At 38.2% G+C, this 59370-nt stretch overlaps 1 protein-coding gene across 4 annotated transcripts; it reads left to right on the top strand.

Moving 5' to 3' along the window:
- Positions 1-16186: 16186 nt before the first annotated feature.
- Positions 16187-49065, top strand: LOC135466207 (regulator of G-protein signaling 7-like). 4 transcript variants are annotated; one of them, XM_064743609.1, is made up of 16 exons: positions 16187-16383; positions 23768-23818; positions 30847-30953; positions 31707-31758; positions 32645-32786; positions 34450-34531; positions 34943-35017; positions 35674-35775; positions 36468-36529; positions 36834-36947; positions 38055-38186; positions 39103-39177; positions 39886-40000; positions 41053-41145; positions 43237-43257; positions 46408-49065. In XM_064743609.1, the coding sequence occupies exons 1-16, from the start codon at positions 16287-16289 to the stop codon at positions 46438-46440; spliced, it is 1353 nt and encodes a 450-aa protein (XP_064599679.1). In that variant the 5' UTR covers positions 16187-16286; the 3' UTR covers positions 46441-49065. The 4 variants fall into 4 exon arrangements, with proteins under 4 accessions (XP_064599679.1, XP_064599681.1, XP_064599678.1 ...); XM_064743611.1 differs by lacking the exon at positions 43237-43257; XM_064743608.1 differs by having other exon boundaries at positions 41053-49065.
- The last annotated feature ends 10305 nt before the right edge of the window (positions 49066-59370 follow it).

Below are 59370 nucleotides of genomic sequence, written 5' to 3'. Positions count from 1 at the left end.
TTCTTAATCCTGTAACTCTGTCAGGTGACCTGTATTATTACACTTAAAGGGATACAGAATCAACACTGATTGGCTGACAGTGGACATAGGCATTCCTGGGTTAATCGTTAAAACTTTGGTCACGCTTGAATAAATCTTCACACCTGATATTAAGCTTAGACTAGGCATAGCCAGGAATTACTCATCTCGTCTCACTCCAGCCAATCAGAATCGTTTCTGTATCCATTTGATTGGAATGTACCAAGCAGTTTACAATATCATTTCACCTGTAGATCATAATTAAGAGGTTGAAAACCATTTACATCTGGAGATATTTTGATTTTGAACCTCAGCTTTGAATTGATGTAGTAAATTTTCTCATTTATGCACCAGTAGATGCTGTCTTGGTTGAGCAGTGATTTAAGCCAATCTGTTGAGAAAGTATATGTAGCATTATTCTATTTGAACATTAACTGGGTCATTCGAAAGGAAAGAGTTCAAACCCATATGCTGACTGACTTTTGCCTTTTGTTTTGTGCGTGTGGTTATCTGAGTAGAGACTTGTTTGTTCACCCCTATGGTGGGTTTTTGGACAATTTAGTAGGGACATCAAAGTGAGGGTGTCCATATAGCTAGGTGTTTGTGGAAGTGCTCACTATCAATATCTATTTGGTTATGAAGGAGTATACAACCTTCACAATGAGTACCAACATGGGTGTATAACAGCCTGGACTGTGTTATGGGAAAACCAGCCTGCCTGACTTGATTGGATGAAAATAATTCAATGAGACTGGAGAAAAGTGAGCTGATAGGATAAACATAACTTGATCAGTGGTTAGGCAGATGATTGCCCTTATGACTGGCAGATGGTTAGCTACATTCTGGCCTCAACGCTCCACCATCCCCAGACTTCATCGCTTATTCACAGTGCTGTACAAACAGCCGGTTGTCCCTATTTGCCGCAGGAGGCCAAACGCAAAGGATGCGCCGCTGCTCTTGATGTATTGGCCTATTCTCTGGCGATTGACCCTCTTAGTAATTGTTGCATGCAATTTAATGTGGTGCTTGTAGTCTCGGCAAGAGGTTAAGACATAGCTGGGGGGCAGAAAGAGCTGCTTGTAAATAAGGAAGTGGACACATATTGTACAGTGTGTTGTATGCTTTATTACTTCATTCTGTAATTCTGCATTACTTTATGTTGTAGATATTCTTGTCATCAATGACGTGTAAAAATAAAACACATTTCAAGTGTGTCTGGCCCATGTACTTGTACACCTGTATTTGTTTAAATTGGTGCCCATCATCTTTTGTTACTGAACTCTCAGCTGTGTGCTAGACTTAACTGCGGTTGTAACAGCTTTGAGCTGAATTTTGGATCGGAGTCATGTTTTTTTTTACACTAGGATGGTCCTTTTGATTGCGTTGTAAATTGTTGTCCAGTACAAGTATATGTTAGTTCGGAACTCTGCAGAATACTTTTTGACACTGGAATATGTCGGCGTTTCATGTATGACTGTCCACATGTAAGTTCTAATGTTCAAGAAATAAATGAATAAAATCTTTGTTTTTCTTTTTTCTTTTTTTAGTATTGAAAATCATTACGATTCAGAAAAATTATTCAGAGTTGTTCACACACAGTGTTAAAGGAAAAACAAAAGGAACAAGTGTAAAATTCACAATATCTGAGACATCTAACAAAATGTTGGTGTTGTCTTGCATTGAGGCCCTAGATTAAAGTGAGTTGCCCATATTAAAAGATAGGGGTGTCAAAAACCGACGAACCGACAAAGCGACTTATGGACAGTTAAAAATAAAAAAGCACAAGGAAAGACCATACATTCACATCAGCATGTAAAGTAGTCCAAAAAGTGCTCTATAGAATTCAAACACTTGACTGCGTATTACTCAGCCAGAGAAAAGCTGTGGTTGGTACATGTGCACCGAAAAAGTCAAGTGACCAAGACTAGTTTGCTGGAAAACTCTATTGCTTGATGACCGTTGTCATATTACTAAAAGCATGCAGACCATGAAGGCTGTACTGTCATATACTTCTGGTTTTTGGATTCTGGTTTTCTATGGTTATGGATGTCTTGTAGTGATAATTTTGTTTTGAGTATTCACAATGAGTTTTTCTCTATAAAGTTTATATCAAATTCGTCCCGTGTACACGTGGGTAGAAACCCTAAAGAAATTTAACCATTTACTATGGATTGAGGTCTTCTAAAACAACTGACTCTTCAAAAAGGTTCTTACTTGAAAGTTTTCATTTGGCTTTTGATAGCAATTTGCTTTAGTTTTTCTAAAATTGCCATCCATACCAACCTAGATACATACACTGTATAGATGGTTTATATTCCTTCACCCAATAAACTTGCCTAACTTGTTCCTCTGGGGCAGAGATCAAAAACTTGTACATCGAAAACTTCCAAAAAAGAAAGCACTTCTTTTTCGTATTGAAATGATGCAGGCTGAAGGGCTGTGCACTGTAGTATAAAGCTTCATGTACGTGTACAGAAAACCTCTCTTCTGATGATACTGTACATTATAACCAGACAGTGCCACAGAGAAAGTCTCTTTGTGTGCAGATATCCAGGTAACTGTGGAAACCTGAGAAGGGCATGTTGTAACCTACTGCACTTCAAAGGTTAACACGATAAAGGATAAATTATTAATTGGCAGAAATATCAAAGCATGTAGTTATGCAAAAAAGCTGGGTAATACGACTTAGGTCTTCCATGCGTAACTGAATATGTTCAAGGTTAGCTATATGTAACTATCTGCAGGTATGCTAAATATTTTCTTGTTTTAGTTTTGACCAACAGATTAGGACTGGCTTTCAGACAAATGATGTTGACTTTGTTATCTAAATCATCTGTTCATTTCAAGCTAGTGGTAGGTCTTTCTGTTCTAGGCTGATGACATATGAAGCTTTCATTTTTTTAATACCCTGTCGCCAATGCATCAGTAGTTCATATAACTGTACATGTATTTAACGTGACAAAAATCATATTTTAACAAATTTTGCTCTGGGTATTTAAGTATTGTAACTTGATGTTTTTTTTTCATGCTTGTATTGAAGGCAGTGCTTCAGGTCTGGCTTTTCCTCTCTGAGATTTGATTGACACTGTATCACATCTGTAACGGCTATGGGGTGAATGGCCTGTACCAGTCAGGGGGTCTCAACCAGTACTACTAGGCATTGAAACTTAACTACATGATCAATACCAGTACTGAACACGTAACAAGACCATGTCCTGGGGAATCTTACCTTCGATAATTTGCACTGTCTCAAAGATTTACCCAGCATGGCACATTCACAGTTACAGTATTGAATCAGCCTTTGTTTAGATGTATGTTTATGAACAGAGTATTTACATTGAAGCAGTTTTCGAGAACATTACTTTGCCTGCACTGACAAAAGGAAAAGCCTGTTGTAGTCAAGATTGACTTAAAAAATCAAAAATTCATATAGTAGTGTACTTAATCTGCTTCTATACATGCACATGCAATTTTGCCAATGTGCAAGTTTGCGTGCGTACGGAAAAGTTGCTGTTTGCTTATGCAAGTACATGTACATTTGTAAATAGTAACTTTGAGCTAGTTGGTAATATAAAAGGATTATGTGGCACGTTTGTTGTTTGGATGGTTGTACATTTATTAAATCAAACATAAGTTTCTTGTAAATACGATGTGCAGTGTAATTGTTCCACAGTAACCACCTTGGAAAGTTATATCAGTAAAGTAGGGAGAAATCTGGATTGATGTAGAGTTTATAATTATTGTAGTATTCTGAAATCAGGAGTCTAGAATGACTATTTAAATCGTGCTAATATTGAAATTATTGACAGCTAAACTGGATTAGAATTGTTGGGGGCTTGGGGGCATGGTTGGAGGAGGTGGTGGAGGACTCTGCATGCCATTGGGGAACCCATGAAGTGTTTGTCTTTTGTGTTTTATTTGGGAGGACAGTTTAAGGTCTGCATTTACCATCACTATTAAAAATAGTGCGCATTTTCTTCCTGGTCAGATAAACACTGACAAGGGAGTTTCGGGCTACAAGGAAAACAGACCTGTAACCAACACTTCTTCTATTCTCTTACAGCACCGTGTTAATCATCAGCCCATCTTGTTCAGTTAGACAATCCTGCCTTAATTAGATTGATGCCAAGGAGCAACAAAACTTTGCGTCTTAAAAGTCTTTACCATCAACCACTTTAATTCACTCTTAGATGTGTGCTGGATGTGATGTGCAAATCTTTATAACATAAGTCAGGGTGGATATGGTTAGATTGGCCAGATCAATAAAAGTTTCAAATAAAATTTAATCTGACATGTTGAACAGGCCTGAATTTAAACAGAATGTATAAACCATATATGTACATGTATGCAAAGATGAGCAGTTTTAGGCATACAGTGACAGTTAATATCTTGCACCTTTTTAAAGTTCCAGACAACAGCCTGTTGAGGCAGGACCTAACTGTATTTACTCACCTAGATTTGCCCGTGCTGTGTATCCTTCAGAAGAATTCATGGTTTCAAGCACCAGGGTTCCTGGCAAGAAGCAGGGGGTGATAAATAACATGGTTCTAATTTGGAGAAATGCTGATTTTTGCCATTTGCTAAAGTTTAAAGTACCACAGGACAATGAAACTATCATGTTTTAAGGCAGGACACACTCTTTTTATTTTTCCAGAAAGAATTTTTTACCTAAAAGCTATCTTTTTCATTTATATACTAAAATGATGATCTCACCAGGGTTAAATTGGCTTTGTTTTCACCTCCAGTAAACATGACCAAAGATTGTGCTGCTGATTCGCTCAGAGCAGTGACATCATTGCACAACTCTGAATACACAGTTTTATGTAGATACCACCAGATGACTTATATAATGTGTGATGTGTTCAAAATATGTTAACAATTTTACCAAAAGCAGAGTATTAAAAGATGTTCAGACAAGGATGAATAAGGCAACATGCTTGTGAGATGATGTCTTAATTTTCTCCCTAAACGTTTGTAGATTACTATGTTGAGCTGATTTACATGTATTTTGAAGTCGTTATTCTAATGTTATGACTGAGACTGATTGCCATGAGATCATGCATTTGCCACATCTTGTGTAACAATAGTACACGGTCATTTAGTAATGTTAAATTACGCCTGTATTCTTGTCCATGTATAAGCTCTATTTCTAGGCCAGCACTTATTGGTTACATCTTTTTTAGTTATTCTAGATTGCCAGGCATTACATTTTTTTGTGACTGGAAATGTAAGTGATTTAAAAAGTATTTTGAGGCTATATGTAAGTCCTCTCTCAGTTCACATGTGGTGAACCTTCCATTGACAGCACTCAGCCTGATTTCAACATCAAAGTCCTTGTACTTAATAACCTTGGATATCCATGGTATTTGCCTGAAAATCGGAAGTTTTGTATGATTGTACTTTTTATTAAGGCATATGGCATTTATGTCCCTTTATCAATAAGTGATAAATGGTAACAGTTAGGCAGTCATCCAGTTGGATTGCCATTGTAAGGAATGTGAGTTATGTATGCTCCACTGAGACTGGCAGTTATCCGTCTTCCGGAACAAGTTATACTCAGCTTAAAATAAAACTGAATTTGGGTCTCTTTGATGCTGTGTATAAAAGACTTTACTGCCACTTTGCAGTGGGCCATCAGACAGACCGATCCTTCCAGTCCAAGATAGAACCGTATGCTTATCTTAAATCCACATTTTATTCGATATCCACATGCAAAGACACATTAATTAGAACCAGTGCCTGGAAAGCAGACAGAAGAGCTCTGCTCGGTTTTTAATGGCTGCAGTTTGGTTGTGAGAGAGGGTAGATCTAGGCCGGGAAGTGCACTCCGCTGATGCTATCCTTCACCAGACCACCCCCTGTAGGCAGGCCAGGTACTAACCTGGTACACATAAGGAATCATAGACTGCATGTACTGTATAATTTCCGATTTCACTCAAAGTCATTTTGCTTCCACACCAGAGATATGATAGGATCAGAGGATCAGCGGCCCAAGAAACGGTAGAATTGAGTGAGGAACTAACGATATCTCCTGAGTGCTTCACCTTAGCTCATTCTCATTTAGCTTTCTGTAATTCAGTGCTGGTGCAACGAGGTGGTGTTGGCCTTAAGGTAGCAGTTGCCTCAGATTTACAGACATGTGCTGGACAATTTACTTGGGGTGTTGGTGTTTAGTGGATGTAAGCTCAAGTTTGGTCAGTACATGCTTTTCTATCAGTTGAAGGTCCTTGACATGTCCCTCTTCTTGTCAAGTGATAAATTGCATGTTGACCACTCCTACCCAAGCCTATGGGGGCAGAAAAAAGAGGAGACTGGTGGCCGGGAGCAGGGCCCTATTGCTGGCACTGGGCAGGATGTAATCTTCCTGGCACAAGAGGCCGTTGGTGAAATTCAACCAGAAATCAATGGTGGAAAGAGAAAATTGCCTGTATTGAGCGGCCCAGGAGTGCCATTGAATGAGCCTGATTGCTACATCCTGTGGGCAGATGGTCCGAGCAGGCCCACCTCAGTTCTCCTGCAAAACACAGACACATTTCTCTGTTGAGAAAATTAGAGACCATTTTTTGAATTTTGTTTCTTGCAGAAGCCAATGCTTATGTCACTCAAGTTGTTAAATACATAGCCTTGGTGGTAATGCTATAAACGCGGTTCTCGGTGGAAGGTGTGAAAACTGGTATCCCAGTAGAACATTTCCTCACAGCGCCACCCCATCTCATCCCGAGCCTCCCATTGTAATGTCAGTATAAACCCTTAGATCACGGTCACTCTCATCTCTCCTTAACTCAGCTTCATTACCTGTTGCCTTGTTAACTAAACACCTATGGAGTTACATTGCCGTGACCATTTTCACCAGGTGAATAAAATGGCCTAAGCAGACTCTGCAGTTATTGTTCAGTTAGTGTTCAGTTATTGCATCTAGGGAACCACTGAAAGCTTTATTAATTTGAGTTTATTAACCAGGTCATTATCTTTTCTGACTGGTTGGCTCTCGGTTCATTGGAAATAATTGTGAAGACTGGCGACTGAGTGCCTCTATTTTGCTGATTTAGAGGAGCTAATGAGCACCAAGGTGTTGTATCTTCCCCATATCCAGGGAGGAAGGTCACTTCTTAGGGGGTCCCCGCTCTGCTTGTACAGCCTTCTGCTGCAGTCTAGCTGCTGGACAGACCTTACATATACAAGAGCTGATAGGCATTGACTCAATACAATATCTTACAACTTATTGATACAGGAATACTGGACTACAGATCTGATGCATGGATGTGTGTACAGTTATTTAGACCTAAGTATTCCGAAATCAAACCCAATGCATGTAATATTTAAATGGATGTCTTGATACAAATTATTTATTTCAGATTTCGCTCAGTTGATTAGTACGTTACCACAGCGTAATGATCCAGGAGCATCTCACCAATGCGGTCACTGTGAGTTCAAGTCCAGCTCATACTGGCTTCCTCGCCAGCTGTATGTGGGAAGGCCTGCCAGCAACCTGCAGGTGGTTGTAGGTTTCTCCCAGGCTGTGCCCAGTTTCCTCCCACCATAATCCTGGCTGCTTCCGTATAAGTAAAATATTCTTGAGTCAGGCGTAAAACACCAATCACATAAATAAATAAATAAATAAATAAATATTTAAGATTTCCAAGGCATTGTCAAAAGCTTCTGTTACATGTATTTACAGTTACATTTTGATCGAGAAAAACACTTGAAGTTTGATTCACGCATGTCCATCTATACATGTTTGACACTCAACATAAGAGCTTTGTTTGATATTGTCAGTATCATCTTCTTATTATTTTATTATTTTACAACTACAACATTTATTTTGACCAGTAAGAACAATAAATTTTTGAACATACTGTACTTGTACACTGTATGTATAGCGGATTTTATGTTTGGAAAGTGTGACGTCATTTTATTTTCTATGTTAACACTTCTCTTCTTGATGTTTTTTCATGTTGTATGATAATTTTGTAGAACACAAGTCACTGCATGTAATTGCCAAACATTAAACCTCAAGTAAAGAAACCAAACAAAACCAGAAAATTTATGGATATTGATTAGGGTAAAAAAGTGGTGTAAGCATGAGCTTTTCTCTTAATCATTTCTGTCTGAATACAGGACAGTATTTTTTATTCATTTTTCATCTATGCAATACATTTACTTGTAACTTGACGTAATACATGTATACAAATAGGATGTTCAGATAAGATGCCTGTCTGTGGAATATTGTTAATTGTGCTAGAATTTAATGGACAAAGCTTCACAAATAACTTAGCCATTACATCCCATAATGCTATTAAAGTTCAGAAACATGGAATGTGTGTATAATATATTCATTAAATATTTTTTAATAAAATAAAGTATTTATTTTTTGTCTTGTCTTGGGTATTACTCATCCTTACATGGACGTGTATGTGTATTAACAGGTCCATGAGTACTTTCCCACCAATCACATGTGTCTTGTTCAATTAGGTTATGAGGGTGGGATTAACAGAAATACATCTGACCCGCTGACTGGTACATTGTTCTCCCAGTGTAAACACTGTCACAAACTGGAGAGCATATGCGCAGCATAACCTCCAGGGTGCTGATGAACAAGATGATATTGACGTATATTTTCGAGTCCAAATATTTGGAGATCAAGTAACGGTGGGATGTGAGGGTTTCTACAACGCTCTGTGTGAGCGGAGGGTTCGTAGTGGAGGCGCATGGGACGAGGACGGAAGCTAAGCACGTTTTGAGGTGAGCTCATGGTCAGGAAATAGCCCTGGCCAAGGGATATTGTGTATCCTCTGATAATTTGAGGATCACAAAGTCTGCCAGTGTTTGCTCACTGTTCTCAAGGAGCGCGCTTGCATTGCAGCATCATCGGTTGAATGGAAGGTGTAGTTAATACAGTTTGTCAAGTGTGACTACTGTTTGTTCTACCATTGGGTCTGAATCGCTCCCATTACTTAACCACTTCATCATTGGCAAATTGCTTTGACCACAGTTTGGTAAAGAACCTCTCAAGGGGAGACTTAATGCAGCTTTATTATCTACCACATGTCCACGTATGCACGTAGTTAAGCATTGTTATCTAATAGGTACTCATTTATGGTAAACTGTGATATTTTATCAAGCTGCATGATGTAATCATTGGATTGGCATCATGGATTGTGATGGACATGGATGCATTGTGTGGTTAATAACTATTACAAATGGTACATGTACGTATATGTTAAAATAAACATAGTAATTACACATTCACCAGTAATGTAAAATGGTTCCATTTTCTCAAAATAATAAAACATCAATTAGGAAAGCAAGTCTAATGGGCAGACGTCATGCATTAGGTAAATATCAGGGTAGTTGGCGGGTTGGGACATGTTTATCACAATCCATCTCCTGGCAGGATGGCTCCTCTTCAGAACAGGCTTCATGTTTTGCTTTATGTCTATAGTTGTGGGTGAAAGTGGTAAGCCATGTGGCCAAACTCTGGTGTTGCTTTTGGCTAAGGGGCGATATATTGGTTTCCAGTCACATGGGCGAGTTTGTGGTGATTGGACGACAGATGGGTCCGACAGCTCCTTGCATATACATGGGCATTCCCATACTGGTGCTGGCCATTTTCATTGAAAACATACGCAAAGACTCAACGTGGGTTCTCCCTTATTCATAAGGTCAGTTGTTTGACCTTAGCTCTCCGTCTCCCTGTGCATGGCAATAAATCACTTGTGGAGCTTAGTCTTCCATTCTCTAGGTGGCCTAATACTTACTTGTTTCTCATCTACAAACTTGCAGTAACAGACTGGATACTCATTTTCTTGGCTTAGGCCATTGATTCCATTGATTGACACATGCTTGTACTTAGGATCCAGTGATACAGTAACCTTTTAGCACCTAGCCTTGTCCTACATTAATACTACTGCTCTGAATTATAGCAGTTATATGATTGTCAATGTTCGCGTTGCTTGGGTGACAATAAGTGGTGGACATCATTCATCGGGCTGTTCGTTCAGTCTTGCTTTTGTTAAAAACCACTAGTCCTCTGTCGGCGTCTCGTGTACATTTTTTGTTCAGAGGTATTACACTGTATACTTCACAAATAAGTTTTTCTGAATAGATGTATGGTTCTACAGAAAATACTGTATTTTGTGTTAAAATTAAAGTTGTTTTGATAGTAATTTAGTCTAAGGGGTTTATCATGGCAGTTTTGTGGTTGAAAGATTCATGTTTATGCTTGTTTTGTGTAGGGTATAAAATGTACAGAATTTTGTGTCAAATTCATATGCATGCATCTGCATTTAAAACAGCACGCGCTTTATTATCTACCTTTGCTTGCAAGGTTTCCAATTAAGGCCATAATGTCAAAGTTGTTACGCAACATAATGTTGTGATGTGTTGGACATGTCATTAGGTTCCTGCTGTAACCTGGGATAAAATTTTAATGTGATTTATCTGTGAACATCTGAGAAATAAATGTTTCACATCCCCGAAATTATGTGGAAGATTCTGATTTTCTTATTCACAAGCATTGCTAGAGCTGCTAGTGCAAGGTCACATTGTAAAGGAACAAGGAGGAATTATTAGTACTTGTAAAATTACAGGTATTTGTTGAATAAAACACTGAACGCCAGAAAAGTTCATATCCAACGACTGAGAACTAAAATATGTGTAAAGGCAAATAACACTAACCATGGAAACAATACGAGTTGTGTTTTTATATTGTGGAAATGAAATATTGAGAAAATCACTGACAAAAATGAGGTGGTTTGCCATATGTATATTTCATGGTACTGCATGGCTGTGTGATCAGTACATTATCAGCTAAAGTGAATATTTCCTGAGCTGTTGGCATTCTCTCACAACACATACCAGTGCCTGATCGGCTTTGCGTATCTAGTTATACAGTTGCAAACATTGACAGTCTTGGACCCAGTAATTTCTGCAGTCCTTATCTGAATTTTTGGAAAATATGTAGAGGGCAGTGATCTGTAGGGAGATGGAACATGTACTGGTACTTCTGGTACAGCCTCCATATGTGCAGGCCCACATGTTGTAGAGGGCAGTGATTTGTAGTGAATGTTCGGGCCCACATATTGTAGAGATGGGACATGTACTGGTACTTCTGGCACAGCCTCCATATGTGCAGGTTCACATGTAGAGGGCAGTGATTTGTAGTGTGATGGGACATGTACTGGTACTTATGGTACAGCCTCCACATGTGCAAACCCTAATGTAGAGGGCAGTGATTTGTAGTGTGATGGGACATTTACTGGTACAGCTCCTATATGTGCAGGCCCACATGTTGTAGAGGGCAGTGATTTGTAGTGTGATGGGGCATGTACTGGTACTTCTGGTACAGCCCCTATATGTGCAGGCCCACATGTTGTAGAGGGCAGTGATTTGTAGTGTGATGGGACATGTACTGGTACTTCTGGTACAGCCCCTATATGTGCAGGCCCACATGTTGTAGAGGGCAGTGATTTGTAGTGTGATGGGACATGCACTGGTACTTCTGGTACAGCCTTAACTTGTGCAAACCCTAATGTAGAGGGCAGTGATTTGTAGTGTGATGGGACATGTACTGGTACTTCTGGTACAGCCCCTATATGTGCAGGCCCACATGTTGTAGAAGGCAGTGATTTGTAGTGTGATGGGGCATGTACTGGTACTTCTGGTACAGCCTTAACTTGTGCAAACCCTAATGTAGAGGGCAGTGATTTGCAGTGTGATGGGACATTTACTGGTACAGCTCCTATATGTTCAGGTCCACATGTAGAGGGCAGTGATTTGTAGTGTGATGGGACATGTGCTGGTACTTCTGGTACAGCCCCTATATGTGCAGGCCCACATGTAGAGGGCAGTGATTTGTAGTGTGATGGGGCATGTGCTGGTACTTCTGGTACAGCCCCTATATGTGCAGGCCCACATGTAGAGGGCAGTGATTTGTAGTGTGATGGGACAAGTACTGGTACTTCTGGTACAGCCCCTATATGTGCAGGCCCACATGTAGAGGGCAGTGATTTGTAGTGTGATGGGGCATGTACTGGTACTTCTGGTACAGCCTCCATATGTGTAGGCCCACATTTAGAGGGCAGTGATTTGTAGTGTGATGGGACAAGTACTGGTACTTCTGGTACAGCCCCTATATGTGCAGGCCCACATGTTGTAGAGGGCAGTGATTTGTAGTGTGATGGGACATGTACTGGTACTTTTGGTACAGCCTCCATATGTTCAGGTCCACATGTAGAGGGCAGTGATTTGTAGTGTGATGGGACAAGTACTGGTACTTCTGGTACAGCCCCTATATGTGCAGGCCCACATGTTGTAGAGGGCAGTGATTTGTAGTGTGATGGGACATGTGCTGGTACTTCTGGTACAGCCCCTATATGTGCAGGCCCACATGTAGAGGGCAGTGATTTGTAGTGTGATGGGACAAGTATGTATGGGTCTGTACAGCCCCTATATGTGCAGGCCCACATGTAGAGGGCAGTGATTTGTAGTGTGATGGGGCATGTACTGGTACTTCTGGTACAGCCTCCATATGTGTAGGCCCACATTTAGAGGGCAGTGATTTGTAGTGTGATGGGACAAGTACTGGTACTTCTGGTACAGCCCCTATATGTGCAGGCCCACATGTTGTAGAGGGCAGTGATTTGTAGGGGGATGGGACATGTACCTGTATATTGTACGGGGTGGGTGTGACAGATTGTCTTTGTGCCATGGCAGCGATTGAAGGAGCTAGCCATTACCCTGACCAGCACCAGAACTCTTCAGCCTTGCTTCCTTGACAGCCAATAGTCAGGGTTGCCATGGGAAGGCTGACCGAGTGCACTGACTCCCTATTAAGTCCTGCCCATCACACGATGGCCGTCTATCCCCACAATTAATCTGTGTAGAAATGCTAGAACAGATGAGAAAATGTAGAATGTGTAGCATGTGCGGTTACATATATGTGCATGTGGCTCTTGCATCAGTGTTGGAGTGGACATACATTTTTTTTAGCATGTAGTGTATGTTTAAATTATTTTACAAATCACCCCACCTTTATGGCTCAGGTATGACTTTTTGGAAGAAAATGCATATCTGCAAAGAGGCTTCACGAGGGTATTGAAATATGGGCACGGTTTGATGAGTAAGCCAGTTGTACAAGTAGTTCTTTACCAAAGCCCAACATGAAATGTTTAAAAAAAAACTTATGTCAAACACTACATAAGAATGGTATTCTTAAACACATTTGATTAAGGAAAAAAAAAATAAAGAAGTTTTATGAGACTGGGGGATGATTTTCATAATGTGAACTTTTGATTTGGAATTCAGTTTGCAACTGGAAATGTTCTGTACAAGCTGTCTATGTCTCACAATTGTTTCTGAATGCTGAACTTGACAGGTTAAGTATGGCTGCATGCCATTCCATTGAGGCAGCACTATGAATGTGTACATATCGGCATCGAGACTGACTTGCTACAAGGGCTTTTGATTTAGCATTTTTATATGATCGAAATAAGTTGAGATCCACATGAAACCTTAAGCAATCAATCAATCAGCAGACTGTTATAGGGCAGTAATCTCTCTAAAAGAAACGGATACTTTTCACATGGAAATAAGTGTCGCCTCCCCTAGCCCCATCTCACAGGGGTTCTTGTGAATCAGATTTTCAGGTTGCTCATTTGGAAAACTGAATGTTTTATTTTTTGGAAAACCTCGCATGTTCAATGGCCATATTTTAGAATCGGTCATTTGAAGAGTTTCTACAGAACATGGTGAAGTTATCTTTCTGTTGCTAGGATAATGATCCATTTCTGATGTTAAACTGTGTTAAGTTGATAAATTAAGCGTTATGTAATTTCTATGAATATTCATTTGGGTAGTAATCTGTTTTGGTCTCAGAAATCTCCCTCGACAGTGATATTAATATTTTGAAGCCTCCTATTGATTGATGACGTCACCATATCTTTTATCTCAACTGGGATAAGGCCCAGTTAGGAAATGAGCAGAGTTAGATCGCCTCACCCAGCACATTATCAGGTTTTCTTTAATTATTTTAAGAAAAATGATTGTACTGATTGACACAGCTAATCTCTGCTTTTTGTGAGATGTAGTTGATTAACAAAAAAATGGAAACAACCTAAAAACATATTCTGTCTGCTGATTCTTCTTAAGAATTTTATTCCTGCGCTATTTTCTTCTTTTGAAATATTCTGTTCTCTTTGGTGTCGGGCGATATTGAGCTTGCCTGAAAAATCATCATTGTGGGATTGAGGGTGATATCCTCGGAGGTGGGACTCACTTCTTAATTGGCTAATAATTTGGGATGCTAAAAAATCTTGTGATGTGAAGAGAGAGCTGTATTGGATTCTGGCCTTAGAGTAGCCCTGCACTTGGCAGATATTTGAAATAATCAATGAAGGCCTAATCGCTGCCATTCATGATTGGTTTGGTGTGGACATGCCGGGGTGGTATGAAGCCATCTTGTCCTCCCCCAAATCTTCTGAAGGCCATGTACATGTACATGAAGGAGAACCCGGCTGCTTTGTGTCACATACATGTATACTCTTACCTGTGTCAGATTAGAGGGCATATTGTTCCAGGTGAAACAATCTTGAGATGTAAACCTTGTACATATAAAGCTTCATTTTTAGTACTGCATGTACTTCAGATGCCGGTACAATTCTTGCAATGCGGGATTCTTTTAAATTTTACAACTATTTGTGTATTTTCAAATCAAGTTTATTAAGTGTTTTGTTTTATTTGTGTATATTCTTGTACACATGTATATATTAATGGTGTTACGCATGTCCAAACTCTTAGCTAGTCATAATAGGCCTGCTAGCAACCTGCGGATGGCCATGGGTTTTTCCGTGGGCTCTTCCCGGTTTCCACCCACCATAATGCTGGCCACTGTTATATAAGTGAAATATTCTTGAGTACAGCGTTTAACACCAATCATATGAATAAATCTAGCAATAAAGGGATGTAGATTTGACATTTATTGGCTGAATGGACAAAACTATGCTGCCACTTAAAGTCTAGTTTCTTAATGGTACATGTATAAGAACATTTTAAAGAGGAAAATTCTAAGTATATGAGTCTTGAACCATTTCTGATGTTAGTGTGCTGTGCGTATTACATGGTGGACTTGTTGCATTCATATGTTAAAATTTGTGTGAAAAATGTATGGTAATATACTAGAATATGAAAAATTGCACAGTTGGCCTTCAGTAGCCAATGATAAGAATAAAGTCAGTGAGAAATACACACTTTTCATCAATCAACACTTTCATGACGACATGTATTTTGTATTTGTTTAGGTAATGCAGATAATGAGTGCATTTTAGAAATTTCCATGTATATGTGAAAAGGAGGCAGTGTTGTAAACTCTGTGGAGGCAAATCCAGGATGTAATTAATAAACAACTTTCCCTGGTCAAATGTAATTCAGACTTTTTTGTGTACATTTCTAAATTTCCTGGAAAAAAATGCTTAATTACACTGTACTTTGCTACCTGGTTTATGTAATTTTTAAATTCTGTAGTTAAAACCATTTTTTTTACTGAACAGATGATCATTAAAATTTATTAAAGTGAATGTGTATTCACTGAAAGGGATTGACCCAGTAAAAAGTTATTGAAAGCAAACTGGAATGTTTTACATGTAGAGTGTGGTCATATCTGTTTATTCATAATGGTTTGTGTGGAGCATCTGTATCGTGGAGCATCTGTATCGTGGAGCAGTGGCCCAGATTAGAGACCTGTGATAAATGCACTGGATGCAATGGCAAGTTATGTAAACATTAAACGAAAATTATCATGGGTAAGTGATAATCCTTTACGTTCCTTATCGGTCACAACGGGAGGATTTAGGCAACTGAACAAGTTGTTTTATGGGTACCAGCTATATATGGAAGTGGCTGCCAGCTAGAATAGAGTGATCTTTGAATGCCTATTGTTCTGCCTTTATTGTAAACCTCAGTGAGGGACCCAGTGGCTGAGGGGGTTAGCTTGCCAGTGACACAGGAGCTTCTCATCAATGCGGGCACTGTGAATTCAAGTCCAGCTCGTGCTGGCTTCCCCTGGGAAGGTGTTCCCACAACCTGTGGATGGTTATGGGTCCTCCCACAATATAAATGCTGGTCGTTGTCATACAAGTGAAATATTCTTGAGTGTGGCTTAAAAACACCAATCAAATAAATCAATCTCAGTTCTGTTTCACTCCTCTTGATATCCAATTTTGAACAAGTGGATATTGACATAATCATTAAAATGTGAAACATTGTCATTTCAGATGGAGTCAATAGTTGACCGAATGCAGGATGACAACACAGGGGTACCGGTTAGGACTGTGAAAAGTTTTATGTCCAAAGTGCCAAGTGTCTTCACAGGTAAGGTATTACTAGTGAAATTGAACAGCAATGTAGAGTTGATAACATCATGCATAGATGTACTTATAGCACATAGTAACACATTTGAAAGTTTATAGAGCCAAGCACTATTTCGTTTACAAATGTTTCACACATGTTTGTACCGCACTCTTCTGACAAGGAACTATTTAAGCCAACATGATACTAAATAAATAAGAAATAATGATGACTATGGACAAAGAAGCCAGGTATATGTTACTTGACATTAAATAACAGATTTAATTAAGCAGATATAAGCCCTGAGTTAAATTTCTGCAGCTGAGCAGGCATATGTGTAGGTAACAATTTCACAATTTATGTTTAGTTTAATGAATTATTGCCTCCGGTTTGTTGAAAATTTAGCTCTTCTGTTTGCAGAGTGCATATTTGTAGCCCATGTTGATGATTTCAAAAGAATAGTCAAGCAATGGACAGGTTGTACATATTATCTGGATAACAAATTTGAAACAAACAGATTGTTGTAAGGACTTTGCATACATTTTACCTTTCCTCTTTATGCGTTTGCTTCTATTGGATGAAACACCTCACACTCATCATACACAACCCAGGAGTCAGTATACATGTGTTAACTCCGTAACAAGTGTGCCCCCAAAATATGTTACCACGTTGTAGCGTACATACATGTACGTGTACTTTCAAATGTTTCAGTTGAGAATCTTTTAACTGGGTATCTTTTTTTGAACTAACAGGCTTTCATTATTATCATGTAACTGTGTAATTACATCTACAGCCATGTTATTGTGATATATATATATGACTAAGCCTTACAAATGACATCCAGTTCCACACTCTGTTCCAATATCAAAATATGTCACAGGCTGCCAGTGGCTAAGAAATTTTTTACAATGCTCATTAGCTGACGAAGGACAGCTTTATAATTAGGTAGAGATATATTACACTTAAACCAAGTGCAGAACCTGTGTATTTGGTCTGCAGTGAGGTTACCTATTTTCTGCATTGAGGTTTCCTGTAAATAGGTTAGTTCGCAAGCACTCACTGTCAACCAAAGGAACCCCAGATTAAGCCTGTCTTCATGGTTTACTCTGTATACAGCCATTAGATGACTTTCCCTGTGCATTCCTGCTTACTTTATTGCAGTGTTTGTAACTATGCGAGATCATGTCTTGAGTTGAACTCTCCTTTTTTTTTTTTTTTTTAAATTTAATTAACCCATTATGACTTTAATTTCACATGTGAAAGCATTAAAAATTTATGAGTGAGACGTGGCAGTGAAAATGACAGAGTGTAATGGGAATGATTGCTGGTGATCTAATGAAATCATGGCAGTGTCAGTGTGGAGTTAAGGCTGCTGCGACTGGGAGTGAGGGGTGGGGTGGGCTGGGGTAAATCAATAGTTAAAATACAGGTAGTATTGATGGCCTGGCAATGCAGTTAAGCTTGAGAGTAGTGGGCCGTGTGTATCTGGGGTGGCAACTGGAAGAAGAGATCAGGCCCCTTAAACTGATTTAATAGCCTAACTATTGATGTCTGTATGACTTGAATTATTATAAACGCTCTGATCACAACTTGGGTTTTTATCACCTTGGGAAAAGTCTGACCGTGGCTCACGTCTTTGCTGTCTTCGTCATTGAACATGAACCGTGACAGGCATTACCATGTTTTTTTTTTTCTTTCTTCTTTTTTATGAGTTTTTGCAAAAATTTGGAAAAATAAATTAAATATTCACATAAATATGTACATCATGTTGCATCCCCTCTTGTCTTAGTCTCTTTGTGCGTAAGCTTCTGCCATTGTCAACTTGTGCATCATTTGGCTAGTTTGTTTTCATTCATATGTGGGCTGGCCAGTAACCTGCTCATGTTTGTGAGTTTTCTCCGGTCTCTGTTCAGTTTCCTCCAGTCTCTGTCCAGTTTCCTCCGGTCCTTGTCCAGTTTCCTGCCTCCATAATGCTGGCTGCTGTTATGTGAATGAAATATTCTTCCGTGTGGCATAAGACAATTATCAAATAACAAGATAAATTTATTGATTTATGTGGTTTTCAGGTTTTATTTTGATACATTTATACTTTCATGTACTACATGTATGAGTGCTTTGATAATTATAACACTGTGGCAAGCTGGTGGCCTTTCTGGGAATGCGTTTCTATGAGACCATGATTGTTTGCTGTTGCTTGCTGCTTGTGGCTGTCTTCACAGTTTTCTGGTACAATATCTCCGTCAGTTGCCATCTTAATCTCAAGTTTTACACTGTTTAAATACTTAATATCCGAACAAGTTTTCTTTAGACTATGAATGCACAGTCTTATATGCATATTACGGATAGGATTGTCATATTCATTCATTCCTTGATTCTGTATGACTGTAGGCCGTGACACAAAATTTAATATACCGTTTTAATTGGGATTAATATCATCGTCTTACATTTGGTACAGTGGTTTCAGCACGAGATATCCTCTGGTTTATTGGACAGTAGACACCCACCTGTTTTTGAACTATGATTTGGGGGTTTTCAGTGAGGACATTCCAAGTTCTACTAATGTTCCCTCCGGGAAATACGACAAAAGTTTCGTTGTTTTGAGGGTTGGGTTTAAGGAATTGAGAAACTCTACATATGTAGACAAGATGTATATGCATATTTGTTCATAGTACATCATATTCCTTTTCAACAGAAACCTCACATTGTGGACTAGTTCACCCTAGAACTACCCCTTAGTCTCAAATTTAACAGCAATTTAACACATTCATATGCATGAAGCTGCAACGTAGCTGCAAAATGGAACACTAAAAAAAGTTAAATCCCTTGTAAATTAAACCGCTGTCAGTGACCTGTGTTCCTCTATTATGAAAATGCGCAAGTGTGATTTTGTTCATGTTGGTGTCATATTGCTGTCATGACTATCGGGATACATCATAATGGTATGATTGTTCATTCCTATGTGCTGCACAAATGGCCCTGTTAGTATTTAGTTTCTTTCAGTAAATTTTGGCGGATTGAACTGCTCATTAAAATGGACAATTTGGGCAGCTATTGCAAGTTGTAAATGACATGTGAATGCCAAGACTCTGTTGGTAATTTTTTTTTTTCCTGGCAACATTTTATTTGATTGTTGAAGAATTTTTCATTGACTCTATGGCAGCTTACAACATTTGTGCAGTGTATCTACAACATTTAATGTCCGTAATCAAGAATGATTTGTATTTAGGAGAAGTTAATTCTCCTGATTTTATTCTGTAACATTCTCACTCATATAACCTTCAAAAGTAAGGGAAAAGTAAAACATCAGTTACTGTTAACATTGCCCCCCATATATTGGCTAAGAAAAATTTTTATGTACTAGTTTTGTCAATCAAGAAAATTACAAATATTAATAAAGAAAGGAGGAAGAAAAGGTATCCAATTCCTCAGCCATTTGATATAAAGGAAAGGACTACTTTCACTGTCATTTATGCACCTATTCAATTCGATTTTGGAGACAGAACTACAAGGATTGGGTTGGCAGATTTGAGGACTTCACCAAAGTATAATCCTCCTGGTAGGATAGCTATTTCTGTATTTGGCCTAAACTTTTGTCCACTACTGAGCTAATTATTTGACCTTTTCCTAGGAGTTCTGTAGATACATGTATTAGAAAGGTGTTTTGAGGTGTGTTTGGAAGGTGGCATGTATATTCTACTGGAAAAATCAACACCAATTGACGTTAGTAATAATTTACAAACTACTAACTACTATTTCCTTCATAAATTATGATTTTTGGGGTTAATTTTTAAGGCAGATACATTATTTTACGGGAGAAGGGGGAAAATTGATTGGATGTAATGTCAAGGCCATGTGACCCATGATAGGTTTCCAAGAATTATTGGTTCTGTTTACTTTTGCTCTCATAACTCAATGTATTCGGTCTCCTTGACAACAGCATAAATGGCTTAGCCAGTGCTGGTCTTGAACTCCAATATAGTTAATGCGTTGAGATCTATAGAGTGGGCTGCACTTCACACCTTATCTGGTGCACATTAACAAGTGTGTGAACAGGGCTGAATGCTACAATACAGTAGTACTTCCTCTTCACTTAAGTTGGTGCTAAAAGACCAAGAAACTGGAGACGCTTGTGAGTGGCACTGTCAGGATTGTTACAGGCCAGCAGAAGAGCCTTTCTATTGACTATTCAATTAGGACGAGTGATAGTCTTCTACCAGGAACTGATCTGGTTGGCTGCACACAAAAAAGAAAAAAAAAAACCAGGGAAACTATGCCACTTCATCTGATGAGATAGGTTTATGATGTGGGTAGATTACAAAATGGCCACAAAGAGTAAGAAAGAAAGAAAGAGGTACTCTAATTTCAGAACATTAACAATGGCAAGATCTTTGGGTGTCCTATACATGTAATCATCATATCTACTGTAATCCTTCAACCTTTCTGCGTGTTTTTGTGAGCTGCTGAAATTGGCCAATCCAACCAATGTAGTTTTGTCTTATATCAAATTAAAAATATGCATAAATTTCGCTAAAAGTTGCTCTTTCATATTTGAAAAGGTTGAGAAATTAGGGTATGTTCTGATTAATTTTGAATGGACATGGAGTGCTTGCATTTAGGCAGGTGAGACAAGTAATTGACCTAAACTTTTACCCATGACTGAGTTGCTCATTTTTCATGACTGTGCGAGTTTTATTGATCTTAATAGAAAGGTGTGATTAGGCTCTCTATATAAGCTACATGAAGAACATCCTTCGGGAGAAGTGTAAGTTTCATCATCAAAAGTATTGCTTTATGACATTAAATTGACTCTAAAAATGCACTTTTGTGAAGGGTTATTTACTTTAATAAATATTAAACTGGGTATGATATAATCATCATATCTGGTTTAGGTACGATATGGCTTGACATATTGCCGATGTGGCATTAGGCCATAAGCATTCATTCATATCTTGTTTCACTATTACAGTAGTTATTCACTACAATCTCTGCCAGTTGGCAGGTGAATACCTACATGTAGTAAACATGCGAAAGGGGCAGGTCAGGAAGTAAATCATCTGTGGTGACTTTATGATATGAGTGTCAGTAGCTGTGACAGCAGTCCTGTAATCTGACAACGACTGACACAGCTGATACTGGGGACTTGATAATGCTTCCTGGTGGCTTGTGAGGAGGGAGGGGAATGGTGCGCCTATATGTGTAGGTGGGCGGTGTCCCCAGGCTGTAGGGTAGGTGTGGACTAATGGGAGGGAGTATGACACTGTGAGGACACTACCAGTCAGACACCCTGGATGCTAACAAGCATGGCAGCTATAGTAGGTGGTGTCGCCACAGCCAGCGCCATATGAATCTGTCCTCTACTGCAGCAGTATAGACACTGTGAAGGAGGACAGGGTTACTGGTTAATTTATCAGCTCATTGGAATGCATGGGGGCTGTGTGTAATGGCCCCATTGAGGAAGTGCGCACAGCAGTGTGACATGTCTGCGGGAAGGGTAGGGACAGACTTGTCTCTACCACGATCATTAGTCACGGCCATCAGTGACAGCCAGGGAACAGTCAGGGAACAGGGAGCCAGGCTTGGGTGCTGGAACCCCTCAGGATGCCTGGGCAGGTCCTGGATGCCATGTGGAGGCCGGGGTGCATTGATCCGCCAGTAATGTTGTTAGACTAGTCGGCGGTGGCCGGCCGGGCAATAGTGCGGTGCTGCTTAGGCTTTCTGCGAGCCATTGCAAGACAATATCTAATAGAGAAGGAGAAGCTGATGTACTCCTGGAGACAATTGTCTGCCTGTTATTGCCCCATACTGAGGGCTTGTTTGGAGGAGAATCGTGGATACGTGCATTGTGCTGCGTGAATTGTACGCCGGGATTTGATAATAAATTCATATCTATGTGCTGCTGTTGACACCAGCTGCTTGCTCACACTCGCTCTCTAACTGTATTAACTGTCATACAGACTTCTGTAATGACCTGTCAGACCTTATTCCCCACTTATGCCTCTTCATATTAATGCGATTTGACAATCATAAGATAGCCCTATGTATGGCCAGCGTTTAATGTTGTGATGCAGCTGTAAAAGACAAAATGACTTTATGGAAATAATAAAACTTCATCAAGTCACTAGCTCGTACTGCATTATTTTCCCAGCCAGTTTCATTGCTTTGCTGTCAATGATAAGTATGACACCTTAATATCACAACATAAACAGAATGTTAATTATATCTGTCAGGCTGTAGTAACATATTTTTAAGCATGATGTTATTTTATGGTTTGGAAATTAAAACAGAATAATTCAGCATTTATTTATGAACATATATGATTTATTTATTTATTTATTTCATTGGTGTTTTATGCCATACTCAAGAATATTTCACTTATATGACGGCGACCAACATTATGGTGCGTGGAAACCGGGCAAAGCCCAGGGGAAACCAACAACCATCCGTAGGTTGCTGATAGACCTTCTCACGTACAGCCAGAGAGGAAGCCAGCATGAGCTGGACTTGAACTCACGGCTATCGCATTGGTGAGAGACTCCTGGGTCATTATGCAGCACTAGTGCGCAAACTAACTGAGGAACATATTTCCAAGTTTGAGAGTTAAAATATTAAATAATGTGTATATGTAGCCCAAGGCATTAGCTTTTGATTTTGGTTAAAATTCAGGTGATGAATTAATCCTTAATTAATTTGGTCCAAAGATGATTCCAGTAGTATGGTGGTTTTTCATCATTTTATTTCGATAATTTTTTAAAAGTATTATATACATATATATATATATATATATATATATATATTTAGCCTAGTTATGAAACTCCAAACAGATAAAAGACATGCACTCGTGTCCTCTTAGAATGCTTGTTGTCAAGGCTGTGGAACTCTAGCCCATGACAAATATACAAACCTGTACAAGATACGTGGCTCCTTGCACTCTCCTCTCATTTCCTTACATTTTGATGAAATACATTGTAGACTTCATTGACTGTCACATTAAGCAACTATGAATGTTAATAATAGTATCGTTAGTGTAACTGATGCAATGAACTGATGAAGACACTGTTCTTCCCAAAGTTCTTCAACTAAAAAAAATCTGTAGTATAGAATTATGTGTAGGCCTACCGAGTACTTCGGTGTTGTATCAAAATTCATAGTAAATATAACAAGAGAAAAAGCAATGTCTTGTATCCTTAATGTGTGGAAAATAAACATAGATTCAAAAAAATGAAAAACTAAGGCTGAATATGAGTGCCACCCTCAGGTTTTAAAAAGTGTGAAAAAGTGTCAGACAGTGTCTGACATATAAACTATTCCTTTAATACAAAGGGTACAATTTTGTTGTATAGTGTTAAACGCATTGACTATAAAGGTTTGGATGCTTTGATGATGATGATTCTGTTTTCTGTCATTGTAGGTCAAGATTTGGTCAGTTGGATGATGAGAAACCTGGATGTGGATGATCAAAGTAAGTGACAGTAAAACTTGTTGCTGAAGTGTTAACTGGCCGACACTGTGCAGACACTGTTTCACAGGTTAAAGCTGCAGTTGTTGACCACACTTCAGTGTAAACTGTTCTTGTAAATTTTTTTTTTTAATAATTACACCATAAAATGGTCTTTATAGCTGTGTCTAACACGGCAGTCAGCATTGGGTTTGTTTGTCCTTATTAACAGACATGTGTTAAACATTGAGGTATTCATCTTTGATGGTTAAAGAGAGCGTACCAATACCCACCCTAATCTCTCAACTCTTTTGCATAGAAAATAGCATCTTTCGGTGCAATTTATCCACATTTTTAATCTGATTTTGGAGAAAAAACTACATTGGTTGGATTGGCTAATTTCATGACTTCACAAAAAGTATACATAGAATAATGCCTTCAGAATATACTTAAATCAAGACCTTGCAAAAATGTGAAAGGGTTGAAGAACAGTAACCTTGAAATATGTATAACATATACATGCAGCAGTGTGAAATTTCTTTGTTTAACTTTTAGGTGATCTTTTCTCATGCATTTGTAGTAAATCAGTCAGATTGAATTAAGTTCACATCATGAGTAGAATATATTTGATATTAACACGTATTCAACTTGCGGTAAAGACTTAAACATTGAATCTCAAATTGCAGTTCTTCAATATGTGTGTTCATACCTGTTTATCGCTGTGGCAATTGGGGAGATGTTCAGGTTTAATAGATTAAGTGAAAAGGATTCTTTATACATAAGTGTAGGTTGAAGGAGCTTTTGTGGGTTAATTTTAAGTGACTTCCAAAATGTGGTTGACTTAACCAGGTTTTAATAAGAATGTGGAACAAGTTGGTTCTCTGTTTTCCTTGTAAATACAGAGATGGTAAAAGCTTTGCGACCAGCTAAATCTGTTGGGGTGGCGACTGCTTGTCTCGGCAGTGAGATAGCAGCCATATTGTTAGCCCCCATTTCAATTACACTAACAGCCACTGATAGTGTACTCCTGCTGCAGCAGTGTTTGGTCAAGGTTCTCCAAACAATGTCCTCTGATTGGGTTTCACTTTGTGCTCTTCCTGCTCAGTAAATAGAGATGTTTGTAGTCATTTTGAACATTGAATTCTTCTACAGCCAGCAACATCCAAAGCTGAGATATGATAAAACGTTTTGAACATTTTTGATGCCTATCTTTGTATATATGGTATACTTTACCTTCCTGGAGGGTTCCCTGTTATTCTACAGTCTGTTTTTGTGTGTCATCTAATTGATGGAATTAGTAGGTATGTATATTATTCTTTGTGTGAGCATGTTGTTCAGGTGCATATCCTGCATCGACATTTTGAGGCTCGCTGTGAGTTCAAGTCCAGCTCATGCTGGCTTCCTCTCCGGCCGTAAGTGGGAAGGTCTGTCAGCAACCTGCGGATGGTCGTGGGTTTCCCCCGGGTGCTGTGCCCGGTTCCCACCCACCATAATGCTGGCCGCTGTCGTATAAGTGAAATATTCTTGAGTACGGCATAAAACACCAATGAAATAAATAAATAAATAAATCATATATGTTCATAAATAAATGCTGAATCAAAAAAAAAAAAAAATCATTTTGAGGCAATAGAGGTGTTTCCTGCCTTCCAGGAGTAAAAGGTAACAAACAGAAAACATTTAAAGAACGTCATTTTGAGGCAATAGAGGTATTTCTTGCCTTCCAGCAGTAAAAGGTAACAAACAGGAAACATTTAAAGAACCAAAAATGGTACATTGAATTCTGTTGTATTGCCATTGTTTTTGTCTCGTTTTTGGGGCTTTTGCAAACTAGGAGTTCTGCTTTTAAGCAGACTACTTTTAGGGTTGTATTTTTATTTTATTTTATTTTATTTTGGCTGTCTAGGATGTGTTTCCACTTGATAGCAACTTAATTGAGTCTATTACTTTTCATTCCCTTTATACATGTACGTTACACATGAATGTTGGCACCTCTACAAGGCATGGGTATGGTCTTCCAGCACTGGTACTGAAATATGCATGCTAGCCATGTGCAATGGGTGCAGTATACCAGTATAGATTAGGTGACACTTTGATGAAGATAATCATGTGCTCTTTAAGGCACTGTACTGGCTGTATAGATGTCTTCATTTCTCTGTCAATCTATGTCATTTCTCTGTCAAAAAATAGGTCTGTAGATTATATGTGCTCTGCAGAATTGTATGCACCCAGCAGAAATCACATTATTAGGCTGTGTAGCAATTAAAAAACAACAACAAGAACAAAAAAGAACGAGTGAATGGTTACATTTGGTGAATTGATCGGTTTGTGCTAAATCACACGGCACATTTAGCAGTATTAAGCCCAGAAATTTTCCAGTGCCTTGGACTGTGAGGCGAACAAAAAGGTTGTTGAAGAGTGGCATATTGATTGGACAAAGACAAACAAAAGGGAGTGCTAGGAAGAATGAGTGTCAGTTTGGGGGATTAGCCTTTTGCCAGGCGTAGACGTGCGTATATATGATGAATATGGGTTGGAGATTTGGGTTCGGATACAGTACGACGTCATTGCTTACAGCTGCTGGCTGATTACTGGCCACAATCATCTGTGCAAAACCACTGCTTCTGCTGGCCAAATCTCATTATTATTTGCATAGATACACTTTTGATTGATTATGTGCATGAGGAAATCTGACTGTTGTACAAGGTTGAAGGAATTCAACCATGCTGTAATTGTGTGGTGCACTCGCTGCCCTGGTCGTTCCCTTCAATACTTTGGTGTTACAGTGATGGAGGGGTAAACAAATACTCAACCATTGTTGCCTCCCGACTGATTTTTAATGCTTTCTCATTGGGTAATCACTGTCTGTTATATTAAGGTGAGCTAAAAAAAGGAAAATACCTGATAAGTGTACATATCTCTAGGGCCAACGGTCTGCCAGTGCCAAGCAAAACTGTGCCATACAAACACTATTCTACTTCAATTACTGCATATGCCAAAAGCGTCTCGAGAAACAAGTTTTTGGTATCTGAAAGAGATCTGGGTTAGATTTGTCCACACATATGTATATCACCATAGCTGTTATGTTGCATTTCTGTAACTGATACTGTTTTATAGTCTTTTTTTACAACAGTATTTATTTATATATATATATATATATATATATATATATATATATACTGTTGTAAAAAAAGGCAATAAAACAATATATTTTATTTACATTTGGCACATATTGTTGCAAATGTGCTTTGTGAATGCACTTTATTGTAAACAAGGTCAGTTAAGAAAAGTGGTATATGGGTACATGTGGGTGTACTTGTAAACAGATTGATATGTTGGGAAAGTGATATGTTTGAAAGATTTGTGTTGGCAGTTTTAGTACCGTTACTAAAGTACATGTAAACACAGAAAATGAGCAACAGACTTAATCAGTAGTTAACAGTCATTTGCTGATGGTCTGTATCTCCATGGGCCTGTGTGGCCGAGGTGTCAGTTTGTTTAGTGTGTCAGCATGACACAATAACTGAGAAGCCTCTCACCGATGCAGTCAGTGTTAGTTCAACTCCAGCTCATGCTGGCTTCCTCCTTGAGGAGATTATTTATTTCAGGGAAGGTTAATAATTTGTTCAAGAATATTTCACTGATGCAGCTGGTGCAGTTTGTGGGTGGAGTCAGTGACCTGAGGTTTTTCAAGACTTCCTTGTCAGTGGAACTTTTCTGCTAGACCATCTGGCTGTCGTAGTGAATAAAACATGAAATTCAGGCAGGAAATGTTGCTAAATGAGCCATGTATATGCTACCAACAAAAAAAATTAGTTATTAATGAACAAAATAATGAAAGTTTTCGTCAGATTGGTTATTTTTTAGTAATATTTATTGAAGCAGGACACCGGTCAAAGCACGTAGTGTCTGCTAAGTGTCAGTCCTTGCTTTTCTTCCATGTTGAATTTGTTGATGCCAATTTTATATTGATTTTGGATGACATGTATGGCTCTTATGGTGACTGATATTGCTTCTCAGTTCTTGAGGATTTGGAGGAGTAGTAGGCAACTTGATACAATTAGATGACATGTAGACACCAATGGTGATAAAAGTTGCATCTCAGTTCTTGAGGATTTGGAGGAGTAGTAGGCAACTGTATACAATTAGATGACATGTAGACACCAATGGTGATAAAAGTTGCATCTCGGTTCTTGAGGATTTGGAGGAGTAGCAGGCAACTGTATACAATTAGATGACATGTAGACACCAATGGTGATAAAAGTTGCATCTCGGTTCTTGAAGATTTGGAGGAGTAGTAGGCAACTGTATACAATTAGATGACATGTAGACACCAATGGTGATAAAAGTTGCATCTCGGTTCTTGAGGATTTGGAGGAGTAGCAGGCAACTGTGTACAATTAGATGACATGTAGACACCAATGGTGATAAAAGTTGCATCTCGGTTCTTGAGGATTTGGAGGAGTAGCAGGCAACTGTATACAATTAGATGACATGTAGACACCAATGGTGATAAAAGTTGCATCTCGGTTCTTGAGGATTTGGAAGAGTAGTAGGCAACTTGATACAATTAGATGACATGTAGACACCAATGGTGATAAAAGTTGCATCTCGGTTCTTGAGGATTTGGAGGAGTAGCAGGCAACTGTATACAATTAGATGACATGTAGACACCAATGGTGATAAAAGTTGCATCTCGGTTCTTGAGGATTTGGAGGAGTAGTAGGCAACTTTATACAATTAGATGACATGTGTATACAATTAGACGCCTATGGTGACAAAAGTTGCATCTCGGTTCTTGAGGATTTGGAGGAGTAGCAGGCAACTGTATACAATTAGATGACATGTAGACACCAATGGTGATAAAAGTTGCATCTCGGTTCTTGAGGATTTGGAAGAGTAGTAGGCAACTTGATACAATTAGATGACATGTAGACACCAATGGTGATAAAAGTTGCATCTCGGTTCTTGAGGATTTGGAGGAGTAGCAGGCAACTGTATACAATTAGATGACATGTAGACACCAATGGTGATAAAAGTTGCATCTCGGTTCTTGAGGATTTGGAGGAGTAGCAGGCAACTGTAAACAATTAGATGACATGTAGACACCAATGGAGATAAAAGTTGCATCTCGGTTCTTGAGGATTTGGAGGAGTAGTAGGCAACTTTATACAATTAGATGACATGTGTATACAATTAGACGCCTATGGTGACAAAAGTTGCATCTTGGTTCTTGAGGATTTGGAGGAGTAGCAGGCAACTGTATACAATTAGATGACATGTAGACACCAATGGTGACAAAAGTTGCATCTCGGTTCTTGAGAATTTGGAGGAGTAGCAGGAAACTGTATACAATTAGATGACATGTAGACACCAATGGTGACAAAAGTTGCATCTCGGTTCTTGAGGATTTGGAGGAGTAGCAGGCAACTGTATACAATTAGATGACATGTAGACACCAATGGTGACAAAAGTTGCATCTCGGTTCTTGAGAGTTTGGAGGAGTAGCAGGAAACTTTGTATATGTACATGTGAAACATGACCAGTATGCATATAAAGCAAGATGAGCACAATTCATGTGAAGGGTAGTGTAGCTTAATAGCACACCTCACTGAATCTGGGTAAGTGAGACTTTCTACAGGCCTTGACTGGAACAAGGTTAGATTTAAACTTTATGCAAAGACCAAGCCCAGATCCTCATGACCAATGGATCGCAATTACCACAAATCATGTTTATTACATCATGTTTACCTTTTGATTCCCTGTAATATTTGTGATTTGTTTGCACTGTTTGTCTGGTTGACCAGGAACAAACGGTCTGACATTTAGGATCAGAGGCTAATCTCTGATTGAGTGGGGCTATGGACTGGTACGTGTTGCCATCAATTGGTTGCCGGCAGCATTGCACTTGTGCAGCTCAGCCCGACAAAAGCCTCTTGTTGTGTATTGTTTGATCAGCTGGAAGCATTCCTTGTTCCAACATACCACCCATTTTGCTGTAAAGCTCAAGGATTAGGGTGGTTTTTTTTTTGGTTTTTTTTTTTTTAGACTAAACACGGTTACAATGTCTTCATTCATATCATGATTGAGTGATTCTTGAAAATAACCTGGAGCGGTAGTGTGAAGGTAAATCATCAGGAATAGCCCCATTGACCAAACCTTTAACTCATGGTGGCTGTTATCGCAGTACTTGTCTGCTATTTGTATTGATATTCACGTGTGCAATAAAACTGGCAGTGGTCGCAGTACCCATGTCATTTGAATTCTCATTCTTGGGTTTCTTTATGACTTTTTGGTTTTGACCATACATGTGTCTCGTAAGGTTTCATTTCTAATGTCGATACTTATTTCTGTTAAAACATATGTCACCACCCTTTATTTTACGATGGGGAAATAGTAAATCATTACTATTGAGAAATGGTAAAATTTTTCCACTGGGAAATGGTTTTAAACGAAAGTTCAGCATTCTGTTAGAACATATGTCAAAACCCTTTATTTTACAATGGGGAAATAGTAAATCATTACTATTAAGAAATAGTAAAATTTTTCCACTCGGAAATGGTTTTAAACGAAAGTTCAGCATTCTGTTAGAACATATGTCAAAACCCTTTATTTGACCAAGGGGAAATAGTAAATCATTACTATTAAGAAATGGTAAAATTTTTCCACAGGGAAATTGTGTTTACCGATTGTTCAGAACTGGAAAATGGTAAAGCTCCAAACTACATTTATGAAAGTGAATACACAAACAATTATGCAAATTTCTAAACGTCAATAGGATTAATTTTTGAAATCTAAACTAACATGGGGCCCATTCTGAAACATTATTGACAAGGTTGGTATTATTCTCGTTTATGTTTTCAGGTAAATAGTGAAAAATTTGGCACATGTATTTATAGATATGTGTAAATGGCCATGTTTATTATATGGCATCCACCATGGCTCACCCTTGAAAATTCCCAACATAATGCTGGCCCACATAGTGGGAGATTATGTACATTCACAAGGTATGGTTTGGCCATATATTTATCAGCATTGTTTCTTTGTCTTCACAGCAGAGGCATTGCATCTGGGATCCTTGATGTCTGCTCACGGCTATTTCTTCCCCATAGATGATCACGTCCTTACTGTCAAGAATGACAACACATACTACCGGTTTCAGGTACTGCAGAATGCTTAATTTTCCTCATTGTCTAGTATTTGTCCATTGATAGTTATGTTTCCAAATGACGTTACTGAGAAACTTCAGGCAAAAGTTGTAGGATGCATTGGACCATCATACCAAACCCCACCCATGCTTTGTACTATTTTGCTATTTTATGCAGTTGATTTTTTAATCGGTGATTTGATAAATTTTCGAAAAATGAAAGCTGTAAAGGAATAGTGACTAGAGTGTTTTCAAGGCCTCCTTGAATTGGATCTTGTTAACACAACCAGGCATACTTTCTCGGTGTAGAAGGAGGAAATGCATATAATAATTTGATTTGAAGGAATTTTCCAAACTTTCCCACTCTGGTATGAAGTAATATATATCTTACTTAATTGTCACTCTTTCCTCATGACCACAAATACTGATTTAATCGAGTTTTGTAACAGTCACACATGTAAAGCACAGAAATGTATCTAGCAAATATATAATTTTTACCTTTGTAAGCATTTAGGTTGTCATAAACAGGGTTCTTTTATAAAATATTCTTCAGTTCATGCAGAACTACACAGCCAAAGCCATTGGCTAGCACGGTAATGCTTCAGAGAAAGCATCAGTACTTCTGGTGTTTGTACTAGCAGACAAGCAATTGGATGATAAATGGCACACAATATAACACGGATAATCCTTGGTCACCTCTAATTGAAGAACTAGATATGTCTGTTTGGATAGTTTTATTGTATCTGGTGTTTTTAAATTTACTTGCAGACTCCTTGTTTTTGGCCCTCACGGAGTGGGGAACCAGAAAACACGGATTATGGTGAGTTCTAACTGCGAACTCCCTGCCTGTAGGGATACATGCTTAGATTTCACTTCACCACATGCATAGTTGCCAGTTCAAATCCAGCAGGCTCCAGTGAAGCTCATTGAGCGAAAAAGTATGTGACGTACTGTGGTTCCCAATAGGTCCCAGTGTTTTTTTATAGCAACATATTCATGTGATTCATTATTTATATACCAGTGGCAAATGTCATTTTAAAGAACTTCATAATAAGTGAAAATGTACCTCTGTTTAAGTGTTTAAAGTAATCTTGTGTAAAAAAAATTATATATGCTTTGATTTAAGTTATAGAATGTGTTTAATGTTTTCATTATTTCTCATGCTATTAATAAAAATCTGCAAAAGTTGTAGAATGTGTTTAATGTTTTCATTATTTCTCATGCCATTAATAAAAATCTGCTTAAAACTGTTGGTCAAATGAAATATGCTACAATTTGTGGCTGACTAGTATTTCCGCAGGGAGGAAGTGTACATGCATGTACTGTGTACATCTAGGTTCATATGCCAGATACAAGCATGTTTATAGGATGCATGTATTTGACAAGGGGCAGTGGTTTAATGTGGATCCTTCCAACCATAAACCTTATTGCCATTGTATAATTGAACATTTCTTCAATAGTGTGGCCTCAATAAATGTATGAATCATATGCCAAAACACATGTCTCGAAAGGACTATATTTAAGCTCTATTTCTTAATCCAACAAAAATATGAAAAGATTGATTGAAAACATCTTCGAGAACACATTTTTCCAGTATTCCATATGTTGTAAGATGTATTTCTTTATTCAGAGCAGAGAGCAAAGGCATGTCAGTCAATATTTTGATTCTTGTTTCACTGTTTTCTTTGCTTTTTTCACCCTTTCAGCTGTCTATTTATGCAAGCGTACAATGCAAAACAAACAGAGGCTGGAGCTGGCAGACTATGAGGCAGAAAATCTAGCCCGTTTGCAGAAAATGTTCTCACGAAAGTGGGAATTCATTTTCATGCAAGCTGAGGCCCAGGCAAAGTACGTAACGATTTTATCCAAGATCATTACTTTGTTAAAGAATTGTATACTGATGAGAATTGATGTTTGTAAATTCAATATGTCTATTATATTCATTTCAGTGTTACAGTCACCCCGACCTAAACAGGTTATCCAAGTGTGCTGGTTAAATACTGCCGGTACTTTGGTTTTGTCCACTTTGTTAAAGCATGACTGCAATCATAATACGTGAAAAATTCTTAACTACAACATTAAACATTAATCAAATAAATTAAAACAAAATCAAAATGTTGATTATGGGTGACCAAAATATACACATGTACTTAATTGTACAAGTGTACATTTAGGCCTGCATGTATATTGACCTTGCATTGAATAGTATGTATAGTATGTTGTTTAAATCAAATAAATAAACAGTTGCTCAGTCAGTTTGAATAAAAAATTGGGGTGAATTCTTAGCAGGAGAAAGGTAGTTAAATCTTTCTTCACAGCACATGCACTCAGCTTGTGTTGCATGTACAGTATTAGTTGGGATTGAATCTTGAAAAAGATAAATCTCCAGTCCTAGGGTATTGGAATAGGTGACCCATTCTTGTCATCCTCCAACAAAATATTTGCAAGACAACAACTCCACCCTCTGCCATTAATTACTGCTAATAAATTCAGTGTATTAATAGAGATAAACCATTCTTGGGTGAGATCAGTCTGAAGGGAAAATCAAACAGATCAATAGTCATGAAGTATGTGCATGTGTTATTGACTAAAGCCGTCTCCCTGAGTACAGTACAGGAATATCCACCATTATTTCTACCTCCAATTAAAGTCACACGGCTCTTTCAAGACAGTAAACAGGTCCCTGATGTTAAATGCAAGTCAAATTGATTTTTAAATGGATTGGACGAAGGACCTCGTGTTTTGACCTCACGGCTATGCATTCTTGTATAATAATAGGATAGGGGAGGTAACTCTCAAGTCATTTTCTTGACAGTTCGTTAGAAATTGAATTGGATCAGGGATATGTGCGTGTATAAAAATACTGTTCGAATATCAGTGACCTTATGAAATGTACACATGTACAAAATGTCTTTTGGGTAAAACAAGTGTTGTATTAGTGTTTGCAATATATTTATATATTAAATTATAAATGCCCAGCTAATCTATGCATAGTGCCATTAATCATGTTAAGTGTTCAAGCGCTCGGGTAACAAGCTTGCAAGTTCAGATTCCACTTGTGTTGGCTTGGTTATGACTTCATTGTGCATTTTAGGTCCAGGGGCCCATGGTTATGACTTTATTGTGCATTTTGTCAGTAGGTCTGCCAGCAACCTGCGGATGGTCATGGGTTTCCCAGCGGGCTTTGCCCGGTTTCCTCCTACCATAATGCTGACCACTGTTGTATAAGTGAAATATTCTTGAGTACGACGTAAAACACCAATCAAATAAATAAAATAAATCATTTTAGGTACCGTAACTATTAGGGTGTGGCTTTTTTTTTTTGGACCTGAACTTCTTTCATTGAATTAATGAGCGTGAGCAATGTACTAAAAAAGCAGATGAAATAAAATAATGTCTGCCATCAATTTTTTTTATTTCTTCTAGATATTTTCGATTTTGATGTGAAGCACTATGCGGATATGCAAAAATAATTACATAAAACAACCTTTGCCATATATTACCTTTGCAGAGTTGATAAAAAGAGAGACAAATTAGAAAGAAAAGTTCTAGACAGTCAAGAAAGAGCATTTTGGGATGTGCACAGGCCTGTGGTAATATGCTTGTCTTTATTTTATCTGACATATTGTTGGCACATTACAAATAGTGATTTTTAAAATGAAAAACATGTGCTAGACATATCATGAGATTAATTATACTGTTAATGTTGAAATTTTCATGAGTACATATAAATAGTGAAAAAAAAATTTCAGAAGATTATTTTTATCTGTGGGTAAGCATCTCTTTAAATTGGTTATTTTGTTTGTCGGTCAGTCAAGTTTTGGACATCCTATCTTTTAACATACACCTTGTATCTCTTAATGTAGGCCAATGACTTCAGGAGGATCCTGAGTGTAAGGTGACATGAAAGCTTATATATCACAGGTATTGCAAAATGGGGGAATATCACAACTATTGCAAATTTATACAAACAGTCCATATAAAATCTCTCACCTTTGTTTCAGCCTGGCTGTGTAAATACGACAGAAGTGGATATTAAAAAAGCATGTAGAATGAATAGACATTCAAAGATGACAAGGGTAAGTGGATGTCTTCAAGATATTGAAGAAATAAAGGATATCCATTTTGGTATATCCATTTTCATTTAATCTTACAATTTTTCATTTCAATTGTACGAAATTTATGCATTTGCAGTTTGGATGCAGTGGATTACTGCTCTGATTTAAGAAGTTTTTACTGCTGATAAAAAACAAGGGGCCAGGGCTTGTATTTAGCATGTGTCAGACCTAGCTTTATCTTATACTTAATTGTCACTTTCACAAGGTAGTTGAATGATTGGTCAGAGTTGAGCTCTGTAAAATTTTTCTCCTAAAATCCTTCCATATGTTTTATTGTGTGGTGTTGCGTGAAGTTTACAGGAGACTACTTGCCTACGCCTAATATGATTGGTTATATGTGGGAAAATTTGCGAATTAATGGTTTACCCCTGGCACTCTTTTTTCCCCCCCTGTACTCATAAAATGGACTGCGATCGTGTAAATGAAAAATTCTTGAGTATGGCTTTAAGACAACAATCCTATCAGTTCAAGGGCTTCTGTTGGTACATACCATGTTGATCTACATGTAGCTACTACTGAGGTCAAACATCAAAACATACTGTATGTGGTGATTTTATATCGAGCTTTGCATTAGCGTATGTGCATTGTAAAATCACCCCTGCCTGTGTTTATTTCAGCCAAATTATGCTGTGCCAGGTGGTAGAATAAGTCCCAGTGTCTCAGAAGCTGACCTACATAACCCCCAAGAATCGCTCAAATATGATGTCATTCGAGATAATGTAAGCTTCTTCACAGCTTCTTTTAGAACTCTAAAAATAATAGCACTTGTGGGTTTGGGTTTTTAAAAGAAATACAGGGTCTGCAATATGCTGTATTCATGCATCAGTTTATAGTGTTGTATAGTGTATACTTGTAAACAAATGTAAACAAACTCTAAGGCAGCAGAAATAAGCTAGAATTGGCTTAGCCAGCGCACATTTAACAAAACGTCACTTTTTGAATGGTAAGCCGGCATCCCATAGCTTTAGTTAGTTTCATCAAGTGCCTAATTTGTCGGCTTTATCTTCTGAAAAATTGTCGTCATATGACAAAAAATTGTTGAGCACGACGTTAAACCCCAAGCACTTACTCACTCACTCTTCTGAAAAAAGATGTGTTACCCCTGTAATGGTCAAAGACAGAACACTGTTGGTACATTCACATTAAACCGGTGTATTGATTGCATGTGTAGTAGTGAACATACATGTAATCAGCAAACATACATGTAATCAGCAAACATAAGTGTAATCAGCGAACATAAGTGTAATCAGCGAACATACATGTAATCAGTGAATTACCTAACTAGTAAATATTTGTACTTTAATGAATGAATGAATGATAATATGGCCACATCGTATTTTAATGTATCTAATGTTCTGTACACTCTTATTCAATGTGAAATTATTTGTTCATATTTGTTTATTTTTTTTAGATCGATGTTTTACGACAAAAGCTGGAGAAGCGGAGGGTAAAAATATCAAAAGTAGCTGAAAGGTGGGTGATTATGAATATTGTGCCCAGTGAAAGACGATAAATGGACAACAAAAAATTCTAAATATTAAAAAAAAAAAAATTGCTGGATAAAGCTTAGCTACATATGTCATACAGTTATGACTGACAAAACTTGATAACAAATCATCAAATCATGTAGGGGCCTTGTTGTATGTTGTGTTACTTTACACCGATGTTTTAATGCTGCTTACTACATGTATTTTGCATGAATTTGGGGTATGGTAGGTTTGTCTTGTACACGCATACTGGGATCTCTATGAACCCTTGTTTGACTTATTCTCCACAGTTATATTGCATATTATGAGCAGTATTCGGAGTTCGATGCCTTTATAACCACCCCTGATCCTAGCAACCCATGGGTGTCAGACAACACCGAGTTCTGGGATTACGAAAAAACTATGTAAGTATCACAGGAAAATTTTTGTGTTTGCATTTATTTGACTGTTGGCAGAAGTACATAAAGTTCAGATGAAGACAGCATGGCACTTATGTAATTCCACTGTTGGTCTCTTAAGAACTTTTTACAGAAAAATTTATGGGTGGATTTGATGATAAAATATGCACGAATCTGTTAAATTTTTTGTTGTGATCAGGATCTGGGTTCATTCCAAGACTATTTTTAGCAATTCCCCAGCATTGTGAGATAGGACACATATCCTAAGTATTGACCCTGTGTTTGTCGTGGGGCAATTTGTAAATTAAGTTGTGGTTGAGGTTTGCCGTTTAGTTTATTGATTGTATTGCTGGGCTTGTCCCCGAGCTGTGATCATATTTTACAAACAAAGGGCTTGTAGGCTATGATAGTCATAATTTGCAATCAAAAATGACAATCGGTTGACGCTATTGTAAATACTTATAATCGCCCCAGAATTAACATTAAGTAAAAATACTTCACTTATGTAGTGTTAGGTAGACTGATGTTAGTAGAAGTGTCACATGTTTTTAGCTGCAGAATAATTATGATGTAGAACTCTCCTGAAAATGATGCTGATGGTACACTTTCTATTTACAGAAACCAACTTTATGTACAAGTCAAACGTGGCCTATGATCTTCATTGTAGTTCTGAAAAGTTAAAATCACCTTACAATTCTTTTGTTCAAGTGGCATAAATTATTATTACAATCCATTGTGAACTCAGTGATAGAGCCTGCAATCAATTGTAGCTACCAACTCTTTGTGCAAGCGAACCTAAAGCAATAATGACATGCCTTGTGATGTAGTTTTGTAGTTTTTAAACTGGTGAACATATGGGGAGATTAACATGTTTAATTTAGATCTCGTCTTTTGGAGATTGCACAGGTATAAAAGAAGGGGAGACAATTATTGAAGTTCTCTCCCCCTAATATACCTAACACAATGTAGTACCATAAAGAGTGTTTTTGTTTCTACTGAATTTAAAAAAGAAAATGTCTTTGGTCATTCTAAATGTTCCAAAAAAATGAGATTTTGTTTTTATTAAATTATCTTGTCTGCAGCTACATGCATCTGTATATTTTACATTTTCAGGAACCCCAAAGATATTCCACAAAGACGGGTCAAAAGATGGAGTTTCTGCATACAGGAGTTAATACAAGACCCAGCTGGTAAAGATCATTTTAGCAAATTTTTGGATAAAGAATTCAGCGGAGAAAACCTCAAGTGAGTATTTCTTGGTTCTCTTGTTGTTAAATGAAAAATTTTGCATATTTTAAATATAATTTCAAACTTTCTCTAGTGCATGTTTTGAAGAAATTAGTCAGTAGTGGATGTTTGTTGAGGTCGAATGATGAAAACCTCAACTGTGTTATGTACTCTTTATGGGCTGAGTGGTTTGTTACATTGCTGTGTTTCATTTACCTGTGTCTCAGCTCCCATTTTAAAAGTTGGTCAAGGGCCTACAGTGTGCATTGACAGGTATTTGCATAGACCCCTAGGTACTCTTCGGAAGTTAATTCTTTTACACTGAAAGTTATAGGGTTTCTTTTTATATGGTGAATGTGAAAAATATAAAATGGTGAATGGTGTTTATCATATCATTTAATTCGACATGTCCGCACTCCTTCAAACAAAGGAGAACAAACACAAATTCACAATAGCCAAAACATTTTTAAAAAAGTTGCTGCTGTTTTCTGATTTAAACAAATACCCCACATTCCAGTATTTTTTTTGAAGGGTATTGTACCCTGCTCTTTTTTTTTTATCAAGCACAGCCTTAATAGGTTGGCAGTGGAATTCATTGCCTTGCCTCACTTTGTCCCCTACCCCTTTGGATTTCCAGCTAGGGTCTGCCCCATTTTAAATACACCGGATATTGGATATTTGACTGTTCATCTGTGGGATGTTAGAACTATCTTAAGTCAAGTGTCCTCTCAGGAGTTTTTAACTAGAACGCCAATTTTGGTTCAAAGCATTAAGTAAAAGAAAATGTTAATATGTTGTTCTTGAAGATTTATTTGCCAGTTTTTGTTTTTAACACGAAAATTACTACTGGTTTCCACATAAAACTATGAGCAAATTGTCCCTCCCAGTGTGGTAGCATGATGTTTATAAGGGCTGTTAATTTCTCTTTCAATAGGTTTTGGCTAGCTTGTCAAGAACTTAAAGGTTTATCCAACAGTGAGGTCCAGGCAAAGGTCCAAGAAATATTCAGGTAAGGCTAACTTTGTGTAAAACAGTATTTAGTTAATTTTGTGGTTGGTAAAAAAGTTGATCCTCCCCTGTTTTTTGGGGAGGCCTCTTATGGGAAATATGTTTTACAAGAAAAAAAATTGTGAGAATTGTTTATTATGAATATTGACTTCAACTTATTACCCATCAAACCTTTTGCCGAGGTCCAGTTGAGCAATCAGAATAACAGCTGCAATGGAATCGCATTAGAACTTACATGTATGGTGCCAGTTTAAAGCAAGGGAGATAATTCATGTGCTATCTCCCCTTAGTGCTTCATGCTTGAGGGTCATTGTGAAGTACTTGTAGTCTTTTTGAAGATATTGTGATATGCAGTTCAGGATTCCAAAGTGAGTAATCAAGGTGGCAAAGGTAATATAACTGTAGTATAGCACACAAAGTTACTCTGCCTAATCCTGGCATGACTCAAGATAGGTCAACCACTGGAGAGGCATCATCCAGAGCGATATCGTCATCCAGAGCGATATCGTCATCCAGAGCGATATCATCATCCAGAGCTATATCAATTGCATTTTGAGAAAGAGAGTACATTATACATCTGGCAGTAGTAGTAGACATCAATGATGAAAATCTTAAGTGACTGAAACTGCTTTTTTCAACTATCATTTCAATTCTATGACAGGCATGTTTTAGCCGTACAAGAGCCAAAAGTTGATGTGTTTGTTTTCAGTGAATTTTTAGCTCCTGGCTGCCACAATCCAGTCAATGTGGACAGTCGAGTAGCTGAGGCTGTGAGATCACGAGTAGAAACTTGCCCTAATAGGTTCTGTTTTGAAGAAGCCGAGGTGAGCCACATTACTTATTTTCCTCCCCTAGGATACATGAGGTTCCAGGATTCAAATTTTCAGGAATACATTTGTCATTCCTTTGGTGTTGAGTTTGGCTACTTTTGGATTGATTCACACAGATTTCATAATAAAGTTAAGCTGCTTAGATAAGTGGCATCTTAAACTGCTCAGTTTGGTACTATGTAAATGCATTGATCCATTTTCCAATTGTTCAAGGTTATGATTTCATGATTTATTCATTTAATTGGATTGTTGTTTTATGCCGTACTCAAGAGTATTTCATTTAGACGACAATGGCTAGCATTATGGATGGAGGGAACTGGGAAGATCCCGAAGGAAAACTCATGATCATCCGCAGGCTGTTGACAGATCTTTGCATATATGATCGGAGAGGAAAACTATTTCTTCAGAGTGATGAATTCAGGAATATCAATCATAGACTTGGTGCTAATTTAGCAATCTGAAATATTTGGCAAATAATATGTGATGATTCAGGCCATATAGCATTATGTGGACTGGTTAGTTCTCCACAATAAGCTACATGAACTGATTTGAACCTGAGGTTCATGTACTTTGTAGGTGGCTCTCCAGTCTGTGTAATGGAGTTTGATTTGAAGAATCATTTGTTTACATTACACCATCTAACCAATGCGGTCACTGTGAGTTCAAGTCCAGCTCAAGCTGGCTTCCTCTCTGGCTGCATGTGGGGAGATCTGCCAGCAACCTGCCGAGGGTTGTGGGTTTCCCCCAGGCTCTGCCTGGTTTCCTCCCACAGTAATATTGGCCGCCGTCATATAAATGAAATATTCTTTAGTACGGCATAAAACACCAATCAAATAAATAAATAAATAAATATGTTACACGAACATTTCTGTTTTATGGTTGATTAAGAGTTTGTTTCATACAAGGAGAACTGCTATAGATGTGGTCAGTGTAATAATGCAAATGATATAATTGTGTTTACATGGTAAAATATGGCCTGCAGCAATTGTATATGTTTTTTTTATTATTCTAAAATTTGTCTTTATTTTTTTATTCATGTTTTACAGGAACATATTTTCAAATTGATGAAGAGTGACAGCTATAGTCGCTATCTTCGGTCAGATATGTACAAAGAATTCATGAGCGGAACAAGGAAAAAAGTAAGATTCTTGCCGTCTTTGGCAGGCAACTTTGTTTTGTCTAAACATACCTCAAGCTCGTAGCTGCGACCCTTGCATTTCAACGTTGTCCTGGTCACATGTGCACGAGTCCTGACAGGTGTGACTTGTCACGACCCTTGTCTGATGGAGTTTCACAGTCTTACTCACCACAACCTGTCTCATTCAGCCCAACTGATTCTTTCCATTATCTTAGCTGGTTTGCTGCATAGACAAATTCAAATTTCAGCTTTGATGGTATTGTAGTCAATTTGTATATCACACTGAAACTTTTTTCCCCATCTTTGGGTATTTTTTTTAGTGTCTGTTTTGTTCGCTCCACACATTGTTTGAGATTCTCTTGTTTACCACGAAATACTCAGTTACTGTGTAATTGAAGTTAAGGAGCACCTTTTATTGAAAACCACTAAAAAACTTAATTTGAAGGATTTTTTTGTTTGTTTTCTTGCTCACTAAAGTTTTTATGTGTGGCTTGGGTTCTTTTGCAGTTTTTTTTATTATTAAATTACAAGTGAATTAATTCAGTGAAGCCACTTGCTTAGCACATTTTATTCATTGTGTTGTTAAATTTCACTAGAACATTGGAGTCTGAAAACTGTACATTTTGTAAAAAAAATATGAAGTAATATGGTAAATCTTGCTCTGCCTGGCCTCTCCAGGTGATATAAAGTGGTACAGTAGTCTGGTAATGTGGATGTACTCTGTTACTGGGTGATATATAATGAACGTCACATAAACTGCCTGGCATGTATGTGTCTGCTACATATAGAGCACTGTTAAATACCACTGTATGTATGTACATGTATGTATGTATGTATTGTACAAAGTTGTAGGTAAGAGGTGCCCCCTAATTATAATAGGGCAGTCCATAGAATTGAACTGGAGTTTGTTCTTCAATTAACGGGTCTAAATGTGTTACGGTCCAAACACCAAAGCTCTATGCGTAACCTGTAAATACATGTACATATGAATGTAGCTGTCTGTGTATACATAGACATAGGAGAGATCCTGTGAGTGTTGTGAACAGAAATGCTCTGTTTTTATTTTCCTTTACTCTACTTGCTGGCAAGATTTGATTCCTTTTTTGCTGTCACACGGTATAAGTGCCAAGTGAGAAAGCGTGGACACTATCTTGTTTTGAAATCTGTTCAGTTGAGAAAAATATCTAAATTTTTAAAGATTTGAATTTTCATTATTAAACCTTACCTTGAAGAAAGTAAGACTTAGAAAACTAGTTGCTTAAAGTATGGCTATGTATGTACTGAACCATTGAACTGATCTGCTGAAAACAAGAAATGTTTCCTCAAAGTAATTTAAGCAGAATTCTGTAAAAACTGCTATACTGACATGTGATACGCGTGACACGTCACAATAAGCATCATGTTCAATGGGCATGTCTTTTTATGTTAATCAGACTTGCTGTCCCTTCGATGATTGATCCAAATTCATCAGTCATCTGGCTAATGTCATTGTTTATAACATCTTGTGTTTAGATGAGGATTTTCTCCAAAGAAAAGTACTGTATTTCACCTAAATTTGTCATTTTTCACGGCACACACGTCACTTGATTCTAATTGATTCATTCACCTTACAGGACAACCTAAGAGTTTTTGTGAAATTTAATTAATTTGAAAAAATGTTGTTTTACGGTCTTCATGTTCTGCTGAAAGTGAATTACAAACCAACTTCAAGTGAAAAACGGTAACCCCAAGGGAAGTAACTCTAATGCACAGTCAATGCTTTGGTTCAGCGATGACATGTTGTTTTAGCACACTTATTCTGCTGTGACAGTAAGTAAGAAATCAAAGCTGTAATCTGGTAAGGAATATTTTCATCACTCAGAGGGTGTTAAGCAAGAAGCAATCAGGTAGTAATCTGAGTTGTGAATGTAAATGTTAGTATTTATGTAGGAAATGCACGACCATAATGTAAATACTCATGGGAAAAATGGAGGGGATAGATCGAGTGCAAGAGTGTTCAGTGTGATAATATTTCATGTGTATGTTGATATGTACATGAACTGAACATCGTCACATTGGCAGTAACCCTCTGTCGATTTTTGTCCATCTTCAGTCCAATGCTGGGAGTTTTCTGGTAAATTTTTGTGCCAATTTATAACCTTCACGAATATTTGCTCACATCTGTCATCTGTCAGGTTGTGGTTTGCACTGGCCAGGGTTCACTTATTCCTGCCCCTCCTCTCCCCCCTACCCCCCCCCCAGTCCTCCGCAAGTTTTCTCACTCATCTATTGTCACAGGGTGTGTTTAATTCCTTCTACATGTACTTGACTGAACAGTTAGTGTGCTGCATGATTCTTGTTCCCTGTACATTGGGCTGGGAAATTCCTGTAGCCTGTCGAATGATTACTCACCACTTCTCTGTTCTGTTGTTCAGTCACCATTCCGGACTGCTGATTCACGGGTTACCTTTTGTATCTGATTCTCTGTTTGATTGGATCTGGCTTTATTTGGATTACCTGACGGGGTTGCTGATTAGCTTTTGTTACAAACAAGGTTTTTGTCGTCTTTGAAGGGTTATTGATAGGTACATTTTTGTATTGCAGACAGTTCAGTGATTTGCTGTTTTGTTCCAGCGGGTCTGGAATGGATTAAACACTGAAAGCATCAGACAGTCTTGTGGTCATGTTTTTTTTTTAGTTGAAACAAGAAAGGATTTCATGTTCTACAGATATGATGTACATTAACCCATCACTCTAGTCCCCATCCCTTAAGATGGCATAGTATTCTTAAGTTCTGGTGCAGCTAATTAGGACTCAATACTTACAGTACTAATTTGCGGTTTAAATACTTACGTTGATGCTTTGTTTTTTTTTTTCTGAGTTAGGGTTTATCAAAATTTCTTATTTTGTATGGCTTGCCCTTTGGTATAGATTGCTTGAATCAGTGGTATGGTTATTTGGCAGAGTTTACATATAAAACGTAGGCCATCATTAAAAGTATGTTTGTTGGACATAACTTAATTAACCCTCCAGAAAGAAGGGCCCCAACCCTAAATCATCAACCTTTTTCACAGTTGAATGAGCAGTCTTTAGTATGTTGAAAAGGTTGAAAATGGTTTAGAGATTAGAATCTGATTGCAAGTGATCAACGATAGAAAAGTTTTTTCAAATGTGGGAAAGGTTTCTGCAGTAAAGGGTTAGTCTCCTTGATATATCAGGAGGAGTTAATCTGATTCGTTCTGTACCTGCTTTCATGGTGAGTGATAAGTGCTTCTTGATGTGGTGTTGAAATGGATATGTGAACGTTCATACTTGAGCTTTGAAGGGTTTAGGAAACGTGTCTACACTTGTGTTGATGGAACTGTAGATACATCTAGAAGGGATGTCATTTAGTGGCGTTGAATGAATGGAAGAGGAAACTGTGTTGGTAATTAAGAATAAGTAAAAGGTTTAGGAAAAATGGCGTAGGAATGCTGAACATGTACTAAGAAAATGTGGTAGGATGTGAAAAACTTTCTGCTTGGAAGAATATCTAGTTCTGTTGAAGATGATCCAACCGTTGTGATAGAACATCTTGGTTAGAGAAGGGTTTTGTTTAGGTGTAAGTTGTCCATCTTTTCTACATTAGTGGTTTGAGTCAAACCAGTTTAGTTTCTGCTGATGAAAAAAAGCACTCGCTACAGACTTAGGGGTTTACCTGTTCAAGATTCTAAGTGGGTACGTATTTAGGAAGCTGTTGCATTGTTGTTGTTTGAGGGAATGTTGTATGTCATAAAGGAGTCATTGACACCAATTGTAACCTTGTTGGGTATCTCCCATATGACATAAAATATGTCAGACATATTTTAGTGCACCTTGATCCAAACTTTCAGGTTAAATATAAAGGAAAGTACCTGCCAACAGATTTGCCTCTTAACTGTAGTTTTCCACTTATCGACCTTTGATTGCATGTCTCATTTCTCGGTTTGGAAGGTTTATTCTTGGCACTTTGATTGGAGGAGGATGACTTTCATATTGAATGTTTTTTTGTTGGTTTTCTCCTCACCATCTGTCAAATTGATGTATTTATTTCCAACTATGATTAATGGAAAATTGGTTAGAACTCTGTAAATAAGTGTGTAAATGCACGTGGATAACATTTTGTTCCAAATTCATACTTGTTTGATTGTTATTCAGAATTGGAAATTCTAATGCTTATGGAAAGAGTAATTCACCTTATTTTAATGTTCCATATAAAAAGGGCAATGTTAAAAATAAATGCCACAGATTCTTAGACAATATTTCTGCGGGATGCCAGTTTCTGTAGAAGTTACTTATTGTTTTGCCTTATTTTGCTTATGATAGTAGCTGTGACATTGGATGAATATCTTTATTTTCCATGAATGAGGAATATTAGGCTGCATTTCTGGAAGATAGTGAAGCAGATGGATTGCCTTGATTGATATTATAGCACTTGGTTGAGAATTAATTGCCTTTGAAAAGTTTGGGTTCTTATTATCTTTGAGTTGCCAATATACTCCCATGTGACATCACAGATTTCTGAACAGTTTTGTTTGCTGTTAACTTCTGTTTCTCAATAGCAGCAGCAGTTCTTAACACTGAAACCATATACACATAGCTAAAATAATCAGCGTACAACTAATTGTCAGGCATGTTGTTGCTTTACCTCTTGTTTCTAGATGACTAATCTCGGCATTTTCTCTTATTTCTGTGCAGCAGCCCAGATCCATAATCCCAAAGCTGCCGAGCTTAAACCTTGGAGGGCAGTAAATGGCGGAGTGGCCACACCCAACTGCCTCGCACCACTCCTCGCTTTGGCCACCACCCATCCTACTATGCTGGCCCATCTAATCACACTCTTGCCCACTTGCCATCAGTTTTTTTTCTTTTTTTTATACGATTTTTTCATTTTGCCTGTGCCTGCCTTCCAATCTGTTGTATAGAACTGTTCGTGTGCACCTAAATACTTCCATCTTACTTTATATTCACGTAGAGATTTACACTTGTAACTGCGTTGTAGTTTTGGTATTGTCTCTTTTTTTGTGTTCTTTACATTGGCTGTTTACCATTGCACATTTTTTATAGCCTTGCTGTCTTAATACATTTTAATTGAGCTCTTGATGACTTGAAGTTACATTTTGTAGCTATTTGTTTTGGCTCTTCTTTTGTGCCTAGTATTAAAGTTAGCACTTCTGTCCACTATAGATTAGGGTGCAGTGTGGGGTTGATGGGCCTGGAACTTGCCATGGCTGTAATCAGTACTTTGATCTTTTGCTCTTTGCAGAGTAAAAAGCGTTTGGAGATTCGCAAAGTTTGATTGTGATATTCTACTCTAAGGGAGCTATCTTCACTCAGTGTAATGCTGATTCTCCAGCCAGCTACCAGGGGGAGCTCTCCATAAAGCTTCCTTGTGATCCGTCTGACCCAGTAATTGTTTTCTGGCATCCAGGAGTAAACTGACTCGTAAGGTCCGGAGAGTTAGGGACTTGTTTCCCAAGGTGCACCAGTGGCAGGGTCTGCTGTCCATGTAGCAGGGTTTAGGTGTGATGCTCCACCCTGGGGCTCTCCAGAAGTGATGGTGATAGGGCTGTCAAGCAGAACAGTCGCTCTATAGATTGACACCATACTCTCTCATGTACATTAGGGTCGGACATACTCAGACCCCTTTCTCCAGTCATGCTCTCCAACTTAACACGATGTTATATTACCAGTGGTACCACATGGCATAGCCATATTTCATGGTTTCACACATTTTCAAAAGTTTGGGACTTGCAGCAATATTTAACTATGTTGGACATACTTACATTGTGTAAATATACATAAATAGCAGTTTGTTTGTTTTTTTTGGAGGGGGGGGGGGTAAAATTTGCTGAACATGCAAATTGGAATCACAATGACCCTGATTTTGTCTTCATTTAAATCATTTTGTTGATGAAAGACAAGATCTACCAGAGTTGTTAAAGTTAGGCCAATTGGCCAATGGGTTTACTGTTTTATGTAGAAAGGTATATCTTCCTTTGTTCATATGATCTCATCATTGTATTGTTAAGTGTTTCATGAAGATGCTGAAGGTGTTTTTTTTTTATTTTTTATGGATTAAATTATTATTTGCTGTTATCGCTGTTTAGACTGAATATTTTGAAAAAAAAGCTGTGGCAGTGGAAGCATTCGTTTGATTTCTAGCTACATGTATAGTCATGACATGTCTAGTCGTTTCTTTTTATACTTTTGAAGTGGAATGCTCAGTTAAATACAGTATTTTTGTTTTTTTGATCAAAGCCTAATTCTGAGACTTTGTTGGCCATGCTTTGGATTGTTTGAACTCTGAACTGTGTACCATCAGTTGTGTGCGAAAAACATGTATTGCATGGAAAGTACAATACTTATCCTCTGAGGAAATGGGGTCGACAGAGGTTGCACATCCGGTGGGACCCAAGGACATCTGCTGGTGGACAGACTAGATCCAAGGCTGGATTAAAACAGCAGAATGGAACTGTGTGAGCGAAAGAGTGATTGAGAATGTCACAAGTCTTCATCAGCGTCCACTATACCTCAACATTGACCAACCCTCAAATTTACGACACAGAACCTCTATCAAGGACTGTTCATACTTAGCAATTGCTCAAAAAATATTTTTTATTATTTCCGAATAATGGAAGATTTATCCAAATCATAAGCAGTACATGTTATAAAATCAAACTTTGTTTTGTTTTCATATTGATTTTTCCCCTGTACGTCTCCTTTTCCATGGCTTGAATGTTTGTTTTGGGGATGCATTGTTACACTAAAAACTGTCTACGTGTGACTTGTACAAGTGTTATAATGACAGTGGAGAGATTGTGTCTCCTTGCATGTTCCTCGTTAATGAGACAGTGTACAGGAGGTAACAGACGTATGTATCTTCTGAAGTATCGTTTATGTATGTAGCAGTATAGTTTTCTCAAGCTGCCTAATTGTCTCTTATAATCTTAGCCCAACTGTAGACTCTCCTGGAACTGTCAAGCGTACAGTCTAATTTACAAGACTTGAATGCTGTTATCTTGTTTCTTTACCAAACATATCCGCGAGTCCAGTAGACAGTCTGTTGCCGAACAGCAAATCCTGTAGACAGCAGGTGGCTGAAAAATCAATTCCAGTGCACAGAGATTTGCTGAACAGCGAGTCAAGTGTATAGTGTTTTGCTGAGCAGCGAGTCAAGTGTACAGTGTTTTGCTGAACAGCGATTCAAGTGTATAGTGTTTTGCTGAGCAGCGAGTCCAATGTACAGTGTTTTACTGAATAATTCTTAGGTTTTCATGACTCCGAAAGTTATGCAACGCCGCTTAATTTTGGTTCATATCCCAATGCAGGTGCTATTAATTGTTAAAAGCTTCAAACAGTTGTTGTCACCTTTACCAGGATAATATAGAGGGGAGACTCGATGTATTGGAGCTAGAGTAAGTAGCCTAGTTGGTGAGTTTCTGTGTACATTGCAACTTTTTAGCCACACGATCTTCATCCAGTAGTTATTCTTCTTGAACAACGATGTTAAGATTTACGTTTTCCGGTCGTTATAGAATCGATCTGAATGAATGTCTCTTTCAAGACTGGACTTATGCCGTTTCCAGGATTCCAAGACGCCACTTCAGAAACGGTGGGACAGATTTTGTGTCTTATTTGCGCCTGTATCTCACACCCATTGCTCGCTGTTTGGTGTATGTGGGCCAGTGTGACCGGTCTCTGTACTGGGGTTTTGTATAGAGATGTAGACAATCATTATCGATGGAATCGACAGCCTCATTGGGCTATTACTCAACGTGTTCATTTCTGTAGTGTATTTGCAGAATAGTATGGTGAAATAAAACATCAGGAATGCTTATGCCCAAGCTGCTGTCAAAAAAGGTTCACTGTTAATAAATAATTTAATAAACAGTAGCTGTTTATTAGCTACTAAACACAATTTACCACGAAGCAATGTCTCCTGTTGTTTGTTCTTTGTGCTGTTGTGATTTCTTTTCAGCGGTAGAACAGTGGAACGAAAACAAAAAAGTTACAGAAATGCTAGTATTTCGTGCGTAAAATAAGGAAGGTGGTTATATCCCAAACAAGAGTTTAACAGCGATGAAATGTCTCGCCGTCGTGTGTGCGTGAGTTGTTGCCTGAGCCCCTTCTACATGCTCGGGGTAAATCCTTGGGTTGGGTCCACATAATTAAAACTGGACTCCATTTGTCGTCACAAAGATTGGGGCAAAATCATGGGCAATATGACTGGCCAGAAAGAGCACCAACTTAGAGATCTTCGGCTCTCGCATATAGGAAGGGTTGTTAGTTAAACAGAAAACCCGACTTTACGACTGGTTGATTCAAGACGTTGTTTTCGATACCGAAAAATAATGTTTTTGAATATTTCAATAGTTGAAATGTTTTAGTGTGGTAAATGTTTTAGTGTGGTAAAGAAGACCCACCCCAAGATGCAAACGACGCTTAAAAGGCCGTTAAACATTCGTTGAACGCGTCTTCTATCAATACGGTGCACGTGGGTACGTCACACAGGAAAGGGTTCATCAGTAACCTAACAAAGGCGATGCTTTATTCTAAAAACTCCTCCCTCCACAAAACTTTACTCCATCGTACAAGTTAATTATTCTTAATATGACATTAAACAATAGTCAAATAAATAAATGTATGATTGTCGTGGTCATTACGTGCTTCCCCACAACCTGCAAACATATATACGTTAACTTTGTATATCAATTCGTTTCAGAAACGACGCTTCAACATGATTTTCGCAGAAATATTTGAATGTCATTTTCAGCCATTCATCATCTCCCCAACGGACACAAATTTGAAGATACTGTTAACTTTATAGTATGGCAATCAGCCATATTCCCCTCCATAAGCCTCATCGCTGGTGCAAGAGTTATCCGGTGTATTTACACGGAATAAGCCATTACATATTCCCTTCCAGGAATAGATGTTTACCGCAGTTTTGCTTACACCAGCTTCCTGCATACACCAACAGTGGTGCATATCCTAATGAAAATGTCCACTTTCATAAAATGTATGCTTATTTTCCTATATACGAAAACGGTTCAACGATGTGGTTTGGGTAAAAGGCTCCAAATTGCGTCTGCCGTCGTATATGTGAAATATTCTTGAGTGAGATGTAAAACACAATCAAATAAATAAATAAATAAGCCAAATTCCTGTTTCTGTCCACTGTTAAATTTACGTCACAAAAAGTGTTTTGCTGTTTGTTTGGAAGGTAGGATGATAACCGACTAGGAAAAAACTGGGAAGTAATCTTAGATCATTTATGAGTAAACCCAACTTAAAAGGGATAATATTCCCAACGACGTTTCGTAGATGTGGTGACTGGTGACAAACTCGCACTTGTATAATTAATTCGCAAAGCTTAAAGAAAACGGAGACAATATGAACAACTATGCCTGCATCAAAAATATTGTTGCACAAAATTAGGACGCATTAACAAATTTTTATCTTTCTGGAATTGTTTTTTTCTTTAAGAATTATTATCACCAAAGTTCCACAAACATGAGTATTTGCAAATCCCCTGCGTAAGGTCGGAATTGAACTGACATTCGTGTGTCCTAGCGATTGAAAGATAACTAATGTTTGGGTTCAGATGAGATAGGCGTATCAGGGACATCAAACGTTTCACTCCAGTACCATAAAATAACACAACACCGTGGAGATCATTACCAGTATGTACAACTATACTATTGTTTAGTTTATTCTGAAAAATGCAATTCCGATAGTCCTCTTGAAGGAAATCGGCATGCATGAATTTACAGCGAAGTACAAATATTCAATAGTATAAAAAAACGTACAGCATAGAGAGAAGATCCAGAGCAGCGACGACTGTGTGATAGTCGGCAAATGGTCACACGTAACCGGTGAAATACAATTTATTGGACGTCACTGGTCTAGAATTCCTCAAAATGCTGTGTTTAATATACGATGACATTAAAGCATAATTATTCGGGTAATAAGCTGATTCGTTGAGGCTTTAATTCATTCAAAAGTGTGATTGTTGACTTACCTTTCCATATGCAGAGACAGCAATGGTTTACATGTACTATACTAGGGAACTGAGTCTAGGCATAAGAACAGACATTCATTAACCACCCGTCATCCATTATGCACCTTCTGCGGCTCAATAATCTCACGACAAAGGACCCATTGTAACTAGATGGGAGTTTGTCCCTCTGTCGCTCAGGTCGCTTGACAATCTGCTCACAGTGACAGATCGTCTGCGAAATGACGCAAGGGTTTCCCCGGTGTATGGTTGAAGGTGTTACGTAACAGGGGTAGCCGATGGAATAGGCCAAGCTAAAATCTTCGTTGGTAACCACTAACCGACTGGTGATCCTATTCGACACAACGGTTTCAAGACACGCATGTTACCACTTAACCAATGTGGACGTTATGTTAGAAGCCATGGAATTTTATGGTATATGTATAAGAGTTCCTCTCAACTTCCAAAGTATTCTCTTTTTTTTCTTCGATTTATTAAAATACGATTACATGACCCAACACGATAATTCGTTATAGCTTACTACCCCCTAGCTAGACACCAAATACTAGCATGTGGAAATGATTTTGATTCACGTATAATCATATTTGTATTATGAAGGGAATTCCCGCCGGAAAACTCCGTAAAATAGTAAAATCTGTATGAAGAAAATTACACCTCACTGCTGCCCTGAATTGGTACGATTTCCTATCTAGTTGCAAGGGGTCCTTTTAAAGTAAACCTTCAACACAGCCCGCCAAAGAACTAAGAAAGTATATTAAGTAAGAAATTAAGGCGGGTTCATGCAAAGAGACTCAGCCAGCAGTTTTCAACGATGATGCAAAAACAGAAGGAATGTTCTCGGTGAAATAGTTAAATCACTGAAATCGTGTACCATGCTAGTCTATACGCTATAGTTAATCACGATCATGTTAATCATGTATATCTTTTGGAGCCGCACTTTGATAGCACCGTTCATATATCCACCGTGGCGATCTCGTTCAATTCGATGAATGCACAGGCCCTGTAGCCCCGGGATTAGGGGAACTAAATATAGCCAGAAAACCCTGGACACACTGTCCATGTTACTTACAGAAGAATTGCACACATTATAAAATTTTAGAAACTTAAAGAGTTAAGGCATTTGATGCAATATCATTGACAATCCTTTTTGTACTAATATATTGTGAGGTTTATTGAAATGATCATACAACACACAGAATCTAACAAATGCTGCAACACCTGTACCAAATTTCCGCATAACCATTTAAATTAGAGCTCTAGCGCTCAGACAAGAAGTGAGAAATTCAATGGCGCCGGCTCGTCCATGTTCGACAGAGTTTATTAGTTTTTGCCATCTAGTAAGAAATATTATAGACGTCCCGCGTTATGAATTTTACAAGCTTTATTAACATTATAATACTAGGCTTATATAAACCAGACTTTGGCGAGATATGTATAGATCACAGTTTTTCCTTTAAAGGTTGCAGTTTTTGGGGTATACACGAAAAATTAAACTTGGTTATAGCTCTTACTGATTTTCCTTACAGTCTGCCATTTATAGCCTCTTTAATACTTCACAAAATACGTTAACTGAAGTCGTCTTTCGCTTGTTACATGTAGAGGGTTACAACTGACGCAAGAACAGGCAAAACAGGGGAAGTAAGTATACCGGTACTGGAGTGTGGTCATTACCTCCCCTTCACTATGCTTTTGTTCTCAAGCCTCTAAAACGAGTTCGTCTTGTTGCTGCTGTATATAGTCCAACTATTTATTGCTTTCAACTTAATTCATGTTAAAAATAGCTTGATATTTTTTCTTTGCTTTGAATGAAAAATGTTACCTTAAATAGGCAACTAATTTTTTGACATAAATATAAAAAAAAAGGATATGTCCACTTAGCGGCAGCGCATAAACTTGTCTCTTTGGTTGATACGTTATAATCTCCATTGCAAAAAAAGGCTTAAATAATTTATAAGCCTGTGTTATGTCCGTCGCTCATGATCCACATACTTTCCTATCGTTCAACTCTTCCATAACAAACTAAGTACCTCTGTTAATTTGCTATGGAGAAGCGGGCTGTGGTCTCGTGGTTAAAGTCGCCTTTTTGCTGGGACACACGTGTTGCACGTTTAAACGAAGAGTTTGTAGATTGCTCCGCTCTCACTGCTAGGGGCCTTGGTCGAAAAGGCTTGTGTGGCTGTTTGAATAGTCTAATCCTCTCTGACTTATCTTTCACCTATGTAGAAGTCTATGGTGTTTGTATTTGTAGGTCAGACGTGGGAAAAGTTCGTCAGTAACTTGCCAAATTCCGGTGGTTTACCCCGGGCATCCCGGTGTCCTCCACCCATAAAACTGACCTCCGGTTGGAAGTGAAAAGTGCCTGAGTGTGGTGTTAAGCAACAATCAGTTAAATAAACCGGCTATTGTAATTTGTTATACCATGGTAGACAATACTGAGCTTTCATAAAGCCTGCTTGTAGGTATACACAGTCTATGTATATAAACTGTCAAGCGCGTTTGAGTATCTTAATATCTTAACTCTCTCAGGCAAGGTTTTTTGAACATCAATATAGCCTTGTTTTATCAATGCGCACACTAAATCATTGTGAGGGCTAGATAACACAATAATATAGATAGGTCGATACGGTGCACGGAATTTGATGTTTTTACAATAGACAAGTTTTGTAATATAATAAAAAAATATATAAAAAAGTATGTCTGTTAGAATACATCCTAATATGAAACAACTACGAATGACACGTTAATCAGCAGAGATGAGGAAAGTAATGTACATTACTGTCAGGCTGCCGGTTTACTCAAGAAATTATCTCCCCTTGATTGTTAATCGAAGCCAAAATGCTGGCAAACAGCCGCATTATTTAAAGCTAGTGCATGGTGCCTATAAGTAACTCCGTTTGCAATAGCAATAGCTTCGTACATAACAGTCGTTGTAAGAAGGTTGTTTTATGTTTCTCTAAGCTTAAAGGGTATGTCATGTTACTAGTATGTGAAGTGAAGACTTGCTGACATCAATCAACATGGAATAAACAAGATGGATAAAAACCGATTGACTGATTGACTTGATTTGGTTTGTTTATTCACCAGTGGAGTACAAAAGAAAAAGAAAAACCAACTTTACAGACACTGACAACACATATTCATAAATATTACATAAAGGTGTTACATTGTTGTACATTGGCGTGATTAAACCTCGAGAGAGATTGATTGATTGATTGAGTGATTAATTAATTAATTAATTAACTAATGCTTTGCGCCGTACTTAAGAATGTTTCACTTCTATCTATTTTATTATTGTTTTAAACCATAAGCACGAGAACTTATACGACGGCTGTAAGTTTTATGGGAGTTTTACTTATACGTCGGTGAACAGTTAAAATGGAAAAAGGAAAGGGGAGTGTCCAAGGTATACCACGGACCTTTGGCAATTTACCATGAAACTTGCGTGTCATATCTGTTGAAGACAAGAGGTATTCAACGAATTAACGTTAAACCGCAGAAACGGCCACTCAAGCATCGACAACAGCTTTTCGTCAATGAGGCCACGAAGAGCTATGAAGGCGGAGGGATCTGCAAGTTACCTGTCCATGACAGAGATGCACAGCAAATGCAGGTCTGTATTCAGGAACCTCAGGAAAAGCACAAGTGCAGTATGCATAGGAACGGTATACTATGTCAGACGAAATCGATAAAAGTGGAACAGACAACTGCCTATGCACGAAGCAGTGAAAAGGTTTCCCTTTATTTTTCCATTCATAGGGGAGCGAATTGGACCTTCAAGGCACCAATGTAACCTCACTGGTTACAAAAAGATGGCCTTCTCTTCGAAGGGCAGATTCAGTTTGAAGAAAACATTTCAATTCAAGTCCAGCTCATGCTGGCTTCCTCTCTGATCGTACGTGGGAAGGTCTGTCAGCAGCCTGCGGATGGGTATACACGGGTTCGACCTGTCTCGGCATAGCCCGGTATTCCCCCTAAATAATGAGGGCAGCCGTCGTATAAGTGAAAAACGGCGTAAAACATTAAACAAGCAAATAAATGCCTATACCTTTGCCACTTCGAAAATATAGGCTTGTTAAATATTATACGCTGATTTTCAATATTGTGCAGGTTAAACTGTACAAAAATCATTCGAAAAGCCTCGTGTCAAGGAACGAATGTCGCAATGATAGGTAGTGAACGCGTGTCCGTAACAGTAATTCTGTCTCCTTTTTTGTACATGAAAGGTTTTCTTAAAAAAGTGTCTTCGTCGACATTATTTTGTTTCTTGTGTTCTTTGATAACGTCTCTTACCTGTCTACATTGAACAAGCCTTATGTCCTATTGGGGGAAATCATGGAATCTTAATTCGATTTTTTTTTATCCCCAAAGATATGGCGCTCGCTGGCCGAGGAAGACAGGTTCATGTTGATGTCATAAGGTGCACTAGTTCGACCTCGGCTTTTGGCAGCTATCCTTGTCTCCTTTCACACCGCCTTTACGACAAAAGGGACAATTTCAATTTTGATATTGTAAATTATCCTTATTTGGATAGCAATATACCAAAGGGTCCTGTATATGGCCTTGTAACATTTGTCAGATCTTGCGTTAAGTGTGATGACTTTAATCTGCGTCACAAGTTGTTAGTTCAAAAACTAGTGTGTCAAGGATACTCCATCAAACGCCTTCATTCTAAGTTTCTCAAATTTTACAATGAGTATAACACTCTCGTTGGCAGTTATAGACAGAGCGTTCAGAATCTCTGGCGATCTGCATTGTGATCAATCACATAGACGGCACTGTTATCCTTATGTACATATCTATCCCGTACATGGTATTTAACAACACAGATGGCGCTGCTTGCCGAGTGTCACCATCTATCTTGTAGACAGCTTTTATACAGACCAGCATGTCATGTGTGACATCATAGATGGCACCTCTTGTAGTATGAGACCCTTACATATTAACGGGAAAGAAGTAATCGTCCGTTACATTTGACTCACAGGCTGTTCGGTTAAGGTCTTTAACGCTCGTCATTTTCGAACTGTATCTAATACCGCTTAACCCGGGGCTAGGGGCCGTAAAGGCAGCCATGCTTATTACATCTGCATGTTGCCTTTATGAACAGTTGCAATCAAAGCGCAACTGAGATACCTTGTGTAATTGTAATTTGACCTGGAACTCATTCACGGGCTACGAATTTGAACTTTAAAATGGAATTCATACCTTTAATATCAACTGTCTGCACGGCATCATTGAAAACTGATGACCCCTTCTCTCTTGTGTGTTACCAGCTTTATTTCCTATTTGTATAATTTTTTACAAACCTTTGTCTTTATGAGCTAGTGTTGTTTTGGAAATGAATCTTGCGATTATCGACTTGGAACTCCCTTTACGGACCACGAGTGGTGTACGAATGTCGGACATGACTCTTGTATTTAAGATGTTTGCCCTCAGGTATCTGGCAAGATACAGTGGTGTTTTCGGTCATCTTCGGTCTGTTTTCCCCCACCCTGTTTGCCTGGTCGTGAAATGTACTTGAGAAAATCTTAAACCATGTGTGCAGTAAGTAAAATATTTCAAATTTTCTGTGGTAGCTGTCTGTCTCCGTATTAAACTTCAGCTTCAGATAAAATGAATCTCTGCTTGTATATGTGATGTGCCTTGAGTGATAACGACACTTTCCCAAAATGCTGCTCACAAATTGGCCTTTGCTAGGAATGTGGCCGGCCAGGAGAAAAAAAAATGGAAGACAAAAAAATCAATAAAAACTGGATGGTTACTGACGTCCACAACTGTACAAAGATATAGGTAGAATAAGGAACAAATGGAACAGAAAATGAAAAATTGAAAAATTTGCTTCTGTCATGTGCAGCTACCGTTACTGGAAGATTCCGGAGATGTGCAAATTCGTGTCAGGCGCCATGGCATGCCAATGTAAAATTTGAATTCTGTAATTCTTAAAGCGCAGGCTGACTCAATCCTCTTGGTGCTCAGAATAAGGTGGTATAGGCCAAGCTGCTTCACGGTATCAGTATGCTGTGACTAAGTGAAACGTCACCGCTGGTTGCTCCGAAATGGTGTTCCAGTGAGGCAGCAAATAATATGTCGACACTGGAGGTGGACCGTGGTTATTGGACCGAAATAATGCTAACGGTGACGTTAAAACCAAAATACAAACAAACGAACAAGCAAGGAAAGTCAATCTCTCCCTAAGCTCAACTTAAGTACAAACTATAAATTGAAAATGAATCCCTGGTAAGTCCAATGAAATCCAAGTGAAGTCCAATGCGTCGGATCCTGTTACATCTTGATGGTTGTTTCACGAATACGAAACCTGAAGCGGCGACTGTTACCGTTTTCAATCTAAGTGAATGATTACCTGTCTCACTGGCATGGTCGATTTGTGAGGTAGCATCATCAATTTTTCGGCTCTGGGACCTGCCTGCTCCCAAGTATATACTACCCATTTGGAGGTAAAACCGGATCTGTGGTAAGTCCAATAAAATGCGACAAATCGAGTTGCACTTTTGTGGTTGCTTTCGGAACACAAAATTTGAAACCTAATTTGCATATGGCTGTTACCGTTTTCAGTCCCACGGCATTAACACTTAAATACTTCGAAGGAATCTGTACGAGCTGTGCATAATTTGGCCACTTCGGTGGTAATATGCAGTACAGACGATTTGATCGTCAAATATGACCCACACATGGTCTTCTCTCCTGCACAACCAAGGCCAACGAGATGGAATTTATCAAATCTAATTCTAACGTCTGGAGTCAGCTCACCACTGGCTAGTTTGGAGACTAGACGTAAACACAATATCCCAGACCTTACAAGTTCCGTGGTACTTCAGTTCAAATAAATAGTTTCTCTCTCCCGAATCAATACAATTTCTTCCTTTAGTGAGTGCTCTAGCCATGTTAGGGCAGACTTGTTTAAAAATAAAAGAGCATATGGGTGTGTGGTGGCATGTATAACGCTCTACGAATGTCGTTTCACTTTTAGATCAACCAATATTAACGTGGGTAGAAAAGGATAATAGTGTGGGTAATACCTACTATACGAATATAGGACAAACATTAAACTTTCAAGAACTAGTGTAAGTGGAGGCTAAAGTACCGAAAGACAAACAATTTTGCCATGAGCATACGAAAATTATTGGTTAACATGTAGCCTGCCTGCAAAATCCAAATCACCTGTTTAATAGTTGATGGGATGTTACTGATTCAGTACATTCCGTGGTTGGTCTGTAGTACGCACATCAACCTACTTTTTGGTATAAATTGCCGTTTCTGCTTTTGATCTGGTCTATCGATCAGTCAAATTTTTTTACATTCTATCTTTAATATGAGTAATTCGCTTAACGGAGGGCGCTTGCATGTAAGGCGACATGGATTATTTGAGGGATATTGGAGCTGTCCTGAAATTATGCTTATTACAATTCATCTACCTATTCAGTTCTTTGAAATGTCTCACATTATGGTTTCGGATAGGTTCTAAAAAGATAGTCGGTCTCAACTCTGTGTAAAAGTCATATCGTGTACATTGAGGAAGTTGAAAGCCACTACATGTTATCACTTATTATCAATCAGGCACGATTTCTTTCATAACCTCGAGAAAGAAGCCCGTTTCCGTTGACGTCACTCAAACCATGGTTTTGCCTATTAACCATATGTGCATGGTGTACGATTGACCCGATGTCGTGTTCATGGTGTCATATTACAGATTAATTTGCACATTACATATATATGTATTATAATAGGTTCATATTCAGGTTTACTATAGCGTGATTAGCGTGTTAAAAGTTTGTTGCCATATTACAAGTTTATTGGCGTGTTAGAGGTTTGTTAGTATATTGCAGTTTCGTTAGCATATTACAGTTTTGTTAGCATATTACAGTTTTGTTAGCATATTACAGGTTGATTGGCGTGTTCCAGATTTGTTGGCATATTACATGTTTATTCGTTGTTAAATGTTTGCTGGCATATTACAGGTTGGTTGGCATTTTACAGGTCGGTTGGCATATTACATATTTGGTGACCTATTACAGGTTTTACAAGTTCCTTTCATTTTCGCTATTTTGACCGCTTAATGTGACGGGTGAGGTGTCATGCCTGGTGTCTTCGGCATGATACTTCAGTGGCGGCAGTGCTTTGGCGGCATGGACTCGTTCTGCCACAAGAAGACACAGCATACGTACACACACCTAAAAACTTGTGACTGAAAAA

This window comes from Liolophura sinensis, chromosome 6 (assembly GCF_032854445.1).
Source record: "Liolophura sinensis isolate JHLJ2023 chromosome 6, CUHK_Ljap_v2, whole genome shotgun sequence".
Taxonomy (NCBI): domain Eukaryota; kingdom Metazoa; phylum Mollusca; class Polyplacophora; order Chitonida; family Chitonidae; genus Liolophura; species Liolophura sinensis.
This window is presented reverse-complemented; position numbering and strand designations above follow the sequence as displayed.

Bases quoted from the DNA above. Each gene is read 5' to 3' on its own strand.
- LOC135466207 (XM_064743608.1), top strand. From the start codon at position 16,287: ATGGAGTCAATAGTTGACCGAATGCAGGATGACAACACAGGGGTACCG. The intron at 30,954-31,706 runs GTACTGCAGAAT...ATTTACTTGCAG, and splicing joins ACACATACTACCGGTTTCAG to ACTCCTTGTTTTTGGCCCTC. The intron at 40,001-41,052 runs GTGAGCCACATT...CATGTTTTACAG, and splicing joins TCTGTTTTGAAGAAGCCGAG to GAACATATTTTCAAATTGAT.